Here is a 72089-nt window from a genome sequence, read left to right on the forward strand (position 1 = left end):
GGTGGTACATTTACAAAGTATAATATTATTCAGGTGCTAAAAATTATGAAATTTGTAGATAAATGAAAGGAGCCATAATTAACCATCTTGAGTGAGGTAATCCATAGCCTAAAAGACGAATATAGTACATATTCTCTTATACATGGATAGTACTTTTAAGTTTTTGATAGGCATGCTGCAATCCTTATAGACACAGAGGGTGGATATAGAATAAGGGATTAGTGGAGAGAGAATAATCCCCGAAGTGGAGAAAATAGAATATTTAGCTGTGGAGAGAAAAGGAAGAGCCTGGAACAGGATTGAGTGGAGAGGGGCCGGGAAGAGGGGTGAGAGAAGGGTTACTATGAGCGACATCTAACATTAGGGACAATTTGAGGGGTCGCATGGAAGCCTATTACTGTAGAAGCTTCTTCAAAAGTATACATAAATGAAATAAATCTAAAAGGAGTAACCAAATATTAGATGTGGGAGGACAATGCTCCAACTAGACATCTTTTGCCATCAAGAGATGACTCCATTTCTTGTGTGAGGAATGGGTAACATATCATTGATTTAGTGTCTGAAGGGATTCCCAGACAACCTATGTTATTGCCAAGACTATTAGTTGCTCTCTCAAAACAGTTAATAATGTCCTATTGCTGAAAGCGAAACTTATAAAACTCAGTGAACATGGAGAAATCATGCTGCTCCCTACCTAGGGCCTTCACCACTACTAACTAGTGTGTTCATTGTACTAGAAGTTAAACACCGATTCAGCTACAAAGCGTGTGGTCTACAATGGTGATCCACCTGCAAGATACACTGGCAAAATAGTGGCACATATAGTAGGAATAATAAATCAGTCTCTGACTGGATTTAAGGCTCATTGCATGTGATAATATCCATGCAGGAAACTGCTTGGGTGGCTGAGAACCTGAGACTAGATAGGCAATGGACCTAGCAGTAAACCAAAGATTATTGTTCTTTTAAAAGAATGTAGCAAAGAAAAAAATGACTCCTAATGACATTCTGTTGTACCCGTATGTCAGTGTCTTTCTTGGTCATCATGAGAGAAGCTCCTGAAATATATGGGAACAAATGCAGAGACCCACAACTAGATCATTGCAGAGAATGAGAAACTTTGTAGCAGTCAGTCCTAAATGGAAGATTTTTATCAAAACCCTCCCTTCAGGGCTCAGAGAACTATGAATAAGAATAAAGAAGAAATACTGTAAGAGACAGATGGAATGGCTAATACCAATGAAACAATGTCTTTCAGACACAACAGTACTAATACACATATGAACCCATAGAAATTGTGGCAGCATGCACAGGTCCAAGACAGATAGGGTCCCAATGCTGAGAGGGAAAGTTGATACCAGTCTCCATCTCTAACCCAGAACCTACTTCCAATTGACAACTGTTCACAAAGGAAACTTATTTTCTCCAATGGAGTCATACTGGATATGCAAATCATACTTAAGGGCAGGCCCACAGTCCAGAAGTAGATGGCCAACATGAAACAAACTTGAAGGTATGTTTGTAGACTTTATTTGGGAATTTCTTTAAACCTTACTGGTCCTTTGCTTATATGGTATGGTTTCCAATTTTGTTTGTTTGTTTGTTTTTGGATTTTCATGTGTGTGTGTGTGTGTGTTCCTAGTGTTCTTCATGATTTTACATTTTTTTATGGTCTGCTTCTTTATTTTATATTTGCCTGTTTTCTAAAGATAGAAAGTTAGAAAGCTTGGAGTTGGATATGTAGGGAGCTGGGGAGGATCAGGGAGGAGACAAGTGTGGGGAAAAACTGATCAGAATATATTATATGCAAAAAATTATTTTAGTAATATATATTTTAAAAAAAAATATTTGTAGAATGTGTACTGATGTATAATGGTTTGACTGTAAGTTGTGCTCCACATGCTTAAGTCTTTGAACACTTCACCTCTAGCTGGTAGAACTGTTTTGTAAGATTGTAGAAAATTTAAGAGAGTTCAACCTTTCAGAAATAAGTAACTAGAGACAGGTTTATAACTTAGTGCCCCGTCTTGCTAGGTGCCTTGCCTGGCCTGGCCTAGCCTTGTCCTGCACCATCCTGCCAGCTCTGCTTCTCCTCCTCTGTGTGTGTATGTGTTTCACTCTCCTGCCTCTTTTCTCCTCTCTGCCTTCATTTCCTGTCTAACACTAAAGCTAGAACTTTGGACAGCATTACTAACTCTCTTGCCATAAACTGTGAGTAAAAATAATAATAATAATAATAATAATAATAATAATAATAATAATAATCGTTCTTCCTCTGGATAACTTCTGCCCAGAATTTGGTCCCAGTTATGAGAAAAGGTGACTAAACTACTGTGTATCAATGCATGATAAATTACAGAAATATGTGTAGGTCTTATACTTAATGAAAATAGACATAAAGAGGACCCATAGTCCATTTATCTTGAGATGTTCAAGGTAAATCTTGGTAGAGATGTCCAGAAAATTATTTAAGGGACTTTCATTCCTATTAACTTGTACAGTGTCAAATGCACTCAAATAACATTTCAATTGTATTTTCCAAGAACTATTCCTGTCCACTAGTATAAAGCATTCTCTAAAGTTGACAATAAGCTTTACTGCCCTTCCTAAAGGCATCCCTCTGGGCCTAAAGATAGAAGTGTATCTCACATGGGTGTCTCCATGTCTGCTTCTCCCTCTGGGCTTGTCTTCTGTTCTTTTTACGACTTCTTTTCCTCTCCTGAAGTACTGTCTCCCATAAATGATGAGCTTTGTCATAATTGTAATTTGGCCAGTCCCCTGGGCAATGTCTCATTAGAACATGACAATTGTTTCCTTTCTGGTTTCCATGCTTAAATTGTTCAACTTTTAGGTTATTTTTCTCTGTCAAGCTCACAAACAGAAAATACACTTGAATGCACCAGCATAGGCATCAGTTCATAGGTACAACACAGCAAACATTGAAGACATCTGTTAGGTCAAATTCTCTACAGAAATTCTGTCAGAGATTAAGGAAATCTATGTATATAATATGTTCTGTTATGATATTAGTGAAATACAATGATTAATAAAATCACTAGTAAAGATATATTATAAATGTTGACCAAAACAATGAAATAAAAAATTCATTTTTAAATTCTTCTATTATTTTGGAAACTGGAAAGATTACTTATTAGTTGTTGGTCCTTTGTATATTAGAAAAACCTGTATATTTGACTGATCCTTCCAAATGAAAACACAAAATGTAGATAAATAATTATATATTATGAAAATAAAAATATCTATAGGTATTTGCTTTATTTAGCCATTATCTAGCATACATACATATGGGAAATTAATATTCATTTTGTTATTAAAATAATTATAAATTATACTTAATTTGGAAAACAAAATAGATATATCATTTATGATTCATAATTTTTTTATTTTTCAGATTCAAGTGATTATTAATATACAAAAATCTCTTTGCCATAAAGCTTTGCTTTTAGTGTTCTATGTTTATGCAGCATTAAAGTCCTTTAATTATGAAAACAAATATTCAATTTACAAATTTGGCAGGCAAAGGAATTTTTTATGTGTATAATAAAGATAAAATACCACAGGTAGGTTATCAAGATGGTAAAGATATTAAATGAGGCCATAAAAATAACTTTCTTGTTGATCTGTAGAAAAAAGTTACTCACTGGGAGCAGGATAAAACATTTGTGCTACTAAAGGAAAAAATATATGTATGCATTGGGATTAGAGAGGTTAGGAAGCAAACTGCTTCTAGGAAAAATGCTGAACAGTCAATGTTGTCACAAGTTTTTAATTTGGGAAAATTGAGAGTTCATCTGTTTAACTGTGAATTGCTTCTATAATTAAATACCTGTATATTGTATATGCTAAATAGGCAGCATGCTGAGTACATGCCAAAGTTTAAATTGCTGCCATTCTGTAGATGGTCATCCATCTTACACACTTTCAAGCTATTTCTAAATACTTTTAACTGTATATTAATGAGTGACTAGAAAGCCTATTTCTATTTTTACATTACTGGGATTTGAAACTAAAGCTTCCTTTTTGCAAAGCAAACTCTCTACCATTAAGCTACATCTCCATCTGTGAGGAGTGGGAAATACAACTGATCAGCTGAAAGTCCTCTCTACTTCTGAAATTCTTCAACATGAAATCAAAGATCACATTAAATTCAATGAGAATCTGTTGTTCAAAAGTTCTAGAGTTAAGGAAAATATGTATTTAAAAAGTACTGGGCATTATTCAAAGTAGTTTTCTAATGTTACTTTTTCTTAGAAGACCCTTGGTTTATTATTTGTGGTATCTCAATGTTGCAGAATTTATAGGCATCATAATAGGCATAGCTGAGGCTAGAAGCCTGGCAACAGATACAAAGAGCTGGGTTATGCTTGCTGTGCAGTGTATCTTTCATGAAAAATAATTTCATATAATATTTGAGAAAAATATTAAATTCAAAGTAAAATTATATAGCTATTTTGAGATAATGCTGAATTGTAAAAGTCTTTAAGTTATTTTAAAGTCCAAAAATTTGACTTCTCCAGTTTCATTTTATGATCTAGGTGATGATGTCAGAAGAACACTGTGCAGATATTTAATATTATAGTTGCTGAATAGGTATAATGCAGTTCTGTTTATGGTCTTGTAGTAATAAAAGGCAAGCTCAACACTCTACACTTTGAATACTTTTAAAAGTTAGGGGGCAGTTCTATTACCCAGTCATCAAACCTAATAGGAGTCATCTCAGTTGATGGAACTCACACAAAAATGTTTCCATTGCAAAGGAAAGTAGCAGAAATACATTGGTATCTGTGAGAAGAAAACATCATCGAAGCTTGTCATTGTGACAGACAATAAGAGGGATCTCCACACAGATCTATTGACCTGTCTAGATATGCCACCTATGAAATTAAACTTTGATAAATTTGTCAACAACATGTGCATTTTTAGTAAACCAATTTAAGTAAGTGTCTAGGGAGAATCCATTTGTGTGTATCAGTCATAGCTGCTGTTTTGGCAAAATATAGATTTTTTTATGCTGGGAAAATGTAAAAAATAAAGATCTTCTATTTTATCTCAACGCCATTCAGAATTTCATTATCTTTGCTCTGAATCTTGTGCTTCTTCTTGCAATAGTGAGAGCTGTGTCTAGCTGCATAGTTCCAGCCTCCACACTTGAGTGAGCACAGTGTTCGCATTTCTACTGCAAATAGAAACTTAGCTTTTGTATTTCAAACTGTGAAACTTGCTTTTTACAGAGTAAGTGTCATACTGATCTTTTGAATTAATCTCTACGTTCCACCAGCTGGAGAATTTCACTCAACACACTACAGAACTTGATTTTAGAAGTCTGTAAGATGCAAACCACTCTACACAACATCCCATGGGCCATCCCAAAGCTATTTTCTCTGCTTTGGATGTTCTGGCACTGCATTCACCTGTTTCATGGTTTAAACTACTGCTGTACCCTGAAGGTATCTATTTATAAACTAGGTATACAAATCAGAAATCATAAAAAGATTTTAAACAATTATCTACTCTACACATAATTTTACCATTTTAAAGAGTAAACAAATTTTCATGCAAATACAATGAACAACTTCTTTATTTTTAAATAAATAAGTAAATAAGTATGGATTAATATTTGATAATGTAGGAAACAGACACCCTTCATAGCCTTTCATAGTTAGTATTTTGATTTTATAATCAATGCTGAAAATTCCATGTCATATAAACATGGAGAAAATGCAGATGCATGTTTAGGCACATTCTTTTAGTTATCAGAAGCTCTGTAACAATTCCAAGATAATTTCAATGAATAGTTTTTGTCAAACTCAATATGCAATTCAAAGAGAAAATTTTAAATAAAATGTTGAAGACAGTGAAATCCAATGATAAGTCTTATACTTGCTGATAAATAGTGGTAGAAAATATGAGAAGTTTGAACTCTTTGTTTCTGTAATTAAACCATTGTATTTATAAAGAACAGAAGGCATTTTATGTATCCTACAAAAATACAATATGTAGCATGTAATAGACTTGGCCCCAGGGAGTGGTGCTTCAGGAAGCATTTATTTGTACTGCATGATCTATGCGAATGAAACATAATTGCCTGTGTTCAGAAGCAAGACTGATAAGAAGTTACATGAGGCAAATCCACTGGGCACTGCCAGAAAACTCTCAAGTTCATTACACATTTACATTTACATCCAGAAACCTTTTACTGTTTCCAATTTTTAAGGCCCCGATAATATTCCCAATATTATTTATGTACCATCTCACATTCATGAACAAAATGTATTGTATTTAATATGTGAAACCAACATTCATGAAAAGAAATCAGGATTTTGTTGGCTTTTTTATATTTCCCATAGTGTGAGTGTGTGTGTGTGTGTGTGTGTGTGTGATTACACATGTTTTTCTGAAGCCCTATGTTAGGTGTCTGTTCCCTGGTGATGACCCTAACCTCCCTTTTACTGGCATTGTAACTGACTTCCAAAGACTTGGAGTGAGAACCTACTAGCTCTACAGGCGTTTCATCCATGTGATCAGAAACAGAAACTTGAGTTAGGGCCTCTTCTTCTCCTCGTCCTTTTCTGTTTCTGCTGTTGTTGTTCTATTTTGTTTTGTTTGTTTTTCTGATGATGTGTTTACATGGTTAGACATTCTTTCCATTCTTTTTTATTTTTAATTTAATTAATTCATTTATTTTATATCCTAAACACAGCCCCTCCTTCCTCCTCTCCTCCCTTGCCCTCTCCCCACCTCCCAACTGCCCTCAATACACCCCTTCTCTGTATTCCCTCAGAAAGGGGCAGGCCTCCCATGGGCATCAGCAAAGCATGGCATATCAAGCTGCTGTAAGACCAAGCACAAGTAAGACTCCTGGCCTCAGTGTATGTATAACCTAAACTGGCCATCCCCTGTGACTGGATTGGTGACTACTACCCAGGTTGTCATCAGAGATCCTTCATCCAGTGACTCACAGAGGCAGGGTAATCCAGCATAAGCAATAGGTCCCCAAGAGCCAATCAAAGCAGCAGCAACAGCCCTTGCTCCCATTGCCAGGCATCTCACAAATAGACCAAGCTACACAACATTCAGATATACTCAGAGGGTCTAGGTCAGTCCATACAGGTTCCCTGGTTGTTGGTTCAGACTCTGTGAGTTCCCATGGGCCAGGCTAGTTGTTTCTGTGTGTTTTCCTGTGTTGTCTCTGACCCTCTTGGCTCCTACAATCTCTCTTCCCTCTGCTCAGCAGGACTCTCTGAACTCAACCCAATGTTTGGCCATGGGTCTCTGAATCTGCCTCTATGAGTCACTGGATGAAGGATCTCTGAATACAACCTGGGTAGTAGTCACCAATCCAGTCACAGGGGGATGGCCAGTTTAGGTTATATATCCACTGAGGCCAGGAATCTTACTTGTGGCTGTCCTTGTAGACTAGTGGAAGTTCCCTTACATCAGGCTTCTGCACGACCCTTTAAACCCTCCCTTTCCAGTCATCCCTTTCAGCACTATCCCCCTCTATACATCTCCTCAAGATCCCAAGAAATGGATCCACAAAGCAGGCAATGGAGTCAGAGATACCCCGTGCTCCCATTGTTAATAGCCACACAAGAAGACCAGGTTACACAACTGTAACATATATGCAGAGGGTTGAGGTCAGTCCCATGCAGGCTCCTTGGATGTCAATACAGTCTGTGAGCCCATTTGAGCCCAGGTAAGTTGGTTTCTGTGGGTTTGGTTGTGATGCCCTTGACTCCACTAATTCCCACAATCACTCCTCCCCATCTTCTGCAGGATTCCCGAGTACCACCTTATGTTTGGCTCTGGGTCTCTGCATCTATGTCCATAAGTTGCTGGATGAAGCCTCTTTGATGATAGTTGGGCTAGGTACCAATCAGTGAGTATAGAATAATAACAATAGAAGTCATTTCATTGACTTTTTTTTGCCAGTTGTGTTTGATTCTATACTAGGTATCTGGGCTATCCTGCCTCTGGATCCTGGCCCTCAGGGGTAAGGTCTCATGGTATGAGTCTCAAGCTGGGCTAGTCAGTTGGTTGCTCCCACAATTTCTGTGCCATCTTTACCTCAGAACATTGAAGGCAGGATAAATTGTAGGTTGAAGGTTTTGTGGCTGGATTCCTGTCCTAATCCCTCCACTGGAAGTCTTGCCTGGTTACAGGAATGTTTGGTTTCTCATTACAACCTCATATTACCACTGAAAGGCCTCAAGACTGAACCTCAAACACAACACAGCTAGACCCCAAAATTGCCAAATTGGAGTAATTAAAAATGGAGATAAAAAACAGAGACAACAAAGGCTGGACAAACAACTTCACCAAAATACACACCAGCTACTTGAGTCCAGAGACCTATATCTCATCACAAAAACACATATAACATTAAAAATCAAGAATATATATAACTCCTCTGAAAATTAGTACTCTTAAGGAAAACATAATGACACACAAGACATTGAACTCCAATAGTACATATAAATACATTCAAGGAACAAAAAGATGGTTATAAGTAAACATCCAAATGAAGACTACAAAACCACAAACAACTGAATGAATTGAAGGAGGCAATTCAGGATATGAAGTAGTATTAAATAAGTAGAAAATCTAAAATAAATTCAAGCCAAAATGAAAAGTTCAATAATTCAAATCAAAAGTTCAGTGGGACAATACATCTCAAAAGGGAAGGATTAAGAGCAAACAAGAGTATCAGGACTTGAAGACAAGGTAGAGGAATTGGACTACTTAGTCAAAGAAAATGATTCATCTGAAAGACAATGAGAAGCACATGCAGGGACTTTGAGATACCACAGAAAGACCAAACCTATGAATTATAGAAGGAAAAGCAATCCAGATCTAAGGCACAGAAAATATTTTCAACAAAATCAGTAGAGAAAATTCCACAAATCTAGAAAAACTGACGTGTATGAAGGTGAAAGAGGCACACAGAATACTAAACACAAGGGGCAAAAACCTCAAATCCCCTATGGAATAGAATAGTTAAACTATGACTGCATAGAACATGGAAATCTGCAAGACAGAAAAACCAAGTCACATATAAAGCAGGCTTATCAGAATTATAGAAGATCCCTTAATGGAGACTTTAAAAGCCCAAAGGACTTGGATATACCATTCTGAAGGACCACAAACGTCAATCCAGAATATTCTCTCTGGCAAAACTGTCTTTATAATTGAAGTAAAAAGAAAAGAATGATAAAAGCATGTTAAAGGATTCATGACAATCAAGGCAGTCCTACAAATAATGTTGGATGAGATACTATGACTGAAGAAAAAGTCTATCCAGGAGGTGACAGTGAAAAAACTAATACTGTTAGATGCTAAACAAAGGAAGACTAAGAAAACAAACACCATGAAATCAACAAAATGACAGGAATCAATGAACACCTCTCAGTAATAAGTGAACACTGACAGCCTCAAATTCTCAATTAAAAGATACACATGAGCATACTGGACTAAAATAGGATGCCTCACTTTGCTGCCATCAGAATAGACAGTACCTTAGAGTGAAAGTATTGACAGAGATTTTCTTAGAAAATAAAACCATCACTCAAGCAGGAGAATCGGATTCTCATACCTGACAAAGTAGACTTCAAACCAAAAATAATTAGGAAAAATAAAGAATATTACTTAATACAGATCAAGAAAAGAACCCACAAAGAGGTCACAACAGTCCTGAATGTTTCTGCACCAAATTCAGGGTAACCAATTGCATAACATAAATGGTACTAACACATAGAACAGCAGATTAGGACCAAAAATTAACAACAACTTAAATAACACCCTTTTAGAAAGGCTGGAACATTGAGACAAAATGTGAACAGGAAGAATAGAGTTAAATTACACTGCAGGTTTTAACAAAGCACACCTATAGTAAATCTCTTTCCATCTTATAGAACTTACCAAATTGTATATTTCCTTTTATTGTGAATTTTAGGCAAATATTTAAAATGTTTTTTTATCATCATTATTTTACATTTCTTTATAATCTGTCTCATGTGTAGAATATAGAGATGGTACATAGTCCTTCATATTTAGTGTACTTACATGAATACACGTAGGTTTAAAAAAAGACTTTAATAATGCCTGTTTGCTGGGAGCTATCAGACATGCTTGAGATTCAGACTTGTAGAATACTTCTGCACACAGAACTCAGGTATTCCATTTGAATCAACCTTTCCAAGACCACCTTTTGTGAGTATAAATGTATGTTCTCTTTGGGATATAGACTTGAATCTCTCATTGTCTAAAAAAAATACATATTGACATGTAGCATGGCAGTTTTTTATGATGTGTAATATTCATCTTCTGTTTTTATCTAGAATTTAAATTTTCTGTTGACAAATCCCAAATGACAGATATGGGTCTTGCACAAGAAACATAAAAAAGAGAAATAAAGACAAAAGAGTAGGTGACCTCTCTTCATATGTTTTCTTTCTTATATTTTAGTTAACAATCTGAGTGTTCATATAATTAAAAATAAATGTTTCCTTCATCATTTATTTCCTTCAACCACAGATAAAGATAGAGAGATTTACATGTTTTATTTTCATTGGTGTAAAAATTACACTTTAAATAGTTGACTTCTCCTTGTTTTTATGCTTAAATAAATAACTCTGCTTCAACATTTTCATCAATAGTGATATCTACATGCTCGTGCTTTTAATCTGATAGGCAAAACCTTTCAAGTCATTTCTTTTTTCACTTTTGAAGCTTTATTTGTTCTGCCAAAAAGTATTCTTTAACATTGGCTGAATATCTTACAGTGTGTCATTTAATAAATGTGCCTTTGTACCTTTCAACTCTTCTACAGAGCAGAAAAAAAATGATTGACACAATTTCTAGTCAACGAGAACCCTACTAGGACAATGGCAGTGATGGTAACGATTAAACGGCCAGTTTACTTAGGTGACCGTGAAAGTTACATTTCAGTTAATACCAAATGAATTAAAACATGAAAGACAAGAAGGAGAGCTACCACATAAATACAGACATGGACAACAGGAACAAGGGAGATTGATTAAGTAAGGAAGAAGAGAAGACATACACTACTCATGGCCATTCAGGATTTCAAACCCTTTGTCCAGCACCACTATAGCAAATAAATAATGCCTTGCTGATTTCAAATCTACTTCTACTACTTTGTTCAAGTCTATTTTCAATGAAATGCATTCTCTCATTTATTATATTTATTGAAACTAGAGACAAGTAGACATTGAACCACAATGTGAGTTAATGTTCAACTATCTTTAAATAGTCCTAAAAAGTATATTTGGGTATTTGTAGAATTTACAAAGAAGTGTCTACTGCCAATTCAACATCACATTCTGTATTCAGTAAATCTTCAACAGCTTTAATAAAGCTTAGAATTCCATTTCTAAACATCTTAGCAAAAAACTAATAAAGGATTGACTCCTATGAAAACATAAATCTTGCCAATATGCCACATATATTAGAAAAGGGATCGCTTTCACACATAGGAGGCAGTGACACAGCTATACCACCAAGGAGATGATAAATCGATCAGTTTAAACAAGGAGCATTGATGTGTTCAGAAATTATTTAAAATTTCTAGAAATATTATCTTTGGGCTTACAAAAAAAATTGTACTTAACAGAACTCAAATCAAGACACATTCTAGCAGGTAAGATTTCAAAAATATTTTAAGAATTAGTTTAAGGCAAAGTCTTAAAAATCAATTAAGAAAATATAGTTTAAAATAAGGGGTAGACTCCCAAATTAGATAAATGTTGATATATGATGATTTCAATATTCTGCACAAGTGTATTGTTATGAAAAATATATAAATATAGCCATATCCTTGACAGGAAAATGTTTGAAGAAAATATAAGACATTGCTTAGGAGAAAGAATACTAATTCCAGTAGTCAATGATGGGCCTGCCTTGGCTACATGAGACCTGGTGTCAATAAGTAAATATGCCATTCTGTTTCCTCAGAACAAATCCTCATTAAGTTTTCTCTAGCTCTGCAACAGAACACCACATGTAGCCTTCCCTCCATCCTGTCTATGCTTACTGGGGATCCCATAGACTATCTTCCCCCTTGATTCCCTTTCTGATCTCATAACTTTGCCCCAGTCCCCAACTTGGTGGACACCCTCTTCAACCACAGGGCATGCCTGCCAGAAGACCAAGTAGGTTGTCCATATCCCTTCTCCTCTATCATTGTTGCTGCATATCCAATCCTCAGGGATGTTCCTAGTAGTAAAACAACAATAGCTACGGCATCTCTTAGCCCCTACTCACACCTCATATGGATGCCACAGAAGACCCCCACCTGGTCTCTCCTTCCAAAAGGCCCAACACCAGCATGTAATCCCTGTGCATACACCAGTCAAGCATGCCAGTAAACCAGGACAAACACAGCCATCACACTTTCTGAAAATCCAGAGCAGAAGCAAAAACCAATGAACAAAACATACACTCAACAAAGACAAACCCAGAAGTCAGCATCTAGACTTAAAATCACCCCAAACCCAGATTCTTAGATGCTAATATAAAAACACAATTAGTAACAACCAGGACAATGTGTCTCCACTAAAGCCTAGCTCCACAGCTGGACCTGAATATTTCAATATAGCTGAAGCATGAGAAAAACATTAAAACAAACTCAATTGAAATGATAGAGAAACTTAAAGGAGAAATTAGTCAATTCCTTAGAGAAATCCAGGGAAACATAAACACTGGAGAAAATGAATAAATCCCTTAAGAAAGCTAAGAAAAACAAACATTCAAAGAAAGTGAATAAAACTACTCAAGACCAAAAAATGAAAATAAAAGTAATAAAGAAAACACAAATGGAGGAAAGCATGGGAATGAATAAATTAAGAATGGGAACAGGAACAATAGAAGCTTTATCAATGGAATATACAAGAGATGGAAGAGAGAATCTCAGATATGTGAGATATGATAAAATAAATGGATACATCAGTCAAAGAAAATGTTAAATATAAAAATTTCTGACCCCAAACTTGCTGGAAATCTGGGACACTATGAAAAGTCCAAACCTAAGAGTAATAGGTATAGAGGAAGGAGAAGAAATCCAGGTCAAATACACAAGAAATGTCTTCAACAAAATCATAGAAGAAAAATTTCATAACCTAAAGAAGGAAATGGCAAAAAGATAAAAGAAACATACAGAACAACAAATAGATTGGATCAGAAAAAGGTGTCCTTGTCACATAATAATCAAAACAGTAAGCATACAGAACAAAGGATGAATATTAAAGCTGCAAGGGAAAAAGACCAAGTAACATATGGATCTATTAAAATTACACCTGACTTCTAAATGGAGACTCTCAAAGTCAGAAGGGCTTAGACAGATGTGATGCAGACTCCAAGAGACCACTGATGTCAGCCCAGATTATTATACCAACCAAAACTTTCAATCACCATAGATGGAGAAAATAAGATATTCCATGAAAAAGTCAAATTTAAACAATAAGTATTTATAAGTCCAGCATTAAGAAGGTAATGGAAGAAGAATTCTAACCTAAGGAGGTTAACTATATACACTAAAACACAGGAAATAAATAATCTCACACTAGCAGTACCACAAGTAAGAAGGTATGCATGTGGATACCACCATACATACACATACACTTACACCACATACCACCATCACCACCAACAGCAACAGCAACATCAAAATAACAGGAATTAAGAATCATTGGTCATTGACACCTTTCAATATCAGTGGACTTAATTCCCCAGTAAAAAGACACAGACTAACACAATAGACTAACACAATAGACTAACACAAGAGCAATCCTTCTGCTACATCCAAGACACTGCTGTGGGATGTCCTGTATACTGTGAATATATGTTGCTATGATTGATTGATAAATAAAACACTGATTGGCCAGTAGCCAGGCAGGAAGAATAGTGTAGGCAAGACAAGAAGAGAGGATAATGCTGGGTGGAAGAACCCTGAGTAAGGAGACACTGCCAGCTGCTAAGAGGAGAAGCATGATGTAAGATACCAGTAAGCAAGGAGCTATGTGGCAACTTATAGATTAATAGGAATGGGTTAATTTAAGATATAAGAACAGATAGCAAGAAGCCTGCCACAGCCATACAGTTTATAAGTAATATAAGTATTTGTGTGTTTACTTGCCACAAGTGGGAGAGGTTTGTCCCTACTGCTGGCAGACCAGAACACAGGAAAACTTCAGCTACAAGAAACTACCTCACTTTTAAGATAGACATTAATTACCTCAGGATAAAGGATTGGAAAAAGATGTTCCAAGCATATGGACCTGTGACGCAAACTGATGTAGCCATTTTAATATCTAACAAAATAGACATCTAACCAAAATTAATCAAAAGAGATAGGGAAGGACACTGCACAGTCATCAAAGGAAAATTCACTAAGAGGACATTTCAATTCCTAATATCTATGCCCTGAACACAAGTGTACCCACTTTTGTAAAAGAAACACTACTACAGCTTTTTTTAAAAATCACATATTGACTCTTTTGTTGTTGTTGTTTGTTTTGTTTTTCAAGAAAGAGTTTCTCTGTGTAGCTTTGTGCTTTTCTTGGAACTCACTCTGTAGCCCAGGCAAGCCCCAAACCCACAGAGATTCGCCTGGCTCTGCCTCCCAAGTGCTGGAATTAAAGGTGTGCACTACCACTGCCTGGCTTATATTGCCTCTTTTTAATTTTTTTATTTATTTAAAATTTTCTTTCATTTTACATACCAGCCACATTTCCCAGTCCCATCCCTCCTCCTGTTCCTCACCTCCTCCCCTCCTCAACCCACTCCCCCATCCACTTCTGCAAAAGGGTAAGGCCTTCCATGGGGAGTCAACAAAACCTGGTACATTCAGTTGAGAAAGAACCAAGCCGCTCTCCCATGCATCAAGTTTGAACAAGTCTTCCCATCTTAGACAGTTACATACTGATAAGGGGAGGCTTCAGAACCCCACTCTCACAGACAGGTCATCTGTCCAGACAAAATCTAAATAGCCAAATACTAGAACTAAAAAATGTTATAAACCAAATGGATCTAATAGACATATATGTAGCATTTCATACAACACAAAAGAATATAATAGATATAAACAATTTAAATAGACCTATAACTCCTAGTGAAATAGAAGCAGTCACTAAAAGAAAAAAGTCCCAAACAAAAAAAGCCCAGGGCTTTTTTATCACAGAATTCTAATAGACTTTCAAAGAAGGGTTAATACCAATAATTCCCAATTATGATCCAAAATGGAAAGAGGAAGAAAAGTGCCCAATTAATTTTATCTAGTCACAGTTACCCTGATACTCAAGCCACATAAAGAATCAAGAAAGAAAGAGAATTACAGAACAATTTCCATCATGAACAGAGAGGCAAAAATACTCAATGAAATATTTGTAAATTAATCTAAGAATGCATTGAAATATCATACATCATGATCAAGTAGGATTCATTTCAAAGATGCTGAGATGAATCAACATAGGAAAATCATTAATTTTAATCCACCATATAAATAAACTAGAAAGGAAAAAACACACAATCATCTCATTAAGTGCCAAAAAAGCCTTTGATGATAATGCCTTTTCATGATAAAAGAACTAGGGAGTTTGAAGATACAAGAAATATACCTAAAAATAATAAAGGCATTTTGCAGGTAGCTTATAGCCAACATCAAACTAAATGGACAGAAACTCTAACCATTAAAATCAGGAACAAGATACTCTTTCCATATCTATTCAATATATTATTGAAGTTTTAGCTAGAGCAATAAGACAATTGAAGTAGAACAAGGGGATATTATTGGAAAGGAGGAAGTCAAAGTTTGTTTTTCATATGATATAGTATACACAAGTGAACATAAAATTTCCACTAGGAAACTCCTACAACTGATAGACACTTCCAACAAAGTGGTTGGATACGAGACTAATTAAACAAAATCAGTAGTCCTCCTATATACAAATGACACAGGGATTGAGATAGAAATCAGAGAAACAGTACTTTTCATAATAGTCTCAAATAATACACAGTATCTTGAGTAACTTAACAAGTGAAACACTTGTATGACAAAAAAAACCTTCAAATCTTTAAAGAAAGAAATTGAAAATGTCAGAAGATGGAAAGATTGCCAATGCTCAAAGATCAATAGGATTAACATAGTAAAAATGGCCATCCTACCAAAAGCAATCTTCAGATTCAATGCAATCCACATCAAAATTCCAACACAGTCCTGAGAGACCGTGAAATGACAATTCTCAACTTCTTATGAAAAAACAAAAACCCAAGAGAGCTCAAAAAGTTCCTAGTGAAAGAAGAATTCCTTGAGGTATCACCATTCCTGATTTCAAGTTGTCCTATAGAGATATAGTAATAAAAACCACCTGTTATTGGCATAAAAACAGACAAGTGAATCAAACTGACACAGACATAACTCACATACCTATGAATAAATCATTTTTTTTAAAAGAAGCCAGAAATGCACCATGGAAAATGAAAATATCTTCAACCAATAATAGAGGTCAAATTAGATTTCTGATTGTAGAATAATGTAATTGCATCCATATTTTTCACCCTGCACAAAACTCAAATCCCAGTTGATCAAGACATCAACATAAAACCAGACACACTAACCTGATAGAAAAGAAGTTAGGTAATACCCTTGAACCCACTGCACATAAAATAACTTTCTGAACAGAACACCTATAGCACAGTCACTAAGATCAACAACTAATGAACGGGAGGTCATGAAACTGAAAAGCTTCTGTAAGGTAAAGGACAAAGTGGCTGCCTCCAGAATGGATTTTTTTTTTTTTTTACAAAATCTACATCCGGTAGAATATTATTTATTATCCTAATTATTTTAACAAAACAAATAATCCAGTTAAAAAAATGGGGTACAAATCTAAACACAGAATTCTCAATAGAGAAATCTCAAATGGTGGAAAAACACTAAGAAAGGTTCAACATTAATTGCCAATAGGGAAATGCAGATCAAAACTACTTTGATATTCCATCTTACACCTGTCTGAATGGCTAAGATTATTAACACAGGTGACTGGTCATACTCGTGATGATATGCAGCAAGGGGAACACTCCTCCATTGCTGGTGGTAGTGTAAACTCCTATAGCCAATGTGGAAAATAATATAGTGGTTCCTCAGAAAGTTGAGAATTGACTACCTCAAGACCCAGTTATATCACTCTTGGGCATATATTCGAAGGAAACTCCATCCTACCACAAGGACACTTGCTCAGCTATGTTAATTGCAGCTTTATTCCTAATGACCAGAAACTGGAAACAACCTAGATATCCCTCAACAAAAGAATGGGTAAAGAAAATGTGGTACCTTTTCACAATGAAGTAAGTCAGCTGTTAAAAAATGACATTTTGAAGTTTTAAGGCAAATGAATGAAAGAAAAAAATATCCTGAGTTAGGTAACATAGACCCATAAAGACAAATATGGTATTTTTTCCTTATAAGTAGATATTAGCTATTAAGCAAATGATAATCAAGCTACAATCTGTACACACAGAGAGGAAGGTAAAGTGGTGGGTGATGGGGTGAGGGAGCACGGATATTCCTAGGAAGGGGAAAAAGAATAGATTTTAAGGTTGGACTGAGGGTAGGTAGGGATGGGAGCAGAAAGGATCAAGTGGAGGGTGATGGAGGGTCAGCTGTAATTAGGAGGCATTTGAGGGCTGATGTGGAAACCTAGTGCTATGGAAACTACGGAAGTGCCCCTAGTGACGACTACTGAGAGTGGAGGATACAGATTCTGGACTACGACACTTTTCTAAGCAGGCTAGGCTCAAGTGGTGGACTGAGTTACATTTGAGTGAGTTGTTGCCCAAGGGCAGTCCTGTGGAGATCCACAAACAACTCAGGGTTATACTAGAACAGAGGGTTGCTCTCCAAAACACGACAGTAGGACTCCATTTCAGAGTACAACATCCACACAGCTCATTTAACATAGAGAGGTGTAGCTGGTGCTTGCACAGAGTCTTCACCCTTGTGTTTTTCCACCTTGGTGTGGAAAAATTCTCTGCATGCTACCAAAAGAGAAACTTGGACACCAACCCAGCCACATAACCTTTGACCTACAGTCTGTCATGCATGCAAGATGTGCTGGTGCAATGGTGGTACAGAACTTGTGTGCTAACCAATGTCTGGTTTAACTTGAGGTCTATTTCATGAGAGGGAGCCCATGCCCTACACATCCTGGATGGCCAGTAACTGAAGCGTGAGTAGCTCAGAGACCTAGGGTAGATCCAAACACAACATGAAAAAAAAAATCAATGAAATGTTTCCTAATGATATTCTGCTATTAGGTGCAGAGCTCCACAGCCAGACATTATGCAAAGAGAATCTAAATTGGAGCTCTCCATGGGGTCCCTCTCCTTGGTCATCTGGGAACCTGGAGGAAGAGGAGCGGGGGAAAGAATATAGTAGTCAGAAGGACAACATTAGTACATAGCCCTATGAATCTGGCAATCTGAACCCTAGCAATCTGGGCTCACAGAGACTGAATTGGCAAACACGGGGCCTGCATGGGTTTGCACCAAGTTCTTTGTGTATATTTTAAGGCTGTTAGCATGGTGGCTTTGTGGGACTAAGAGTGGGTGTTTCTCTAACACTTTTACCTCCTTTTGGCACTCTTTTCCTTTTATTGGGTTGCCTTGTCCAACACGAAGACTTTTGCTTTGTCTCATGGACTCATGTTTTGTTGTGTTTGGTTGTTATCTCTTGGAGACTTGCTCCCTTTTACTGGGAAAGGGACAGGGAGTGGATCTGGGACAGAGGAGATGTGGGGGTGGAAGGAGTGGAGGGAATGGTAAGAATTTGTAGTAAGCCGGGCGGTGGTGGCGCACGCCTTTAATCCCAGCACTCGGGAGGCAGAGGCAGGTGGATCTTTGTGAGTTCGAGGCCAGCCTGGTCTACAGAGCGAGATCCAGGAAAAGGCTCAAAGCTACACAGAGAAACCCTGTCTCAAAAAACCCAAAAAAAAAAAAAAAAAAAAAAAAAAGAATTTGTAGTAAATAAAAAAATTAAGTATGTAGCTAAGTAAACAAATCTTAAAAAACTTAAATGATACCCTGTACATTTTAAAAAAATCCTAAATTTTATTCTTATGGGCCAGAAAATCTTAGTAAAAATGTCATTACTTTTTTTTAGTTATGCTTTTCAAAATGAAGTAAAATTACACATTATACTAGTTAGTTGGGCTTACATTGACTTTGAATTCCTACTGAAGAGGTCATGAAGACCTTATAACAATGAAAAAGCTATTTTTAAGTTGATTCCATAATGGCAGGTGCCAAGACAATTTATTAAAACACTGTATGCTCTGAAATTCAATTAAAGAGACTGCTGTTCTTTACTTTTTTGACTACTAATTCACTGAATGTGGAGTTGTAAGTCCCCAACAAGATTTTCTCACTCACAGAGTTTAAAATTTTATAATGTAAAGCTTCTCAATTGGGTTAATCACATACAAAAAAGAAGGGGACTGTTTAACTGTAGAAGCTTCATGCCATGTCATTACGGCAATTACTGCCAATTTTGTGTTACTGTGGTCTTAAAGTTTCAATGATAAAGTAATTTAGCTCATGTAAGATCAAGACTAAAATTGTCCATAGTGTTTTCGTCTCTCTGCCTTGCACAATGAATGCAAGGGGTATAACCCATCTAGCTGAATCTGTTTTACTTCTCAGTGTATTTTTACTCCCCCTGGTCAGAGCCAACAAAGGGCCCAAGACATAGGACAATTTCAGTATAGAGACACTAGTGTTGATAAATTCATAAAACCTTTTCAGTTTGTAAGCAATTTTGGGACAAAGTTACGATTAGAATCTTAGTGTCTTAAGGTGAAACATGCAAACAAAACATCTGCAATTTTATCTTGTAACTATGCACATGATTTCATATTATATAGCTTCTTAATTTTTTTTATAATTGTTGTAGGTGTGTGTGTGTGTGTGTGTGTGTGTGTGTGTGTGTGTGTGTGTGATGTTACATGTGTGCAAACGTGTACGCAGACCAACCTGTCACTAACCCCTATTCCTGTGCACTCGGAGGTTACTGACATTCACCAATATTCCTGACTTTTCCACATGTGCTGGGCATCCAAACTCAGGTCCTCCTCTGTGCGCTGTAACACTTTACCCACCGAGCCTTCCCATTGTGCTTGCTGTAGTTTAGCGCAAATATCAAAGGAATTGCTTCCTCTTTCATTATGTTATCTTAAACAACATAAATTTTGTTTTAGTAATTGTTTATTTTATTTAGTTGCCAATTGCTGCGCATCTCGATTAATTGAATTCATTCTATAATATGTAACACTGGATGAAAATGATAATAAATATAATATGAAAACTGTATTATCATTGATTTTAAACATATTGATTTTCATTCTAAATTTGTTTTAAAACACAGGGTTTTGACAAAATACAATTATGCTGTAATCTTCTAAACACTCCTAGCATTAACATTTAAATGTAGATCATATCCTTATTCACTGTACAGCAAAAGTAGTGGTATTAGTCAGTTTATTAGATATTATTTTCAAAATTCAGACTTCTGCATCTAGACATATGTGACTGTAAAACATGTGTATAACTTATTTCGCCATGTTTTTTTTTTTCCTGAGGAAGTATTTTTTTTTTTAATTTATACTAAAGGGGAGTAAATGCCTTTCAACTCATAAAACAGCACTTTTGATTATAGAGATTTTTATGTTTTGAATCCATGATCAGTTGTTCTTCCAATGCTGAAATGTCTTATGCTCAAGTTCTAAGTCTATGGAGACTAAAATGTAAGAAATAATTTTCACTTCAGCTTTTAAAAATGATAAAAAATAAGATAAAAGCAAAGGTTGTCATCTCTGTGGAGAAAGTGTGTGCTTGCAGAGAATTTATGGTGTGCATTACCAATGTGAGAGATGGGATACCCCAGTGTAGACCGTGCTCTGGCTGCATCAGGGATGATTCAGTTTTAGGAGTGCTCATCTTGTGAACCAGAGAAGTGTGGACCCCCTTTCCGTCATATAAACAGTACTTTCGTTTGTGAGAAACTTTGATAAATAACAGTACTTTTAAAATCTCTATTGCGTGTCTTGTCATGTCTTTTATTCTAACCCTCAGGAAAAATGCAAAGAGAAAAAAATCCCTGCCATAAAACTTTTCTGAAGAAAATTTCTTAAGGAGCTGTGACCTGTATTTTTTTTCAGTCACTAAAACAGACATACAGAGAAACAAAAACACCAATCATCGTAGCTCATGTTATAGTCTTGTCAGGGTAGCTGGCTGAATACTGTGTATTCATTCAGAACCTGTCAGACTACCCTACTTTTAAAATGTAAGCACTGAGGAACCATGCCGGATCACTTCAGATTATTTTTATAAGATGTAAAACTTGGCACAAAGTAAATTGTCAAATAAACACTTCCAAAGAAAGAGTGTCATGCTTCTTGTGAAGCATAATGCTGTCCTGGGTACTCAGACATTAGATTGTTTCTGTCTCAGACTGTTCTTGTCTTAATGCTTGGGGACCAGCTATCTGTAAAGCAACACTCACAGGTGAGTGCAGTGGAGCAGCAGCCCATCTTATACAGCCATTCTGTTCAGAGAGGGCTCTGTGTACAGGCTAACAGAGATTTGCTTATGGAGAGGAACTCTTGATCTAAACATCTCTCTACAGGTCTAGGAAGCAAATTATATTGCCACTGCTAATCCAAAAATCTAAAAGATTTGGGCTTTCATTTGGTTTACTTGTTCTGATTGTCAGTATTTCTTTGATAATCTCTTTAGGTCATAGATTTTTATGACTTACTGCCTCCAAGCATTCTAAAATACTACAGCCAAATGTACTGCCAATAATTTGGGTCTTTGGCTGCCTTCAATTTTGTTATCTTCTCAAGTAGAGTGCTTCAGTTGGGTTGTTTCATGAGTTTACCAGTCCTCACAGGAACATATAACATATGTAAGATTCCATACATACCTTACTATTTCCACACACATCCCCAATACACCCAGGGTAAACACAAGTCTTCTGGGCCTGTGAATGTTTGTATCACAGATGTCAAGGAAGGCTATAAAAGCTTCTCAAAAAATTCTATCTCTTCTAGTTTATATGTCCTTTAAATTTATTCTACAATATTATCCAATATCTGTTATTGAACCAACAATTAATTCTTATTTTATTGTCACTAGTAGAGAATGGATTTTTAAAAAAAATTTAAATTTCAACATAATATTTTTATTGATTATTTGGGAATTTCACATAATGCAGCCCAAACACCTTTGCTTCGCAGTTCTCCCAGGTCTAGCCTTCCATCCTTGTGATCCCAAAAAAGAAGAGAGAAAACAAAATAATAAACAACAAGCAAAAAATGCACAAGTCCAATTTGTGTTGCTCATATACTCACTGAAGTATGGCCAGTGTCCAGTCCCTTAAAAAAACTGAGTCCTTCCATACCACCACCCCCACCAGAAGCCATCAGTGTGGAGAGCTACACTTGAGCATCCTTATCACAATTTTAAGAGTTCCCTTGGATGGTCTCTTGTCTAGGCTGTTACTTCTTTTTTTAGGGGTGGGGTTAGGAGGTCAGGGGTTGTTACAGAAGCCCTCTGTGACTCTCTTTCTACTATGGAATCATCTTTTGTACACTATATATATTACTCTTATTGGCTAATAAAGAGCTGATTAAATATACAATAGAGAGGTAGAAAAGATGGAGGAATGTGTGGGGTGGAGGGCAGCTGAACTAGGGACCCAACAACAGGGAAGGGTGTGAGAGAAGGCTGCCGTAGATGCGGGAACATGTATAATGTTGGCAGGGTGGTGTGAAGCAGTTGGAGCTTGTGCAGACTCAGTCCCCAAACAATGTGCCCAGCTGCACAATCACTCTGATTCTGAGCAATGGCGGAATGTCTGAGGAAAACAACTCTGAGACACCATCTTACACTGGTCAGAATGGCTAAGATCAAAAACACTGAGGACAGCTTATGTTGGAGAGGATGTGGAGTATGGGGAACATTCCTCCAATGGTGATGAGAGTGTAGACTTGTACAGCCACTTTGGAAACTAATATGGCAGTTTCTCAGAAAATTGGGAATCAATCTACCTCAAGACCCAGAGAAACCATTCTTGGGCAGATACCCAAAGGATCCTTAATCACACCACAAGGACATTTCCTCAGCTGTGTTCAGAGCAGCATTATTTGTAATAGCCAGAACCTGGAAACAACCTAGACATCCTTCAACCAAAGAATGGATAAAGAAAATAGGGTACATTTACACAATGGAGTATTACTCAGTCTTAAAAAAACAATGACACCATGAAATTTGCAGACAAATTTCATGGATGGAACTGGAAAAAAATCATCCTGATTGAGGTAACCCAGACCCAGAAAGATAAATACAGTGTGTACTCACTCATAAGTGGATAGTAGATGTAAAGCAAAGGATAAGCAGGCTACAATCCACAGCCCCAGAGAAACTATGTGAGATTGAGGTCCCTGAGAGGGATGCATGGATCACCTTAAAAAGGAAATAGATGAGATCTCCTGGGTAAGTTGAGGGTGGATGGGAGGTAAGGGCTAGGGTATGGGAGATGGGAACATGAGGGATCGGGATGGTTGAGGTGGTGGAAGGATGGAGAGGGAGAGCAATGAAAGAGATATCTGGATAGAGGGGGCCATTGTGTGATTAGGGAGAAAACTGGTGCCAGGGATACTCCCAGGAATCCTCAAGGATGACCCCAGCTAAGATCCTAGCAATAGTGTAGAGGGTGCCTGAACTGGCCTTCTCCTGTAAATAGACTGGTGATTGCCCTAATTGTCATCATAGAATCTTCATCCAGCAGCTTTTGGAAGCAGATGCAGAGGTCCACAGCCAAGCACTGGGCCGAGCTCCAGGAGTCCAGTTGAAGAGAGGGAGGAGGGATTATATAAGCAAAGGGAATTGAGATCATAAAGGGGAATCCCACAGAGATAGATGACTGGAGCTCAAGGGCGCTTACAGACTCTAGACTGACAGCTAAGGTGCCTGCATGGGACTGAACCTAGGCTCCTTGCATGTGGGTGACAGTTGTGTAGCTTGGTCTGTTTGTGGGAGCAGTGTGACCAGGATCTGTCCCTGGTGCATGAGCTGGCTCTTTGGAACTTATTCTCCATGATGGGATGCCTTGATCACCCTTGATGCATGGGGGAGAAGCTGGGTCCTGCCTCAACTCGATATGCTCTGCTTTGATTCCCATGGGAGGCCTTACCCTTTCTGAGAAGTGGGTGGAGTGATAGAAAAGACATGGGAGAAGAGAACAGCAGGAGAGAAGGGAGGGAATCTGTGGTTGGTATGTAAAATAAAGTTTAAAAAATTAATAAAAAACTAGATGATCACTGAGTCTCATCTGGGATATCTTACTATTGCCAGGAGTCAGGGTAATCTTGAAGCTAGGCAGTATATCTGCAGACAGGTTCTGTGTGAGCTTCAGGTTGCTACATACCTCTCAAGTGGCCAGTGGGTCTAGGAATAGCCCTATTCAATAATGACATCTGATTCTGAAGCACCAGCTTTCCCACATGCTCCAGCAGCTTATAGATGGAGTAGATGTTTGGGAGGATTGAGTCAAAATGTTGGATGTAGGCTCAGATGGCAGCAAAGTTGATCATTCTAGGGCTTTCCCCCACACAAGCAGACCACACACTGCCCTGATACTATGTATTTACACTAATAAAAGTGCTTGAATTAAAGCTGTGAGTTTGAATTTGAATTATCAGTATGAACTCAAATGTCTATATATATATATATATATATATATATATATATATATATATATATATGTTACAAATGGAGAGATAGATAGATCTTTCCATAAAACATAATAAAGTATATACTTGGAAGATTCTATGGATTGATTTGTGTTCTGACATCTTTATTCTTTATATATCTAAATATTTGACATTCTATAATATACCTATACATAAATTCTGGCTTCCTTCCCATGACAACAATAGTCAGAAGAAAAAGAAATATAGCAGTCAGAAGTTGGTTTATAAATCTGATTTCCTGTGTATGTATGTATTTATACTATAGTTTGTAAGTATCTTTACCTTAGAAAAAGCTTACCACAAAAAAGTCCCAACTTGGAGGCAAAAAAAGAACAAAGAAATATAATACAATAGCATTGAAATGCTTAGTGGCCAGATCTTTTTTTATAAATGTAAATTGCTCTAAATAAAGACAGGTATGATCTGCTATTGGACTCCCTCGATATTGCAAAAAACAAACAAAAAAAGCAAACAAACAGAAAATGAGCTTGGAATATTTAATTACTCCATTTTCTTGCTGCCGTGACAAATGCCTGATTAAAAAGCATCTCAAGGAAAGAAGAGTTTCATTTTCCTCAAGACTTGAGAAAGTACAGTCCTTCCTGGTGTAAAAAATAGGGTGGTAGGATGGTTGTGTTGTGACGGGTCATGCTGTGTCAAAAGTTGAGAAAATAAACAGAAAATGATGAATGCTGGTGGTTTGTTTCATTACTCCTCTTGGTCCAAACTATGGAATAGTGCTACCCACATTAGGACCAGTCTTTCTTTCTCAGTTAAACCTTCTTGGAAATATTGGCAGACACACCCACAGGCATATTTCAGAGACATATTTCAGTGATGGTTCTTAACACAGTCAGGTTGACAATAAATATTTACCACCAGAAATATCTTGCTCCATAAATACTTACAATCTTCCAAGAATAATAAGGACATGTTAAAAATAAATTCATAGATGCCAGTTGACATGCTGCATGCCTGTGGAGACTGCAATAGAACAGTGACAAAATTCATTAAAATAGCTACATTTGCTCTGTCACAACTCAGCACAGGCAGCTAAATATTCAATTATCTAATTCTGCATCTCAAACAAGTATGATATGTAGAGCTTCAAGCATAGGTTATAATTGCTTGAATAAACCACTGGATTCACTGGATCTAAAATTAGGTTGGTTAAGGAAAAAATGTACATCATAATAATCAGAGAAAGCTATAATGGAACAGATCAGGCAGACTCAATGAGAGTGTGAGAAACTAAGAGTGAGTAAGAAATCTAAATGGCTGAACCCCAGAGAGTACAAATTCATAAATTCTGAGTAACCTCTCTCAGATTCTCTGAAATCTCTATGTAATGGAAACAACTTTCACCAATTAATAAATTCACGTTTGCTGCTTCATGCAGAAACTGAAACTCAGAACTCTCAAGCATTATACAATGGTCCATGTACATCTGTTGTTTCTTTTTTATTTTTAATATTTTTGTTAATTCTTTGAGAATTTTATACAATGTAACAAATATATCAACTCCTCTTCTACCTCCTTCTAGATCCACAATTACTTTTCTTACCCACTCAAATGTGTGTTCTTTCAAAAAAAATAAAGAACTAAAAATGAAATATATTGAGTCCAATGTGTGCTGCTATGTAGTCTTAGGTATGGGATCATCCGCTGGAGCTTGACCTCTCTATTGGGGGCCATACTCTTAAAGGAAACTTATTCTCCTACTCCTAGGAATTACCAATCGAAACAGAAAAAAAAAATCTCTTCAATTAGTTGTCTGGCTTTGTGCCCACCTCCCACCTTCCATTGTAGGATTTATCTTTCTTGAGGTTGTGCAGATCATGCATATACTGTGTCAGGTGTGAGTTTGTATATTCAACTACCATGGTGTGTCTGGAAAGTGCTGTTTCCTTGTAATCATCAATTGCATCACTTCCTCGATGATTCTGGAGCCTTAAGTGGAACAGTTATGGTATAAATATCTCACTTAAAACTGAGCAATTCCCATGCTCTTTTTCACTGCACTTGGCCCAGTTGTGAGTTTCTATATTCATCACCATATACAGATAAAAGAAACATCTCTGGGAAGAGTTGGGAAATGCACTAAACTATGAATATAGGGATGTATTTAATGCTATGTTCATTTTACAGAATAATGGTAGTAGGTTCTCGCTAGAGCCTATGTCCTTTTTAGTCACTGTATCTTGACCTTGATAACTCCCAGGTACTCCACCTTGAAGAGAAGGCCTTAAATCTAATCATAAAGTGATTGGTTACTCCAGTGGCATCAATGTCATTATTGCACCAGTGAGTATACCCTGATAGGTTGCTTATTATTGTCGCTCAGAGTTCACATATAATTAAAACTGATGATTACTTTTCCTATCTAGTAAGTGTGCCCAGGATCTTCCAGCACTAGGAAAGTTAGATTGTAGGAATGGAGCTTCCAATTTAGGAGAAGCTTGATTTCTCCATGATCAATCTTATGATGTCTTCAGCAATAGGCTCATATTGTCAATTTCTGGGGATTAACAAAAACAAAGGCAATATATGTAATATTTGAAGTAAAAGGGATCCTATTCACCAACAACTCCAAAAGAGGTAACCTGTTCTTGACAATGAACTTAAGTTAGCCAGTGTTCTCTATTTAGGGACATTGTCACTGAATTATTGAGTAACTAAATTTTAACTCTGTTTTATATATGTACATGTGCATATTTTAAAACATTTCTGTGATAGAAGAATTTCTTAAGACTTTTTCAAATAGTCCCTTGTATATTCTGTTGGAACTGTGATAGAAGAATTTCTTAAGACTTTTTCAAATAGTTCCTTGTATATTATGTTGGAGAATCCAAAACAAAATAATAAATTTGATTCCCCAGATTGGTAATGCCAAATGGAACATATCAACAGATATTTCTGAAAATTCCATGCTGAAATATGAATACCCCCTTTCCCTTGTTGGGAAAGGAAACGTGAAAATACTCTCTTTCCCAGGATGTTCACTGGTTGGAATAATGTTTCCGTGGCAATTTGTTAGCTTATAATTTTTAATTAAAAACTTGCAAAACAAGCCTAAATACTGCTGAGAGAAATGAAACTTATGTAAGAATCAAGAGATTATATAAGTAAGAAGAAAATAGATTTAGAATGCATCAGAAGAGAGGGTAAATTCTTGGCAATCTCTGGGGATCATAAAAGAAGTTCAAGCATGAAGACTGAGTGCTGCAGTGAGCACATATCAACTATTTCTTTGGGTCTTGAATTATGTGTTTAAAAATCCCAATTCCACAGAGTATCCTTTGACAGATAGAATGTGCTTTCCCAGGGTCCATTTTACTGTGGTAAGTTAAAGAATCATAACAGTAGAGATAACTCAAAGTCTGTTATAGAAATGTGGAAGACACTGTAATATATCTCTGAAATTCCTCCTCCTCCTTTCTTCTTCCTCTTCTTCTTCTCCCCCATCCAGCTCTATGAATGGTAATTCTTTTAATGAGTGAAAGATGATAAGGTAGTAAGAAGGAATGATTAAAAAGTCTGGTATGATTGAAGATAATTCTATCATTTGGTATAAACAATATTTTTTCTAGTGTTTTCAAACATAATGTATATGCAACACCCTTTGGTAAGGAATTTTCTTAATGTTACTCATGTGTGTGCTCATGAGCATTTGTAGGCTTTCTTTTTGTCAGACAGGCATGGTGGCACACACCTTTAATCCCAGCACTTAGGAGGCAGAGCTGTATGAGCTTGAGATCAGTTTGGTTTACAAAGAGAGTTGCAGAATACCCAGAGTTGTACACAAGAAATCCTGTGCACAAAAAAACAAATTATTCTTAGAAAATCATATGCATGAACTTTCACTTTCCAAAAGACTATGCACAGGCTCAAAAATATATGATGTGTAAATTATATTTGTTTGCAAATGTTTATATCCTCTCTTAGCTCACTAATTAAAACCTAGGTATTCATGGTTCTTATCTTAATAATTTCTAACCCATGGAACTAACTAAGTCATAAGGAGATTTTTTATAATTCTCAGCTCTAGGAATGCTTATATTGTTATTTTTAAATACCATATATGAAATTCTAAAATAATTTATATTTTAAGATGCTTTACAATTAAATGTAACATTAGTATTTATTGGAAAATCTATATTTGCCTCCAATGAGCTACCAACTATAAAAAATTGTTGATACGTAATTTCAATTATTTTATCTCTTCTTTTATATAATTTATTATTGATGTCTTCTGTGATTCTGTTCATTGATATTTCATTTTAAATATTTAACTCTCACAGTACAATTTATCTACAGGCTTCATTTACTCAATCACTGGAAACAAGTGAAACTTCAGAAATCAGTTTGTATACTGAAAAACATTAAAGTGTAATATGATCATTTTATTGATACTAAATTTATTCAGGTAAATTGCACAAAATTTTAATAATTTGGAATGATTGTAATAATGAAATGATTACTAAGTTAAACTTTGATGTTGAGCTGTTTTAGAATATAGTATGGGATGCTGAATTCACGAAGATAATGTTTCTTGTGATTCACACCAAAATTAGAGTAAAACAAAATTAAGAGGTTTTCCCAACCTCTTAAGCTGCCAGGATGTGACCTCATCCTATCTATAGGTTCACTGTGCAATATTAACCCTCAAATAAATAAAAACATGATGTTGAGATTCTGATCCTTTTTTTGGTTTTTTGAGACAAGGTTTCTCTGTGTAGCTTTGTGCCTTTCCTGAAACTCACTTTATAGACCAGGATAGCCTCGAACTCACAGAGATCCACCTGCCTCTGCCTCCTGAGTGCTGGGATTAAAGGCGTGCGCCACCACTTCCTGGCCGATAGTATGATACTTTTATAGACTTACATAAAAATTTCTTATGTTCAAATCTGCAGAACACTTAGTTACAAAAAATTAGATCATCATCATCATCATCATAGTCATCATCATCATCACCTTTCTCTTATTGAGAACTAGTCTTATAGTATCAATTCCTCACTATCCTGGAATCCCATATGTAGTCTAGACTGGTCTTAAACTTGAATCTTTTTGCCTTTTTCTCCTAAGTGCAAGGGTTTCATGTACAGACTATTATATATGACTCTGAGTTTTGTTAAAAGTTTTACTCTTATTGATCTGAATATAATACAATAAATCTGAGCAGAAATATGATGTAGAGTCTCACATCTCTGCAAATGATGTATCATGATCCATCTTCACAGTGATGTCACTGTAAATAAAATGTGAATTTTGTTTTCAAAATACTGTGTAGTGAGCCAGGCACTGGTGGTGCATGCCTTTAATCCTAGTACTTGGGAGACAGAGCTAGGCAGATCTCTGTGAGTTCGAGGCCAGCCTGGTCTACAGAGCAAGATCCAGGACAGGCACCAAAACTACACAGTGAAATCATGTCTTGAAAACAAAAACAAAACAAAACAAAACAAACCAACAACTCTGTAGTGGATGTGAAGACATGTGATTCAAGGACCATTTAAATGTTTAATTTAAATTCACATTAGTTTTACATTTTCCAATCATTTATTTTACTAACATTGACAATCAATTTTAGATGCCATTAATTTTCAAATAATTGAGAAATGAGGAAATAATCATCTTTCTATTTTTTTTCACCATAAAAATGGAGAGAACAATCAGTTAACAATTATGTAGACTCTGGGGACTACTCCAGCATTTCACATAATAAAGATAACCTGGGTCATGTGATAATACTTTCATGGTTCACTGAAATTTATGTGTCCCTATAACTTATACAGTTAGTACTCAGTGGGAGATAGTCAGTAAAGAATAAAGCTTAGAGACAGCAAAGGAACATCTCCATAGAGATGAACCATAAAAAAATTCAAGAAAGTTAGTTATTCCCTAACATACATGATGGGATATAACCTATGTAATTAATTTGTATGAATTTTGTTTTGAAAGATACTGGAAACTGTGAGAAGTTGGAAGAGGGATTTGCATAATCAGTTGTTAATTTTTTCTTTATAGAGCATATTGAACATAGACTAAAATGTACATCCTTAAGGAGTATAATGACTCATATGGTTATTGTAAAGAAAAAACAGAGACATGAGCTACATAAAATAGATGAGACCAGAAAGACCAAAATAGATTTGCAAGTAGGATCTGTGTGACTAGGCAGAAGGTTCAGGTAAGACTAGAGCTATGTTTTAGCAGCTCTAATGAGTTCATATATCATAATAGGAAAGTACCTCATTTTCTCTTTATAGGACCATTTATACATGCTTTGTATATGTGATTATCAGTTTTCTTTTCTTATAAATAGATGTCTTAATTTATTGATGAACATCATAAAATATTGCAAAGCTTACGAATAAAATTCTGACTCATCATTATGGAGCTATTCTTGTACCTCAAGTAAATATGGAGTTGGGGAAAACATAGATCTGCTCCTATAAAAAATGGGTGATCAATGAATTTTTTGGCATTTGTTAATTGTACAAGAGTCTGAAATAAAAGGAAATGGAAAGATTGCCAGAGTAACCTTGGGTTTATGCCTGAGAGCAGGGATCAAACCCAAACATAGACATTCACCACACTGCTCTCTTCTGAACATACTGATGATCAGAAAAGTTATTTCACCAGGATGTTCATGTGACAGAAGTTAATTAGAATTTTGTCACTTTTGAATAAAACTGGACTTTTCTAGTGGTCAGTGATTCTCCTATAGCCTGGCAAAGGGTTCCTGAGTAATATATATATATATATATATATATATATATATATATATATATATATATATAATATATATTATATATATATATAATTTTATTTTCTTTCATGTATTCCTGTTCTCTTAGTAGATAGTAGATCCATATTATCATTCCAAATTTCTGCCCACATATTTATCTTACCTTCATGTCATTCTTTCCTACATTGTCTGCCCACTGAATTCCCCTGTAGCATCTTCTCTCTGTAAACCAAAATATGTACAAGTGGTAGTAGGAGAGATGTGAAAGGAGAAAAGTAGAAGATGGTGATAGGGTGATCTGGTTCCTATTAAATACTATCATGGTCTGAAAAGAAGGATTGAGAAGCCAGATCTAACTGCTAATAAGCAGTGAAATCCTGTTTAAAACACACATAGCTGTTTTGTGGTTTACATAGACACAGTTAGAACTTAAGAAATAACTATAAAGTATTGCAAGATCTAGGACAGTGCCACTGGAATCCTATTTTGAGTACATACAATGAGGATATCCAAAATATAAGTCTGAATAATAAAGCTTTTATTGACTTATGGGCAGTGCCTTAGATTATCATATTTACCAGCCTAGAAAGTTACTAAGAAATAAAGGTAATAATAGCAAGGCTCTTTTAAGCGTAGAGAAAACAATAGCTCATGTTGTGTAAAGAAAATTGCCTACTTGAAGAGACCAGATGAATGGAAATGAAATACATAATGGTCGTATTATTTAAATCCAGAGAATGCCCATCCTTGCCAAAGTTATGTTCTTTGGAATAGCACAGTATAAGATTCATCTTCAAAGCTACCAATACAGTGGTAATGAGAAACATCCTATCCTCTCTGATTAGTCAATGATGGTGTTCCTTTTCAGGCAAGATTGAGTCATATGTATAATGAAATGGAATTAGCAAAGTTAGTTGTTAGAATTTCAGCATCATGTGTCTGAAGTCTGCAGTCACTGCAGACTGAAGTCTGAAGTCAATAGTGGCTATCAAGGATAGAAGTTATCAAAGGGCCTTGCAAAATAGAGAAATGTTAAACAAGGCACAGTGTCTATAGGAAAAAAAACTTTTTAGAATGTATATCTACTGACCATAAAAGGAATTAAGAAATCAAAAATCACTTCATTTAATAAAACTGTGTTTATAATGTACCAAATAATTAAAACTCATATAAGGTACTGGTATGGGACTCAGTGCCTAAAGCATGAGGATCTGAGCTCAAATTAGCAGCATCCACCTAAAAACTCTGATGTACAGGTCTATACTTATCTTCTTAGAGTTGGAGATTAGCAGGAAAGATACAAAAACAGGAGAATAACATGATCTTTCCTGACCAGTTAGTGTAGCTGAATTAGAAACAAGCTCCATATTCAGAGAGAGAACCTGCTTCAAAACAAATAATGTGGTAAGTAATAGTAGAGAAAACCTGATGTCTCTTCATAAGCATACAGACATCAAAAAAAAAATAAATAATGAAGGAAGGAAGGAAGAAGAAGAAATGATTTTGGCCATCTGTATACTTTCTTTGAAGTAAATTCTATTCAAATTCTTTGGCTATTTTAATTTTCATTCTTATCTTTTAACAAGTTTTGATTGATTGATGATTATTATATTGATTTATGCAATACTAACAAGCCAGCCTGCCTCATTTAGGCTCAAAGACCAACTTTCAGTAAAAATGAACTAGATTCATTTTTATGATTAAATCCACTTCTCAAGGATTGCGCTATATCCCATCTATAACCTTAACTACACATGGTTCTATGCTAGCTGTTCTAGGAAAGGGCAACCAAACCTGTGTTTAAAAAATGTTATTATGGACATCTTGTTATGACTATGAGTGTTATGACCATGCTGTTATCCCCAGCTTTTTATGATCACCTTACAACCATGTCTTTCTTTCAGGATGTTGTTATGACCAACTTGCTAGGTTTACATTCTTCATCAGACAATCACTAGATATAGAGGCTAGAAAATGGTGGCACACACACCTTTAATCCTAGCATTCTGAAGGCAGAGATCCATCTGGATCTCTATGAGTTCAAAGCCACACTGGAAACAGCCAGGCATAGTGACACGCATCTTTAATTCCAAGAAGAGATGGCAGGAAGCAGAAAGGTATATAAAGCGTGAGGACCAGGAACTATAGCCTATTAAGCTTTCAGACTTTTGAGCAGTAGTACAGTTGAGATCCATTTGGATGAGGACTCAGAGGCTTCCAGTCTGAGGAAAGAGGATCAGCTGAGCAATTGGCAAGGTGAAGTGGCTGTGGCTTGTTCTGTTTCTCTGATCATTCAGCATTCACACCAATATCTGGCTCTGGGTTTGTTTTTATTAATAAGACCTTCTAACAATTCATACTACACCATGGCTTAGGGAGAGACAGCCCATGTACATGAGTAAAAAAGCTTACTTTAATTAATGTCGTCATGATTTGGGTCAGAGGTCTTTCTCCTTACATCTATGGGATTAGCAATACAACACACACACACACACACACACACACACACACACACACACACACACACATGCCTTGTATATCTATGTATATATTATGCCATGATTATGTTGGTATGGTTAGTACATGTGCTACCTTAAATATTGCTTATTTTTGTATCTACTTATTTCATCCATCTATTTGCTATTGCTGAGTACAAACCTCTGATCTGTCAAAAATAAAATCAGTCCTTTGTTTTCTGTCTAACCACAGCATTTTATGCCCACATCCTCAGCTCCCTGCCCACCTGATATAATCTAGTTACACTATCCTGTTCTTAATATCTATGATATCAACTTTTATATTATACATAAAATTGAGATTATGCAGTGTTTTTCTTTAGTTTTTTTTTCTTTTAGTATGTCTTCAAGGTCCAACCATATTTCTCTGAAAGGCTTTCAATATTTTTAATGATTGATTAGTACTTCAATCAGAAAAACTATGTATCATTTTTGTTCATTGGTATAGACAATTAAGATGGATTCCACATCTCAGCTATTGTGAATGGTTCTGATGATTTCAGATCCTTAGATGCTAAATTAATGCAGATTCTGATGATACAATTGTGTGACATAAAATTGTAAAGACTGTCCTAAACTTGTTAAATTTTATGAATAAATTCTGCAGACAGTAGTGTAAAAGTCAATAATAGAAGTAGTTGTTTAGAAAATACTAAATTTTTGAAAAATAAGTAAAAAAAACCATTGAAACAGTTAAAGCAAAATACATAAATAAAAACCTATAATAAATTTAGTTAAAGAAATAGAATAGAATCATATCGACAATTATAAAGCATTGTTGAAGGAAACCATACAGAGATAGGCAGAACGGTATCACATATCATGGTTGTAAAGGAATATTCAGTGTCCTTAATACCCCAGCTCATGAGCATAAAGCTTTTCAATCTCACACAAATGATGTTTGAAAAGCAAGCAGAAGGCAGTATAAAATTCATGAGAGAACAAATGACCATGAAAGGTCAAACACTCAAGCTAAAAAATGCAAGCCAGAGGCATCACAATAGGAATTCAGCATGTGGTGGAATATGTCAATAGCAACAAAACTTGATCATGTTGGCATCAAATCAGACACACAATGGCAGAAAAATATGTCATGCTGCTAAGAAATGAAGCCATTCACCTGCAGTCAGGTGTGTTTATAAAAGTGCTAAGAATATACAGTGCAAACAGTGTAATTCCTTCAACAAATGGTGTTTAGAAACTGGTTAATCATGTTCAGCAGAGTTAAATTGGATTCCTATTTCATATCATCTACAAAAATGATCTGAACATAGAGTAGGAACTTGAATACAAGAAATGACATTTTTAGCTGGGCGGTGGTAGCGCACGCCTTTAATCCCAGCACTCGGGAGGCAGAGCCAGGCGGATCTCTGTGAGTTCGAGGCCAGCCTGGGCTACCAAGTGAGTTCCAGGAAAGGCGCAAAGCTACACAGAGAAACCCTGTCTCAAAAAAAAAAAAAAAAAAAAAAAAAAAAAGGAAGAAATGACATTTTTAAAGTATGAGAAGGAAATATAGCACAGAACTTGGAAGGACATGGGTGTCTTGTATATGACCTCAGAAGCATGGGGACAATAGTGAAAACAAAAAGTGAATTCTGTCAAAATAAATAGTTTTTAATAGCATGTGTCTTAGTTAGGTTTCTATTGCTGTGATAAAACACTGACCAAAACAAACTTGGTGATAGAAGGATTATTTGGCATACATATCTAGGATCACAGTCTATTGAGAGAGACCAAGGTAGGAACTCAGGACAGGAACATGGAGGCAGGAACTAAAGCAAAGACTGAGGAGCACTGCTTACTCGCTTGCTCTTCTAGGCTTGCTCTGCCTGCTTTCTTATACCACCCAAGACTACCTGCCCAGGGGTGGCACTGCCATTATGGATTGAGTTATCCCACATCAATCATTAATCAAGAAAATATGCTACAATCCAGTGTAAGTCAATGTGACAGAGGCATTTTATCAATTGAGGTTCACTTTTCCAGATAACTCTATCTTGATACAAATAAGTAAGACATAAGAAAACCATCAGGAAAAGAAATAAGAAACTTACAAAATGTGATAATAAATAATAATAATAAATGAAATACTAAAAAGTGAAGGCTATAGAGGCACATTACTATAGCATTTATGCATTTGTTTCTGCAGTATTTCAAGATTAAATAGCACTTGACACTTAAATTATATAGAACTAAACACTGAATTCAGAGAGATAGAAAGATGCACAAACAACAGACAGAAAGATGTTTATATAAACTACGTAATAATCCATATATACCTGTACTTACACACATAAATATTATAATAAAAGTTTTCCTTAACTTAAAAATATACTATTTTACAGACATATCATAAAACAAACACCAAACAAATGAAAACAGAGACTATCATTAACAGTTCATTATACCCAGCAACAAAATGAGAAACAAACACCTTTATTTTGAAGAAATTCCAAAGGCAGAAAAGGAAATGGGACCATTTAGCCTGGAAATAAATATGAAAACTTCAGATACACTCCATTTAGTGGTGCTATATTTAGCATGGAGAAGCTAGAGGCCTGTGCATTTTATGAGACTAAACTGAGTAACACAACACAAAAACCTGTGTGTCTTATAGAGTTAATGGAGTTAGATACATGCAATTCTAGATGACTAGTCCTAAAAAATCTAAAATTACAGTAGGATCCACATAGAAACCAGTCTTTATATTAAAGGAAGGAATATCACAGAGCACAAGGAGATTCAGAATATGAGTTATTTCTTTTGACATGACATCTACACCATGAGCATACTTTAGGATTGAGAGTTGGATGTTAGTCTCTCCATGTTGCAGTTGATTAATCACTCCAAAACTGGATTATCTAATATTTATTTACATATATACATAATGTGACTGTTTCTACAGGACATATGTCTATAGGAGACAGTAATACTAACAAAGTAGTAGGCTGATTCATTTAGGGCCATTTAATCAGAATAAATATAACAGGAAAGTACATGTGTTTAATTCGCTATGATATCACTACAATAATGCAGAATTTTCCTTAGGTTATTGTCACAGGAATCTAAAGGCATATAGTCAGAAAGATAAAGATAAATAATGTCTATTATTTAGACCAATTTATGATAGCAACAAAGTAAGTACGTTCTAAATTAATAATCATAAGAATGAGGAAAATATGAGGGAAAGGTTCTACATAGATGGACCATTTTATCTATAGATAAAATAAGAATGAGTATAAGAAATAATGTGTTATGAATAAATTATGAGCTATGCAGAGCTCTTGGTCTGAGGACTTGTATTGAAGTTGTACTAGAGAAAGTCACCTGTCTATTTAGTATATTTTCTTCAGCTGTCTACTTCTGAGGATACATTGCTTCTAGGAAATTTCTTACAATACTCATTCTGAAGATTCCTATTGTTGTAGACTCAAAATATTCAGAATTTCTGAGTTATTTATTCAGTTGTCAAATGTACTCCAGGAGTAATGTACTAAAGATTCATGGCTTTTTTCACTTTTAACAGTACATGGTAAGATATTTCCCATTAAGCATCAAAAACATGCATTCTTCATCATCTTCCTCACAGAATAAATCATTTTAAGATCACCTGTTCACTGTTTAGAAATCTCTTCAGAAGTATTGTAGGAGGATAATGCTACCTTGCCTATTATGATATACAGTGTGGGAGTTATCTGCAATATGGGTCATGTTTACTCACAGCAAGGTTGAGTCTGGTATTCCTGTATGAGATTCTTTCAGGTCCCATTATTAGGAGAAGCACTAAGATGTTTTCCAAGATCAGCATGGTCTTAAGAAATGACTTGAAGTATCTTTGAGAAATATATGATATTATCATTTTTTAGTCATTTCTGTATGCGTACAGTTTTTGGAAATCTTGGTGTCATTTGAAGACTTCTTTTTATTTTTATTTAATGTTTGGGTTTCTGAAACTGGACCCCAAATTAAAGAGCTGCCTGGTCATTTGTTGCATGTCTGAGGATGAATTAAACTCCTGTATTTAGTCTCTTCCTTCCGTGTGGTGAGATTATAGGCATATATCACTGTACTTGGGGTAGAAGTCTACTTATTTTCAAGTTTCTTGTGACTCCTGTAGGTAATTTCCATGACAATTACGATCATATTTTTTCATAATTTGGTATGTGAGGCTATTCTGCATTATTAACTTACTACCTTCTAGTATTACCTCAGTGTAGAGATAGATGAGTATTTTAGAAGAGGAAACATCATTCTGAGGACTTAAAAGAACCACAGAAAAGGCATTAGGAATTTGGAGAAGGAGAAGAGCTGGACTCAATTATATTGGTTTACAAAGAAGAAAAAAGAAGGATAAGTAATAACAACACACAAATGCAGAAAGGCACCGGGAGAGCAATACAAGTAGGGATGAACTTGTCAGGGAAATGATACAGTCTTTGTTAAGCATATTTATCAGAAGTTTTATGAAGCTTGGACAAAGGATATTTTGATAACCAGTTTTAAAGCAGGGACTTTGTTTAGAGGTCTCTACATACGAAGAAATTCTCACTAACGGGGCCCTGGAAAATGTTCTTGTAATTGTTACTTAAGGAATCTGTCAAAATATATTGAATCTCCTACAAATGTAGGAGAAGTTACACATTAAATCTAGTCACCTAGGCTGCCTAACATGATCTGAATAAACAATAAAAGAATAAATATGCTAACATGGAAGTAGAAAAGCTCAATGGGCCCCAAATCTTGGCAAATAACTACACACATTTAGGAATGCCCAGAGTGGGAGAAACAGTCTTTCCTAGGGAAGAGCACATCAATTGGTTATCCAGTATCAAATGGTCAGCCCTGAAATCAGATACACACAAGTAACATGTACTAACTTGTTGTGGAACATTTGTTTACCCTGTGAAGATGTGTCTTTGCCTGTCACCTTCTCATTCTGATTTAATAAACAACTAAATGGCCAATAGCTAGGCAGAAGAGAATAGTCAGGACTTCTGGAGAGAAAGAACTCTGGGAAGAATAGCGGTAGAGACACCAGCAGGCTCAGAGAAAGTTGGACATGCCATATTGAGGAAAGGTAAGCAAAAAAAAATGGCAGAACATATATTTAAAAATATAGGTTAATTAATTTTTAAGAGCTAGTTGGAAACAAGTCCAAGCTAAAGGTCAAGCTTTCAAAATTAATAATAAGTCTCCATGCATTTATTTGGGGGCTGGCAATCCAAAGATAGTCTGAAAAGGAAGTTTGATGTGCTAACTCTATAGTACATATGAACTATAAAGAAAAAGACAATTAACTTTTTTTTTAAAGTTAAAGAGGACATGAATTTGAAAGACAGAGGAGGAAAGGGTTTATAGTAGATGAAAGAAGGAAGAAAATTATGTCATATTTTAATTTCAATAAATAAAATATTTATAAAAATCAATTAAAGTTGTTGCTTGCTATGTCTTTTTTTCTATAGTTTTAGAGATTTTTTTTTACTTAGAAATCCCAAAGAGAATTAACAGAAGTTGTTTGAAAATATTTGTTTGAGTGCCCTCTATTTTAAGCTTTCTTGGTCTGTTTCTTTCTAGCTGACTCCTCTTGTCTGAATGCAGACACATAAGCCTGTACTTTGGAGGGAGACTACTCAAGTTAAAGTTCAACATGAAATAAGTGAGTTGTAAAATAAACAATAAAAAACCCAAAAGAATAATCACATATATTTTCACTGGTAATAAACAGTAGTTAACCAAATGAATAATTCTGATTCTGCATCATTCATATCCTTTGTGTGCTAAATAAGGAAATGTGATGTGATGCAACCTTACCCCACCACTAACAAAAACAAAAACAAAACCTTTAATAAAAAAATCTGTACATATTATTTATTCTCTATAGACTAAACAGTAATTTCAACAGCAATTTGACATGTGAGCAAAGGCCATGGAGGAGTGCCCATGTTCTATTCAGGGACTAGAATCATCTGTTCTTTCTGAAAGAAGCACAGGTAAAATATCATGTGGCACAAATGATGCTTCAGTAAGAGACAGCCAAAAGTAGAAAATTTGCTTCATTACAAGGCAAAAATCCTCTTATCATTGTACCACTAAGAGCTGTGTACTAAAACTTTGCTTGTCTGTTGTTTGCTAGCCTTTTGACCTAAGAGAGTTTGATATAGCATTCATTATCCTAATTTTTGTGCCTTGCATAGCACTAAAATGTTTCAATACCATAATATTTGTCAAATAAATTAATGTATACAAATGTAGCTGAAGGCAGTCTTAGAGCAGGCACAACTTTAAGTGATGTAGAGAGAAGAACATATTAAAATGACCACAAAAGAAGAGATGAGAAAATTAGAACACTCAGAGAGGTATGATATTAGGAAAGGTAATGGAAATACTTTAGATAGGTAAGTGGTAAAGTCTATAGTTATAAGGAAGCTAGATTTCCAGTAAATGAAGACTAAAATCAATTCTTTGATGATAGCACTTATATGAATATTAACATCCAGCGAAAAAGAGACCATCACTATTCAGGGGATGAGGGTGAGGAGTGAATGAAACACAAATTGAAACTGTCATCACAAAACAGAGTCTCTACTATAAAGCAAATAAGAAGTATTTTATTCAGAGCCCAGTGAAGTGACAATGTCTTGAGGACATCAATTTGTGTTGTCCCAACTGCCTTGCTTTACTGTGGAAGTGATGACATGAACTCTTGTGGTCACAGAACAAGAACAACAACAAAGGTGGTTAGGAATCAGTGAGTTTACCAAAGCCATTGGTAGTGGCAACAAGTAGCAAATTAAATATACAGCAAACACTTTAATACAGGTTTTAGATGTTATCTGATATCATCCTTTGTAGATGTAATTCTGAACAGTCTTATTAAATAAGAAACACAGAGCCAAATAAGGAGTTAAAAGCCCAAGAGGTCAGAGCACTAGTGAATAGCCTTTAGCTTACCAGCCACTGCCATCCTTCCCCTGAGAAAAGAGAAAAGAGAATATAGATCTGAGGTAGATCATTGAATCTACTATGAGAAAAAAGATAAAGAAATAATAGGATAAATGGGTAGATCATTGAATCTACTCCAAAAAGAAAAAGGGGAAGATATAAAAATGACAAAAGGTAGATTATTGAATCAATTATGAAAAGAAAAAAAAGAGAAAATACGGATATGATAAGATAAAAAGGTCAATTATTGAATCAACTTTTTAAAAGGAACTACTTGTTTCATATTTTTGGTTGTGAGCCTAGCCTTTAATGGCTGAGCCATCTCTCCAGCCCAGAACTACTTGTTTTAAACAGGATAAGTAATCAACTTTTTGTCTGAGTTTATCAAATGTTACTGGACTGGACATTGTTAATATATATATATATATATATATATATATATATATAATGAAGTTTTTTGTCTGAATCTGTCTAATGATAATGGACTAGACATTGTTAATGTAATTCTTAGCTATAACCTTCTATTATTATTTTAGACAAAAAAGGGAAATATGGTGATATATTGTGTCCCCAATATATTGTGCCCCCAATATATAGTGCATCCTAATAAACTTACCTGGGTTCAGAGGACAGAACAGCCACTAGATAAACTTAGAGGCCAGAAAATAGTGACACACACGCCTTTAATCTTAGCATTCCAGAGGCAGAGATCCGTCTGGATCTCTGTGAGTTCAAAGCCACATTGGAAACAGCCAGGTGTGGTAACAAGAGCCTTTAATCCCAGGAAGTGATGGCAGGAAGCAGAAAGGTATATAAGGCAGGAGGACCAGAAACTAGAAGCTTTTGGCTGGTTAAGCTTTTAGGCTTTGAGCAGCAGTTCTGCTAAGATCCATTTGAATGAGGACTCAAAGGCTTCCAGTCTGAGGAAATAGGAAATAGGATCAGCTGAGGAATTGGCAAGGTGAGGTGGCTGTGGCTTGTTCTGCTTCTCTGATCTTTCAGCATTCACCCCAATAACTGGCTTTGGGATTGTTTTTATTAATAAGACCTTTTAAGATTCGTGCTACAATCCTTACCTTTTGGGTTGCTGTAATTTAATGATCTGTTAATAATGCATTCCAGAGGTTTCATTTAAGAGTCCAAAAGGTGTGCCTGAGATGTTAGAGAAAATGAGGGGAGCAAGTAGATGAAGCAAACCAATAATCTGCATTCCTCAATGGTCTCTGCTTCAGTTCCAAAGTTCAGGTTCCTTCATGAATTTATCTCAATGATAGACTGTGACAAGGATGGTAAGCCAACAAACCCTAATCTCCCCATGTTGATTTTTGTTGGTGTTTCTGTCACAGCAAAAGAAAGCAGTTGTGGACAGTTTGTAGGGCCCAGTTGATAACTTCACTACACATTATGGTGTCAAAATACAGAGAAAACATCCTGGAATTGAAGTAGGCCTTGTCCCCTTGTAGCTATTCTTCTGAGGACTAGAAATTGCTATGTCAGAATTTGGGCGATAAAGAGTCCATAGTCACCTTCCCTGCCTTTAGACCTCACATTCTACAATACCAGTTTGCTAAGCATTCAGTGGTTACTATGGTACCATAGTGACATGACTAATATAGGGGTAACCAACTTATATCTGATTAGATCTCTGAGCTGCTGCATAGAAGGAACCAATGCCCTGTATTATGGACTTCATCAAACATTCTTCACTGGATAAGTCCTAAGCATTAGTGGTGGACCTATCAAATTTGTCTTGCTCATCAGACTTGTCAAACTTTTTCTTACACATTTACATTTGTACCTATAGACCAGTGCTGTCATCCTTGATCAAAGAAGCTTGCTTTTGCAATGAGTGGCTGTTAATGCAGAATCTCATGGCTCATCAAGATGCAGAGAATCACTTAAGAGTGCTGTGCATTAATGAGCATGAGGAGTCAAGATCATGATCAGGAAATCTACAGAGACTACTGAACCAAGCTCATAGGAACTCACGAACATTAGCTTGACAGCCATGGAACCTGCACACGGGACCAGACTCGACCTTCTGCATACCGGAGAGTGATGTGTAGCTGGGTCTGTTTGAGGGGCCCCTGTCGGTGTGATCAGGATCTATCCCCAGTGCATGAGATGGCTTTCTGGATCCCATTACCTATGCTCACTGTTGATGCAGTGGGGAGGGGCTGGGTCCTGCCTCAACTGAATGTAGGAGGTTTAGCTGTCCCCCCATAGGAGAATGTACCCTTTTGGAGGAGGGAATTAGGGGTGGCTTGGGGAGGGGAAGGAAAGGAAGAGTGGGAGGAAGGATGAGAGGGTGATCTGTGGTTGGTATGTAAAATGAATAAAAAAATAAAATGTAATAATAAAAAATGGAACATATTATCAGCCACCAGAACACTTAGGAAACATTACAAAAGAGGAGCCATAAAAAATAAAAGGGTTGTGAAATCCTGTGTTATAGGTATAATACTGCTGTGACATTCAAAATCTCACAACATCTATAGCTGCTAGCAACAGCGCCATATAACACTGAACTCTCTAAGCTATCACTGAGGGATCTAATCAAGAGATCCCTCTCCAGCTGGGAAGCTAATGGAAGGTAAGAGCTCCTAGAGGAAAGTAAGTCATTGTTTTGGTTACATAGCTGATGTTGAGTTACTTATGCTCCTGTAGACAATGACACACCCATGCCCATGTTACTGGACCTGGTTAAAAACAGTGCATCCCAAAGCAAAAACAAAATCCTGAAGACATGGAAAATAGATATGGTCTGGATGAGAGGCAGCAAAGAGGTTTAGTGGAGGTAGGGGTTGGATAAGTGTGGATGGAGAAATGCGTATTACTAGAATGTGTTATACACAGGTATACAATTATCAAAGAATATATTAATTGAAGAAAGGGTTTTATCTAATAATCTAAAGGATGTTAGGTCAGATTCACATGTGGGCAATGAATGACCACAAAGTGGAATAATGATGGTTTAAGAAAAGTCTAGCTAATGATGTTCACACCTGAACTCTCCACAATTAGGAAATTCTAACCAGCCAACCAGTTCACAGAAGCTTCAGCATATGTATGTCTTTTAAAGGGAACGTCAGTTGATAAGACAGTGATTAGAGTCTGATCTTTTAAGGATGAATGAAAAACTGCTTATGAGTGAGGTGGGAATGGAGGTGGATTGGGGGGAAAGCTAGGGGGTGGGAGGAGGGAGGACAGAGGAATCTGTGGCTGATGTGTAAAATTTAATTAATTACAAAATAAAAATATTTAATAAAAAAGAAAAACTGCATAAATTTAATCAGAGTTAAACGTTTGTGTTTGCTAATTTGTGTGTGTGTGTGTGTGTGTGTGTGTGCATTCACGTTTTTGTGTACACATTTGGATATGTGAATGTGGCATTCACATGCCACAGCACACATCTGAGGATGAACTTAATGTTTGACCTCATCTCCCTCCCTGTTTGAGACAGAGTCTGCTCTATTTTGCTTTCTATTGCTATGATAAAATACTGCAAAAACTAACATGGAGAGGGAAGAGCTAATCTTCTATTACAGGTTAGAGTTCATCATCTAGAGAAATCAAGCAGGCGATCAAGCCAGATCCTGGAACTTGGAAGCAGGAACTAAAGCAAAGGCCATGGAGGAAGGCTGCTTACTGGCTTGCTTTTCCTCTGTTTCTTATCTTTGCCTCCTAATACAACCCAGGGATCAGCTGCCAAGGCACCGCACCACCTCCAGTATGTTGGTCCATTTCACCTCAACCCTCAATTAAGAAAATACCCCACAGATATTCCCACAGGCAAATTTGATGGAGGTGTTTTCCCCAGTTTGGACTACTTCAGGTAACTCTGGGCTGTTAAGTTGTAAAGGTAGTTAACTACAACAGGATCCCTTTATTATTTTATACGTTAGCTGTCCTGTGTGTTCTCATGGTTTTCTCACTTCTGTCTCTTTGGAGGTTCACTCACATTACAGATGCTACTCCTCCTATGTACAGTTTACATGAAAATTTGAGGGATTCAAAACTCACATGCTAACACAGCAAGTGATTTTACCTAGTGAGATGGGTGTTGCTCACAATTATTAATCTGAGAATATTTATATCTTTTTAGACTATGCAGGCAGAGACAAAGACAAATTGAAGTGACAGGATTCAAAGAGAGCATGAATAGACATTCTGTTTCATGATACCAGCTGAGTTCCAGCTACTAACTATGACTTACAAGCCTTATGCACATCCTCAGACATGGTGCCTCCACCTCAAGGTACCCCTGCTTCATAGATCAACAAAATCTCCCTATAAGCTCTGAGTCTGTTGTGTAGAGCCACTAGCTATCATGTAGATGTTTTGTGTCACATAGCCTACAATGATACAATTTAAAATAGTTTTATGCATGAAAAATCAAAATTTCAACAAAGAGGACAAAGCAGAATCATAGTTTAACATTAGAAAACACTATTACACTTCATCTCAGTCAAATTGCTGAGGGGCAAACTTCTTAGAGAATATTTGCGTTTTAATTCCTGTACTGTTAAAAGACATCATATATATATACGTGCACACACATGTGCGCGCGCACGCGCGCGCGCACACACACACACGTGTGTATTTGAGACAGGTTCTCACTATGTATACCTGGCTGGCCTGGATCTCAATATTTATAGACAAGGCTGGACTCAAATTGACTCTGCATCCTGAGTGTTGGAATTAAAGACATGTTCCTTAAAACTCACTACTTAAAATCTACTTAATATATTTTAACACTGCTAACTCTCCTAATAATTTTTCCCAAGAGGAATCCTTCCTGAATTATCAATATAAACCTTATCAAATATAAACCAAATTAAGAAATAAATGAATTGTGCTTCATAAAATAGGCAATAAATCCATAAGCAAAATGCATATATGAATAATTACTCAAGAGTTGTCCATGTATGAGAATTTTTTTTCTCAGTTTATATTTAACTTATATATAAGTAAACAGCAAGTTATTCATTAAAAAACAAGTAATTTTTTGTAAACATTATAATAGCATACATTTTTTTGATGAATTTTCTCCTGGCATTATCCTGTGTGCTTATCAATGAAGACAACTGCTTCTCAACAATAAAACTATCTATGTGCAAGTATGCAGCTTAGAAACTTGACTTTACAAAACCATAGTAAAAATAATACTGTATGGAATATAGGTCAAAAATCATAGTGATGATAATGAAACCAACCTTACTAACAATCATATTTTGACAATGAAATTTGTTCTTACAGAGGTACTCTATTTAGGGGTCCATATAATTTATAATAATTTTGTTAAAGTATTATAGGGAAATATTTTGAGGATTAGTATGAATATAATAATTATTTTTATCTGTGATATAAATTTCTGTAGTTTAACTCCAAAATTAAAAGATAACATTAATGTCATATCTCAATCATTTATATTGAATGAGAATAAATCATAAAAAAAATTTTAGAAAGTATTCCATTAAGTTGTGTACTTGAGGGAATTTCATACTAAAAAATAGAATATCAGGGCTTTTGTGTTTATGGTTCTTAGGCGTGAGAGCATTACTTCAACAGAACACAAGAAAACACTTTTATAAAAAGAGTGAGAAAGAGTGAAAGGTATGATTATGCCTTAGCAAGTCCACTCAACAGCAGATAGAGTTGTTATTGTGAGATAAAATACAGAAAGTGAAGAGATTAAATGAGTCTGGTCCACAAAATTGAAGAAAACATCAAAGCTACAAAACTCAAAAATAGGATATGTCTATGCGCAGAGGATACTACACTCAAGTGTTGCCAAAGATCAACACTATCAGAATTTTCTAATAAAAGCAGCTTCATTTGAAGACACACACACACACACACACACACACACACACACACACACACGAGAAGCATAACAGAAAAAAATGTTCAGTGTTGAAATAAATGGTTACATGAAAATTGAGGTGTACAGTTGCCTATTTATTTAATTAAAATGTCATATAATTGCTGCATGAATTTATATATCTGCATATATTCAGTATTTGTTGTCATTTGTTATCTTGGATAGCCATTCTGACTTGGGCAATAGGGGGTCGCAAAAAAGTAATCCTATTTCCTTTCCTTGATTGTGATTTTGCTTTTTCTTAGATGTTTTTCACTTATGCTTTGAGGATCGTGAACTGTATTTTTACCATGTTTGTCCCCCTCCCAATCTTCTTCCAGATCCACCAACTCTGTTTCATCCCCACCCAACTTTGTGTACTCATTCTTTTATTAGTTGTTGTGTCCAGTTACTACTTCCCATGTTGCACTGGGTTTCTGTCCACTCAATGAAGAATGTGAAACCTACACAGGGTTCATTTCTTAAAGAAAAAAAAATCTCCCTTTTAATCAGCATTCAGTATCCAATAGCTCCTCTGATAGTGGTGGGACTCCCTGCCAACTTGCCTTATCTCTCAAGGCTGGAATCTTGTCTGGCTTGAGATTGTGCAGATCTTGTGCATGCTTTCACAACCTGTGAGTTCATGTATGCATCTTCACTGTTGTATCCAGAAAACACTATTTCCTTGCAGTCCAACACAACCTCTTAAAATATTTCTACTCATTCTTTATCAGTGATTTCTGAGCTTTAAGGGAAGACAATGTAATATAGATGTATCATTTAGAATTCGGTTCCACTGTCTCTTATTCTCTGTGTGTGAATCAGTTGTAGGTCTCTGTGTAAATTCTCATTGTCTGCAAAAAGAAACACTTGTGGTGAGGCTGGGAGATGCACTTCTTTGTGGGTATAATGGGAGGACACCTAGTGATCAGTTAAATGAGAAGTACTGTTACTGGGGTAATAGTAAGTCTCCCCTAGGGCCCATTACTCATTCAGCCATAAGTTCTAGACACTGATAACTGAGCCATGTAAGAAAGTTCCATTCATCAACAGAATAATGACTAATACATTGCAGTGAATTTATATAAGAGAATATTATTTGGCTCTTAAGACAAATGAAATTGTAGAATTTGTAGGTAAATGGACAGATCTGGGATAATGATCTCCAGTGAAGTTACCCAGATACAGAAATACAAAGACCACATGCTTCCCTCGTTTGTGGACGGATGGCAGCTTTGAAACTTTCAAGGTGTGTGATTTATGTGAAATACTGGCAGAAGTCAGGAAATTAGTCAGGTGCTGGGGAATATTATTTTGAAGTGTGTTACTTTTGTTTATGTTGCATTTGTTTAACTCTGTGAAGCTGTGTTACTGTGCCTGTGTAAAACATCTGATGGTTTAATAAAGAACTAGCCAATACCAAGGCAGGAGAAAGGATAGACAGGGCTGGCAGGCAGAGAGTATAAATAAAAGGAAAAATCTGGGGAATGGGATTAAGGAGCTAGGATCCAGAGAAAGAGGAGGATTCCAGGGGCCAGCCACTCAGCTATACAACCAGCAAGCCACAGTGTCAGAGTAAGATTTACAGAAGTAAGAGAATGAGAAAAGCCCAGAGGCAAAGGTAGATGGAATAATTTAAGTTAAGGAAAGCTGGCTAGAAACTAAGTCAAGCTAAGGCCTGGCATTCATAATTAAGAAGCCTTTGTGTGTGATTTATTTGGGAGCTGAATGGTGGGTCCCCAAAAAAAGAGCCAAAAAACAACTAAAAGTACTCAGGGACCCTTGGAAAGTGAGTTCTTAAGGGAGAGAAAGTAGCACACATTAATACAAAGGGAAAAGAGGAGGTAATAGATCAGGAAGGGTTAAAGCAGAGGTGGGTAGGAGCACAGGCTAGAAGAGAGAATAGTGGGTGGAATAATTGACACTGAGGATCTTCTGAAAAAGCTATATGAAAAACTACCATAGAAGCAGCTTCCTAAAATATGAGCATATATATCTATAAAATATTTCAAACTGTGTCACTCTATTAGGGGCAACAATGCTGTTATTAGACACCACAGCATAAGAATTTAAAGCCAAATTATAATGCTAATGGGTTATCTCTGTTAGAGTTATTGGCCAATTAGGTCACCTAGATACCAAAATATTGTAGGCCTTTTCTGTTGCTCTTGGTTATTCTCTAGAACTTGATGATAAGATGCAAAAATCATTTCCGTGATTCACAATTTATGGAAAAATCAACCTGTTGTTGGCCTGGAAGCTTTATCCCCATTGGACAGCTTTCATAGTTTTGGAATGTGTTATGCATACTACCAGAGGATAAAACTTGTCATCACTCTAATCCAGCTGTGAGCCACGTAAGATACAGGAATGAGCATTCTGGCAAGCTATGCCTACTGGTACAAGAGTGCTGTGAATGTCATTAGCGTAACAATCCACTTTCCCATTGCATCTAAAGATGATTTCGTGTAAATTGAAAGCTAACAGAACAATTTTATACCAGGTAGTAATGATATTGGAGTATCTTTCACAATATATGTGATGCATCCAAATGAACGAAGTCTTGACTGGTCTTTTGTCATTGTCCAATCCCTTGCGGTATAGTGAGCTTTCCATTTTGTCAAAAGAACATATAAGAAGAACATTTTACCCTGTAATAGAAAGTAAAATGAATGTAATTGTAAGCTCAAGAACACATTATTTAGTGCAGTAATATATTAAAAAATCAGCCGGGCGGTGGTGGTGCACGCCTTTAATCCCAGCACTCGGGAGGCAGAGCTAGGCGGATCTCTGTGAGTTCGAGGCCAGCCTGGGCTACCAAGTGAGTTCCAGGAAAGGCGCAAAGCTACACAGAGAAACCCTGTCTCGAAAAAAAAATCAATTATTTAAAAATGATTAAATCAAACTATTAATTCAATTAATGCCTACTAAACATTGAGAACATTTGACAAAATATTTTAATACTTTTTAAGATCTAGTACACTGAACCTAAAGTAGATCTATTTGGCAACTTATAAACTGTAACACATCTTACTTAAGTTATAAATAATTACAGTTACATCAAACCATGAAAGATGTTAGGATGCATTTCTTTTGAATACCAGTAATACACTTCAAGTAAGCATAGCTGTGCATAGGAGGCAATGGTTCATATGCTTAGCATAGATAGGATCATTGTGTTATTCTTCAATTCCATGGCTAAACACATACCCCCAAGGTAAAGACAGAAGTTTGTCTTACTCTGTTAAGGCTTCTTAAAGAGTAGGATAGGCTGGGTGACATACAACTAGTGCAGGCTTCTTGTTTCTGATTGGGGACAATCCAGAACAGCAGATATTCTTCCTGGGTTACAGATGACCACTACTCATAGAGAGGGAGCACCCCAGAGTCTCTTTATAGTGACAACAATTCCAATTATATAAGAGCTCCATTCCACAAATTCCCACCTAGATATGAACTCTAAATATAATAATAATAATAATAAATATAGTAATAATTATAATTGAGAGATATAAAAATTTATCATAACAGACTTGAGCCATTTGCTTAAAATTACAATAATAAAAAGAAGAGCATTATGTCATAACTTTGATGATTCTTATTTCAAACATTATTTGGCCAAGTGTAAATTCGATTTAAAATGTTTTTTTTTTTTTTTTGAGGATTTTATCTTAATATCATGACAAAGGTTTGAAAATGCAAGCAAAATCCAGTCAAAGGTTAATTCAAGCTTGGCGGTGGTGGCAGATGCCTTTAATCACAGCACTCGGGAGGCAGAGGCAGGTGGATCTCTATGAGTTCAAGGCCAGCCTGGGCTACAGATTGAGTTCCAGGAAAGGTGCAAAGGAACCCTGTCTTGAAAAAACAAACAAACAAACAAAAAAGTTAATTCGAAACAGGAAAAAAAGTGACTGTGGAGTTTCTAAGTATGAAAGAGGGCATCCATGACCAGATTCTGTCTACAAAAGATTATATCCCCAGGGCAGCAGTGGTGCACAACTTTAATTCCAGCACTTGGGAGGCAGAGCCAGGCAGACTTTTGTGAGTTCAGAGTGAGATCCAGGACAGTTAGGGCTACACAGAGAAACCTTGTCTCAAAACAAAACAAAACAAAACAAAACAACAACAACAACAAAAAAAAAAACAGCAGTAATAAGATTATCTCCCAAAATTTAGGGCATACAGTGTTCATTTCTTTTAATATATCATAAGCAAAAGCTGTTAAATAACTTTTTATGTATTTCTGTTTTAAATTAATCTGCCACTAAACAAAATTATAAATAAATGCTTTCACTCAATGGGCTGCATGGCCTTGTTGTTCAGAAGTCAACATCTGCATGTATATTTACTTTACCAGTGAACACTGAAGATTTTTTCATTGATGGTTACTGAACTGATCTGTTAAACTGATCTAGTTCTCCTTAGTTTTAAACAAAAATAATACAAGTTGTCTTATTATTAGTGTTCAAAATTTATATAGTTAAGATTTTTTATTAGGGTGAGTTCTTACACACACATAGACACACAGACACACACAGTGAATGTGCGTGTGTACTATGTACATGGTCATTGTGCCATTCTAACCATGATGAAAGCAATGAATTCATGTGTATTCTATAAATTACCCACAGGCAGCCAGTGTTCCTCTCAACTGTCACTAAAACTAAGACAAGGATGAGAAACAATTATAGTCACAAGTAGTTTAAGAAGACAGTATTAATAACAGTACTGAGTGTACTAATAATACTCCTCGGTGGAACCCTGAGACAACAAAAGAGTATTACACCTGAGGAGAACAAAAGAGAGATGAACATGTTCCTTTTTTAGTGCTAATGCATCAGTGCTAGGTCACAATCCGTGGTGTGAACCATAGTTCACATCTCTGCTTTGTAAAGTTCTCTGATTTCAGTTAACTGTTTACTCTTCTATTTGTTTCCTTGGTGACATAATTATGTATGTACATATTACATATATGATAGGGAGGGATATATTCATATAATATATATATGGTATTAAAACCATGACTGATATGAACCCTAGTCTCAGCTGTCTACAGATAACCCTAAGGTTATAATAATGTAGACCCCAAATTTAACGAGACAAAGTAGAATTTACAAAATTCTGAATATGTAAAAGAAATATAAATAAAACAAAGTATTACTGCTGAGGATACAAAATTACATTACAAATTTAATCTGGTCAACAGAAACATGAAAGGAATACTTTATTCAAAGCTATTAAAATGATAATAGCCCAGAGTAGATTCCAAAGGACTGCATAGAACTAAGGAGGGGAGAGCTAGGGACAGGGGCTTTCAGGACCTACATCAGATGATGACCCAAATCCAATGAAGAGAAAACCTGGGCGTAGTCATGGGATTTGAGGTAGTTTTACACCTTGGAGTGCATGTCTCCTCTGGGAAGTGTCAGTCAGAGAGGATGCAGGCCTCTTTGATTGATTACAGTTTTAAAAAAATATCCCCTCACTTCTGTTCTATAAGAAGCACACTTTTGAGTAGTTGACTTTGTACAGACGAGTTTTTACAAGATCTAATTTCAATGGAGGAAATATTTTGTAATTACAAGTGCTATAAATGAAAGCCCCACGAGCAGAGAATTCTCTGTGACTCAATCACAGAGCTCCTGTCTGTGGTTAGAGGGAGGCCAGCAGCCTACAGGCAGGAGTCAGCAGGCGTAAGTATCATTCAGAGCAACAAAGATGTCGTATTATTGACAAGGAAGGCACCTGGCTAGTGTATTCTGGTTCTTACATTAAAAAAAAAAAAAAGAATAACCACTCCCTCTTCTACAATGATCACTGAGACATCTGGGGTGTGATACATATGTCTGATAGTCTCTAGTGGATGGTCATATACACTCATCTCTATGCAGGCAAAACTAAGTAAACTCTGCATTTAGAAACAAAGCACATGAAGTTGAGAGGGAAAAAATGATGGAGAGCTAGGGAATCAACTAGAGGGGAAAGACTGAGGAGGGTTTATTCAAAACATATAATATGCATGTATGAAATCTTCAAACAATAAAAGAAACCTTAAAATACACCTAGTGTGAGCTCATGCATATACATTTGAAATGAATTAAAATAAGTTTCCAAGTGTTTCTTTTTCTATTTGACATGAAAGAAAAAAATTCATGAGTATGATATATTTCACATAATGTACACAGTAACTGGCATACAGTTAAATAACATAAAAATTTCTGGATAACTGATCTATTACTAGAACAAACAGAAACATATTATCCATGTACAAATGCATAGCTTAGACAAATATCAATGTAAGATTTATTTTCAATTTATAATATAAATTGTGATTTTTATTTGGGAAGTGTATGATATTAAAAATGCAGGTACTAAGTACTGTGAAAATAAATAGCTATTAGTTCTATGACAATATGGGACAGTTTAGAAAAGTAGTGAGATTATTGGAATAAAATAGACAAGAAATACTGTAAACATTTTACAGTCTACCTCACAAGTACTAGTTACATGAATGACTTCTGAAGCATTCAGAACCTGAGTAAAGGCACTGAGGAGATGACCCAGTCAGCAGAGAGACTGATGGGTAATCATGAGGCCACTAGTTCAGATTCCTAACAAATGTGTAAAAATAAATAAATAAATAAAAAAGGAGCCGGGGCCAACATCCCAACATCTGCAACCCAGCCCTAGAAATAGAGACAGGAGGCTCCTTGGAGTCCACTGGTCAGCCAGTCTAGTAGAATAGATGAGCTCAATATATTAGGTGGAGATTGATTAGGAAAGACACTCAGTGTTACCTCTTGCCTCCTATAGCAGACATAAATAAGCATACCCATATTTTCATGCATAATATACACATCCAGATATATCATACACAAAAGTAATGACTTGGTTCTCATTTTAGAGGTAGTGTGATTCTGTTATCTAAATTGTCTTTAATTACTTCTCTCAAAAGTAAATATGATTGAATATTAGCTATATTACCTGCACTATGCTTGTGAATTACTGGTCTATAGTCTTGCCAGTAATAGAGCTGGTAGAATTGTAGATTTACAAAATTCACTCCTCCAACAAGGTTATTCTAATTCATGCTATTTCCACATAAACACATACCTCTCCTTGGTGCCATGTCTTATTCATCTAACTCAACACCTCAAGGATTTAAATCACATATGTTCATTTTCTTTGTATTTGGTATTATTGTTAATCTGTTCATAATTATTCTTTTAACAAGTAAATAATATAATTTTAATAACTTCTAATAAAAACAGTCTGATATCTATAAGTTTAAGTTGTTATAGTTCTCTGAAAGAACACTGCTCATCAATGTAAAGAAAACCTACCATCATAGCTGAACCTCAATACTGTGTATGTGAAAAATCTATTCAATTGGAGGCAGCCTGTCAACACATCCCCAAAGCATTCTCTAAGTGGCATCACTGCTGAATCGGCTGTAGTGGAATAAGCTGAATGACAGTTGATGTCTGGGTCCTTACACTGAGGAAAAAGTTAACTAGTGAAAAAAAAAATCCCATGAGGGGATATTTGTGTTAAGATAATTTTGTGCATCTTGATTATGCTGGCAGGTATGCCAGCATAAAATTATCTCAGATTTTAAACTGTTCATTGAAAATAGGTGCATCTCATTATCCATAAAATATATTTCAAAACATCCATAAAACAGGAACATATGAAACATTTAACCATTAATAGTTATGTTTAAAAAATTGGGTTTCCAATGCTTAAGTCATAACAATAATGCATATATGGTATTTTAAATATTTCAACACGAAATATACAAATGACATTTGCTATGACATTAACACACTTAATATCTGTAACAAGTATTACAAGAAATCTAAAGAGGTAAAAATATTGTATAAAAAGTCAGTGGCTTCTGAATTAAAATCTGTAAGAGAAAAATACAGGGGCTAACAAATACGTATAAATGTTCAAGTCTATGATCTGTTTCCTCTAACATTTATTTGAATCTGCAGGCTTTTATTTCAGTTATGGTGTTTTCTTATTTATACTTTTATTTTTCATCCTTTTAAAACCATATTACTCCTAATATCTCATGCATGGAAAAGTAGATAATAACATCTGAAAATATAGGTAGTCATCACATAATGATATCAACTTGACAATGTGTGTATTAAAGTTAAGCTCATTGTCATTACTCTAGAAATTCATACAGAGGAAAGAAATAAAATATGATCTAGCTATGGTCCAAAAATATTAGAAATCACCCACATTGAAAAGAAAACTAATAAAAAACTCACACACTTTAAAACAAAGTGAAATTTATTTTATATTTCAATAGTAACACAAAAGAATGCCTCCATGTCTTCTGTGTGTGGTTGATACCCATTTTACAATTGACATTGTATATGTATGAATGGATGAGACCATGCTATATGCATTTATAAAAGAAACATGAGTCACATGAAATCCCAGAGTAACAAATCAATCTAACATGTGGTATTATAAAAGGGATGCTTCCTCTTTATATTTAAAGTAATAAAAATAAATGTTAATATTTATTCCAGGTTAGCAAGGAAATTGCTATGTAGCCTAAGCTATCCTAAAACTCATAATAATCCTCCTTTCCCAGCTGTCCAAGTGCAGAGTCCAGTGCTCTGATTTTGTCATAGTTCCCCAGCTCAGTACTAAATTTTCAGTTTGTTCAAATTTACAGCAGCTGTGAGTAGAAACTGGACTCTAGTTATTTATTCTAACAACATATAAAAAAATCAAAGTTTTAATTTTTGTTAAAATCTTTTAAAAACTGACATAAGTTGAGCTCTGATGTACATATTTTGTTGATAAAAATAGGTTTAATTTTTCACATAAAATTTTTTACTAAATTTATATAGTATTTTTTAAGAGTAAACTGTTTTTTGTTTTAAATTCTTAGACATTTATTTTAAAACTAAGGAAATTATAGCTTCTGGGCATTTTGACTATGATAAAGCATAAAATTAAAGAAACAAGAAAAAACTGAATGAAAACACAGCGTCATTGATTTTTTTTTTTTTTTTTTTTGCTTGAACATTTTGGGATTGCTGTCTCTACTCATTTATGTTTTTGAAAAGACATAATGTCTTTATTAAAATACGAATATTTGTCAAATTGTTACTCCAGAAATCCCAAGAAGTCCCAAACAGTATTAACTCTTGACATGGTTCTTGATTAACAACGAGAACTTTATTATAGGTGCAGATTTCTGCAGACACCACCCTTTGACCACATGACATGGAGACAGGCTTCACCAACTGATGCAACCTAGAAGCTACCCACTTCTGGCAAGCTTTAACAGAACAAGAAAATGCTTTGAAAATGCTAGGGAAGAAAACTAATCAATAGTCATATGCAGTTTGGAACATTGTGAGCTACAATAATGACTGGTGTGGCAAAATATAAAACAATATCTTGGTGCCATAAGGGCATGACTGTAATGGGAGTAACCAACATCATTTTAAATTTGATTTAAGGCCCACTCCAAAAGAAAGAGCTCATCATGTCTGGTACTAAAATCCTGGAAAGAATCATGTGCCTAGGGAAGTCATAGGTCCTACTACCATTATTGTACTGAGGAGTACATTTTCAAACTGCCTGCTGTATACCCTTAGACTAATTCAACTCTCACTCTTCATCAAAAAAGTGTTTTTATAAAGTAGATGTCAGCTATTAGACAACTGATCAAAGTACAGAGAATATATGACTGGGGAGTGTATTCTATCTCACTTAATAATAATTGATATAAAATAGTATTATAATATTGTACTATAAAGGCAATAAACTACTTGGGAGAGTAATTTAATGTTTAAATCATAGCAATATATTTGTAGCAAGTGTATGTATATATTTACCCTTATTGTTGAAAACTGTTTGAACTCTGTATCACTCTCAAAACAACTATCTAGGTATTGCTATTGAAGTTCTCTAGCTGAGTATAACCACTGTCCACCATACTGGACATCATTACTTTAGTCTGTTTCCTTTGCAGTCTGATATTTGAGGTTCATTGAAATGTTGTCAGCTTGTCCTGCCACAGCCACAGGAATATCCAGAGTTGTAAGAACCATTCATGTGGTTCACAGACATAGATATGTTTCCTAACACTTCATTTCTAAAATAAAAGTAAACAAATATAAAGAAATCACTTAATAAAAACCAAGAAAAGAAATCAAATGGCAAATGACCAACCAAAAAAAAAAGTATGTGGATTAGGGATAACAGAGAGAACTAGATGGATAGAAAAAAATCAATATCAATGAAAAGGAAGAAGTTGTAGGTACAAATAATGATCTTTAGATTAGTTTAGAAGCATCAGATACATTTCCAATATTACTTATTATTGTTGTTTATTAAATTATATTTAACATCTCTACAGCAACCATGAGAAGATTGTCTTAATAGCTGTGTGATATTTTTCCCTGTGGAGATATTAAGAGGTGTCTATTTACCCAAAATAGGGAACCAATGTCAGCAAAAAAGAAAATTCACCCAAATTTAGCTTGATGACTTAATAATTTGCTGGGGTATTGACGAAGGTTTACTTGTAGGAACATCAATGACTCAATATCAACTACATTACCCGAACACCTATCCAAGTAGTGGTTACAACATACATAAACATTCCTGTCCAACTTGGAGACAGCTCTAATGAAGATGTCCTCTTCCTCACCAATGCCTAATACTGTTATAGCCCCCAAGAAGAGCCCTTGTAACATTCTGAGCTCCCTGAGTCTCATGGGCTTTATTAGTTTTCATAATCTTATGATTCTTCCCACTCCCTCAAGAATGGAATATTCCAACATGGATTGAATGGATTCATAGCACTCTAATACTTCTCTACTTCTCATATTCCTTTTCTGTATATTCTCTGAACATCACAAGAGGTGGCATAGATATCTGATTTTTTTTTTCATTTTAGAGTTGAGACTGGGATACTATGTAATACTTACTTGTTTTCCGTACCTTGAAAAGTTATAGTACCTGCAATGATTGCTTGTACTCTGCAAAAAGTAGTGCTTTGTTTCCTGACCTCAACTGCCATCAACAATAATTTGTGTTCACATATACAAATGTATGTGGAAGACAATTTGATATACATATCACATCTGTTGTTAAAATACACAACAATATGCCTGGTCTTCCTACTAGTATCTGTGACCTCCTTAGCCACAAGTCTTAGCTCTGGCTTACAATACCAAATATGAGTGCCCTCCTGTGAAATAAGACCTAAGATCCAATAAGAAAATAATTGGACTTTGTCATAAAAATAACATGAGAGGATGTATTTTGCCTAACATGACATATTGGTAATATATAGCATGTCTGATCCATAACAAGCAGGAGTGTCAGTAACAGTACTCCTCCCTGTTGCTGGAGAATTTCTCTCCAGCTCCCGCCACCAAGTCCCGCCAGTCCCAGAGCCCACTTATAAAATAAACACAGAGACTCTTACATTATTTAAACTGCTTGGCCATTAGCTCAGGCCTGTTATTGTCTAGCTCTTACTCTTATATTTAGCCCATTTCTATTAATCTTTACTTTGCCACATGGCTCATGGCTTACTGGTACCTTACATCTTCCTTGTCCTCATGGCGGCTGGCAGTGTCTCTCTCTCAGCCTTCCACTTCCCAGAATTCTTTTCCTTGTCCCGCCTATACTTCCTGCCTAGCCAATGGCCAATCAGTGATTTATTTACTGACCAATCAGCAACACACTTGACATACAGACCATCCCACAGCACTTCCCCTTTTCTTTTCTTAAAAAGGAAGGTTTTAACTTTAACATAGTAAAATTACATATAACAAAACAATTATCAAGCAAGAATTACAGTTACAATATTAAAGAAGAGATCCTATCTATCTTATATTTGTAAGTTTAAGGTTTTATATCTAACTTATCTTTTATTATCACTAAGGAAAATTGTAAGTATCTAGTCTTTAACCACATCAAAGACCTCAGAAGGATATACTACTACCTGAGAAATGGAGAAGGATATAAGCAACTTTTAGGAGTCTTGTAGGGTAGACAGAGACAGCTGAGCCTGGACAGTCATGCAAAGTTTTCTTGTAAAGTTGGGGCATCTGTCTTCAGCCCACAGGCCTAGAGTCTCTTATTTACTTTTCTCTGTGTCTTGTAGAATGTCTGGCAGTTTCCTCTGCAAAGCAGGAACCTGAAGGACCATTTTGTCAAGCAAAGCTCAGTGGTCACCTTCTTATGGGTCCTGCATGTCCAGTTGATCAAGCAGTCCAGGCAAGAACAGTTTCTTGCCCAAATGGCTATTTTTGTCAAGGTGAAGATAAACTCCATATGGAGTGTCTTCGATGCCCATACTCCTCTCTGAAGTAAATCGGTGATGTCAGGAGCAGACATGTCTCACTGTCCAGAAAGTCTAAATTTTTAAAACATTTTAAATGCCATATTCTGTAGGTCTTTGAAGTGTTTGAAGACTACCTATCTATCTGAAATATAACTATGTATACCTAGAAGACTTAACTAACATGGCTACAAATATGATTATCATAGATGACTAATTATTAATCTATTTTTAATTATCCATTACAATTTTAAATGAGTTACATAAACATAATACCTCAAACAAGAATAGAAATATATATATACAGTATAACAAAATTAAGTTTAAATTTGTATCAATAAACTAAAATCTATAGCAATGTAAAACATTTTAAACAAGTTGTTACTCTTTAAAAGTAGGTTCATTAATCTACCCTTTCATCCTATCATATCTAAACTATCCCCCTTTTTGTTTTAGAAAGAGATTGTATTTATAATCAACCTGATTTAAATAAAAATATTGGTTTTCCTCTGTCCCACACCAGAGGGCTCTTCTGATTTGGGACACAAGAATCTCTTAACCATTTTTTTTTTTTTGAGCAATATGTCTGGGTTTAGAGGGGGAGTGAGCCAATTCCATCTCTAAAGCCAGCTTGATATATTTGGGAATTTGGGCGTAGCTTCTCTTACTACTTCCTGCTGGAGGGGGGCGCTGTATCATATGGAGACAGAAAGAAAATTTTAGGATCATGGAGTAGTCCATGAGGCTGTATATCTGAGCCAGTTGACTTGAAACCATTCTGGATGTGGAATCATCTGGGCCATGGTGTCATTGGAGACCTTTCAGGGGGTCTTGGCTGGTCAAACCTGATGTATCTTAATCTGGAACAAATCCATAGTCTCTGGCTTTCTGTGGAAACAAGAGCAGAGACTCTTTTCCAAAGCAACATATCCTTATATCCAAATTTTGAAGTCAAGGTACCTTTAAAATATACATTTTGGCATAACTCAACAGCTTTTACAATCAAATGTTTTTCTGCAGTTACGAATATCAAAGAGAACATAATCCAGATTCTCTGTGTGGTAGTCATCTTTACGTGGCTTATTTTTTTTATATTAGCTTGAGCCTATTCCTTTTCAACTGCAGCCTTCTAAGCCTGAAACGGCGCAGTGGCTGCTGGCTCCGCCCACTTCAGCTTCCCAACATGGCGGTGGTCCGCTTTCCGCCAGCTCTGGGAGCCGTAACTCTCAGAAATAGTGGGTCTACACTTTTACCAAAGTAGCGTGTAGCCCAGAAACCTCTTTTTTTGTTTTGTACTAGCAAAGGCTAAATCCACCACACAGCTTAATGTGCCACTTGCAGAGGCCTCATTCCCACCATACTGCAGGTCGAGAGCGCACGCTAGGAACCCGCTATAGTAGCTCAAACCGGCAGCTGCCGCTTATTTGAGAGAGACAATTAGGAAGCTGTTTTTAGGTCCGTTTTAGAATCTTTTTTCTAAGTTTTTAGGTGGAAACTCTTGCCACCACGTTGGACGCCATTTGTTGCTGGAGAATTTCTCTCCAGCTCCCGCCACCAAGTCCCGCCAGTCCCAGAGCCCACTTATAAAATAAACACAGAGACTCTTACATTATTTAAACTGCTTGGCCATTAGCTCAGGCCTGTTATTGTCTAGCTCTTACTCTTATATTTAGCCCATTTCTATTAATCTTTACTTTGCCACATGGCTCATGGCTTACTGGTACCTTACATCTTCCTACCATCTGAGTTGACTTTTCTATGTCCTGCAAATAGAGCATGTTGTGTTCTCAGCAGCAGAACATATAACTGACATTAGTCACAGAGGCTTTTAAGGTTTGTGAATCCAATCTTTTCACCAACTAACTCATAGAGAAAAAAATACATCTCTGATGCTAGGAATTTTACCCAACAAACATGGATTTATGGATTCTTTTGTTCACTCAGACAACATATGTTGTTTCAAAATCTTTGCCTGCTATATATACTCTTCTTCCATATGTTTTCCCAAATGTGTAATATACTCAGGAGTTGGCATAATGTGATGACAAGATTTCATGGAAGTCGGGCAGGATCTCTGAAGGCTCTCTGCTTTTTGAATCAAGCAAGTATGAACTGATATTGGGATTGAAAAGCTAATAGGGCTTAACACAAACAATTACCAAGAATCAGTTCAACACAGCAAGATTCCACCAATAGAATAATGTTGGGTACAGGAGACACTACCTGATTTAGCTCTCTATAACTTCCTGACTTGCACCATGAGCTGCTCCATTTCCTCAGCCTGGGGACTACTCTGTGACTGTTTCATATCTCCCCACTCCTGAGAGCACTGGCAGGAAAGTTCATATTGGTTGAACTGGCATATAGCTTTTCAATAGAAGGACTGCTCTCTTTCTCTTACCAGGTTGCCACTTCAGTTGGACAGGCATGACCACAGTCCATTCCTCTGTTCTGGCAGTCTCTAACCTTGCATTATTTTGTATATGCATTGGCTGGCTGGAGAAATGGCCCAGCGCTGGATGAATAGCTTTCCTGCCTGGCATACTTTCTTACAGGGAGAAAGGAACATAGTACATTCCAGTATAATAACTTCACACACCACCAGCAGAAGGATAACCGTTTTCACCTGACCCACTTTGCCTTCTACTCTCTTTACAACTTTACTGAAAGGTTACTTTGCCTCTAAAGCCTCCAAAACTCACAGTCATAGCATTAGACTTGGCATTATTTTTTTTTCTAGGAACTGCAGCCACATTTAATTTCAAGTGACTTAGGCTGACCCTTTGTCTGATTTTCTTTTTTATTTTCTCCACCGGATTTCTTTAGCACCTATGCACCTCATTTATGTTCTGACCTAAACTGTTCATATCTTCCATAGCCTTTCCTAACTCATAAAGATCACATCTCACCCATACCAATCTTGAGGTCCTTGCTGAATTTACTTTTTTTCTTTTCTTTCTCATGAACCTGTACGACCTGGAAAGGTGGGTGTAGACTCCTATCTCTTTTTAAAGATATAGTATTTTTTTCTAATTCTTTGAGAATTTCATGTGCACATGTCCAGTTCTTTCATTAATGTCTTCCTTTGTTCTGTTGTCTACTATCCTTGATGCTCATGAGAGACGTGAGCCATGGATAACCAAGCATCCCTAATGGCTCCTGTGTGCTGGTCCAAGAATGACCAATTTCCCTCATATTGCCTCAGGTTACGCAGCTTTTGTCTCAAAGAAGGAGGAGGTAATGTATTACCCATTTTATCTGTCTCCAGGGCACTCAGACTTATCCTATCTTCCTTTCTGTCCCACAATCTCATGAACAGACTTTGAGAGGCTCTTTCATTTATGATTTAAAATTCATTCTCAAGTCAAGCAGTTTAGAGGAACAATATTCCCTAATTAGCATGTATTCCTTTACTGAACTATTATTAAGAACCCTGTCTGTATACTTAATTATAGGTCTTACTTTCCTCCATATTAAAGTTCAGATTTGAGGACCATTCTCTGTAATTTCTACCTATTTTCTACATTTTTACTGTGCAAATTCTTCCCATGAATTCCAGATTCTATGTATCTAAAAGGGTTCTTCTGCACACATATATAATTTGCATTATTTTTTCCTTATATCTTGCCAACGCTAAGAAATGACTAATTAGCATATTTATCTTATCCTTCCTTCTTATTACTACTTTCTATTAGTTTTAATTATGTGTGCATGTGTGCATCCATGGGTGCATACGCACATGTGAGTAAAAGGGACATGGGAAGCCAGAGACATCAGATTCCCCTTGGCACTAGAGTTACTGAATTATGTGAACTACCTGTTGTGGGCTTGGGACCCAAACTTCAATCCTCTGCAAGATATGAAAAGACTCTGAACCATCTTCTGAACCATCTTCTGAACCATCTCCAACCCCACCATCTTTTCAGGTTTCCTACCAAGACAGAAACTAGTTCAAAAATAGAATCCAAATGTCTTTTTCTCGCTGTATTTTTCTTCTCTGCATGAGCAAGCTCATGCTGGGCAGACAGTTGAGCCTCCATTGCATTCAATAGTACCCACAGCAAGGATCGTGCACCTGTCAGCTCAGTGTGATTAGAATCCCATCCCATACATACTACTTTGAGGGTTTATAATACATTGTATTATTTATTAGTCATTTGGGGGACATTTGCCTGGCAGACCCCATCCATTAAAGAGTCATTCCACATAGTACTGCAAAGAAAATACAGCCATACTGGGGTTCTCCCAAGGAGTTCTACCCCTTCAGACAGCTCAGCCTTGGTTGCATGGTTTGTCACCCACACCAGGTGGCATGCAACTGCCACTACAGCAAGGAGGAACTCTAATCCATACCACAGGAGAAAAAGAAGCCTTAGCTGAACCACCCCTGCTGATTCTTCACCCTCTGCCTTTTTGTGTCTTTTCTTATATTACTGGGGCCATACAACTGATCAGCCTCATCTTTAGTCTGGCATTAGTTGGTTGGGGAACTAATCGTGCAATAAGGTATTGTAGAGATGTGAACAATGGTTATGCACATCAGATAGAGTACCAACAGCAGACCAAAGGATTCTCCAACTGTTATATCCACCAATTCCACCCAACTGTAGCTCAGTGAAAGACTGAGTTCATTAGGCTCACTCACAGGAGCCGTGGTAAGGAGTTACTTACTGGAATAACTGAATCTCTAAAGCATTCACCCCTAGATCTTCCTGCACAGCCCTCAAGCAGTCTCACCAGAGAATCTCCTCTTTGCCAGCAATGGTGTACTGCTTATAGATGCTCAACGTCTTTTGGCTTTCTCATCCTCCCATGAACTGTATGTGTCCTGGGAGCTTCCTGGACTGCATAAGTGTCATTGGTATCTCACCAGGCCCCTTCTATCTCAAATATGAAATGTTTCAACTCAGAAGACATGGTCGTGCAAGTGCTCAAGGAAATTATAAAAGAAATTAAGATATGATATAAGAAATTCCTCAAAACATAAAATAAAAAGTCAAGATTATAATGAGGGGATTACCTGATTTTATCTTGGCACACATACCATTTCATTTTTGACCCATTATCACTGAAATTTATTGTGGAGAAAATAGCTTTGCAGTTCAGATTAGATGGCTGCTCCCTTCACTGCCCTGAAAGATCAGCTGCAAAAGGAAGCAGTTTAAAGTACACTTTGCAAATAAGTTAAGCAGGAAATTTAAATATGTGATTCACTGGGTAATTACCCTAACTTAAGAAGAAATATGTGTGAGCCACACATTGGTTGATGCTGGTAAGAAGTCTGTTACTGTGAGCAGGAGAGGCTGAATTAGGCTCATGGTATCATCTGTGAAGTCTGTGGTTAATTGGTTTCATTGTTTGGTGTTTATAGTGAGGCAGAAGCTCATAACTAGAAGTGTGTGATACAGTGATGTTGCCTAATAGAGTGTAAGACCAAAAGCCACCTGGGCTGTACAAGAACCTTGCAATTTCCTAGAATTCTGGAAGTTGTAGTTCTTGGAAAATAACAGCAGAATGTGGGAAAATATTGTGGCCTAATGGTGTTGTCCTTAAAAAGCCTCTATAACAGGTGTCTAGTCACTACCAACTGGGAATTCCAGAGTGACCTGGACCAAAGTCCATTCTGGTCAGTATTTATGTGAAGCTTGATTTAAACTTTGCTCAAAAACGTGGAACTGGTTTTTCTCTTGAAATTCTCACGATTAATTAGTGCCAAGTTGGAAAGTAATTAGAGAAACAGGAAATGCAGAATTCCAATACTCCCCTCCTACAGTAACAATTCTCAATGACCTAAGTCCTTTCCACTACCTGTCGAATAGCTGCAGTAGCATCACAGGCTGGGGACTAAGCTCTTAATAGAGAGGCCTTTCACAGACACTTAAAGTCCAATCAGTAACACTAGCTAATAAACATAAAGGTTTTAGATCAAGCAGCTAAAAACTGGAAAGGAGTAAGTTGTAAATGACAACACTAAGAAAGATATTATGGATATTTCAAATGCATCTGCCAATGTCACTCAAAAGTCTGAATAGGAAGAAATGATTTTTAGCATTACTTAAACACTATCAGAAATTTAAAAACAAACAAAAAACAGTTATCACTTTACCTTCTAAGTACTACTCTCTCAGGGGAGCATTTTATAGTTCTAATTTTGAAAAAAAAAAGTCTAAAATAGTAGACTCTACATTTAAAGAAAGAAGAAAAGAAAGTCCTTAGGTGGTGTGGTCAGTGTCTACAATATCAGCATGGAGGTAGGGATGCTGAGGCAAGATGCTAAGACATTGAAGGCTAGCCTAGGATCCACAAATTCTCTACCTAAAACAAACAAAAAGTAAAACTAAGCATAAAACCTTGTAGCTTGGAGCTTGGTCTGATGCTTGGCTGAGGTGGATCTCTGCATCTGCTAACATCAGTCACTGGATGAAGGCTCTATGATAACAGTTAGGGTATTCCCCAATCTGATTACTGGGGTAAGCTAGTTCAGGCACCCTCTCCACTATTGCTAGCAGTCTAAGCTGGGGTCATTCCTGGGAATTTCCTTAGCACCAGGTTTCTTAATATCTGCACAATGGTGGGACACCTTGCACAGCCTTGATGGGAGGGGGGCTAGAGGGGCTGGTCTTGGACTGGCCTCAACTGAATGTCCAGGCCCTGCTGACTACCCATGGGTGGCCTTACCTTGTGGAAGGAGGGAATGAGATCTGGGTTTGGGGGGAAGTCTGAAGAGAGGGGTATCTGTGGTTGGTATGTAAAATGAATAAAAATTTTCTTAATAAAAAATAAAAAAACCATACCTTTTCAAAATTACTTTATTTTGTAATTCCTACAGAAATTCCATCCTTTTGCAAATAATTTTAAGAATACAATTAACTTTAGGAAAATCTGTTCATTTTGGCTTTTGACTGTTGCCTTCTGTGTTATCAACAATATGATTAGACTTCTCAGCTCAAGCAATCTTCCTGCCTCAGCTTCCTGAGAATGAGCGCCTAGTAGGGGTGCCACCACACCACATGTGTCTTGATTTTCAGTTGTTTATTACAGTTTTACTTTTATGTGCTTGATGATGATAATCTTTCTCATTTCATGTAGATATTTGCAAATTTAATAAATTAAAAATGTATAATCAAAAGAAAAGATATAATAGGCTTACAAATTTCTATTGTTTCTCCTTTTTTTTTTTTTTTAGTTTCCAGGTACAGACATGCTCCTATATTAATACTGCAATATTCATGTTTCTTGTGACACTCAATTATCTTGATTTTATTGATGCATAATAATAAAAAGAAAGACAGCTCACAAGAGCTTATTGCCTGAAGTTATTTGCTAAGCATTGTACTGAGCATCTGAAATCAGTTTTCTGTGCAAATTCAATTCAACAAACTATGTTATGCCAGTTTTCAGGTGATACAATCAAAAGTATGGTTATTTAGTACACACATATCCATATGTTTTGAGACAGACTTTGATTGTGTAGCCCTGGCTGCCCTAGAATGCATGGTGTAGATCAGGTTGGCTTCCAACTCACAGAGATTCATATGCTTCAGCCTCCTGAGTTCTGGGACTAAGGTTTCTGCCACTATGCCTGGTCCAGCCCACATGTCTTTTAACCTAATGCTGCATGCTCCTAGATTATTATCTCAAATGAAATCATAATATAAAGATGTGGATAATATAATTGATTTCTAACATCAAATGAAAATTTTAAAAAATGCTGCTTTTGTTGTACTTGTTGGTAATTTTGAAAAAAAAATAGAAAATACTATGTTAGGATTTTTTTAATTGAGAATGATTCTTCTCTCATAAAATATATCCTGACCAAAGTTTTGCCTCCTTCTACTCCTCCTAGCTCCTCCTCTCTACCTCCCCTGTCCCCAGATCCACTCCCTGTATATTTCCCTTCAAAAAGTAGCAGGCCTCCAAGAGAAAAGAATCAAACACAAACAACAAAACATTATACTGTTCTTGGGACTCTTTCCCTTCTATTTGGTTGCCTAGTCCAGCAGCAGTAGAAGGATGTTTACCTTGTTTTATAGTTAGAAATTCTTAAAAGGAATGCAAATTACAGTGAATTGTGAATGTTGTTGTTTATACTTGCAAAAAGTAGTACTCAGACCCAAGCAAGGTGTTAGAGATAGCATAATGCAGGAATAAACAGAGATTCATTTTAACATCAAAGGGAGACCAGTAAAACAGAGTAAGCCTCTCAACCTAACATTATTTATCAGACACAGCTTCAGGCTTTAGTTCACCAAACAGGTCCATACATGCATTTCTGGGTTCTAAGGATGAAAAGGAAAACAAGCATGAAAAGCTCTTGCCCTTTAGCACTTATAGTGTGACACTTTCAAGGCCCACAGGGTGGGAATGGGGTGGTGGTTCCTTGGCCCTTTTGTTAGAACACCTTTGACACTGCCAAGCCACGTCTTTCTGAGTGTAGAACCAAGGGTCAGTGGTGCTGAATACTCTGTCCACTGATAAAAGTCTCTCCTCACATACATATCACACTCTTAAGACAAAGCTGCCAGCTCCTTTTTATTTTCTTGATTCTCAGCTGTCCAGGCTTAGTATACCAAGTTAGGTGATACTGACATATGCTTGAGTCAGTCTATTAGTCTGATAGTCTGGAAAACAGCAATGAAGAAAGATTCTCAGTTTGGTGCACTTTAGACAGAGCATCCGGCCACACCTCTGCAAACCAAGGAGAATCCATGGCTCTTGGGTGTTTCTACTTCATCATGAATTGACTCAATTTTTATCACCTTAGATTGCGAGTGTTAATAATATTTGTGATGATTAATCTTCTTAATATACTCTATTTATTTGTATATAAATAAATTCAGTGTATCCCTTCATAGTCTATTCTTTTTCTTTTGTGTCTCATCTATTTTTTTTTGTCAAAATAGCCAAGGCCTTGAACCAAGTAGCTTCACTTAAACACACACAGGCACACACAGGCACACACACACACACACACACACACACACACACACACACACATGCACATACTGACTACATATTCAGATGACTAGAAAATAATTCTTAACCATAGTCAAGTTATCCCTTGAAGTCTGCACACCTAAACACAGAACATTGTGCTTATTCATCTTTTTTGAAATCTGTTTATTTTTCGCTTTAAATGTAATATTACAACCAGCGAATCATAACTTTTAACTAGGTTTACCTGGAAGCATTACTATAGTTTAATATAACTTAAAATTGCTCTTTCACATCCTGTATCTCACAAATCTTAGACACATGTCATGGTCTTATTATAGATCTTAAATGGCCTTTCTTCTAATTCAGAACACAAATATTAATGAGACCACAAACAGTTGTCTCTAGTTGTTATAAAGCCAGAAAACCAAGATTACAATGAAAACATTTTTGTAAATAAATGAATGACTCAGGACTATTTTAGAATATATATATATATATATATACACTAGGTTTTGCAATGACTGATAGGAAAGAGTAATTTTTGAAATAATAGTATCAAATAGGGACTGGTAGAATAGAATAGGAATATGTATGTGTTATATAATATTTATTAGCTATGAACACACATTTATATTATACATATTTATATATACACATATAATATATAAGAAAATATATAATGTATATACAAATATATTTTATATATGTGTGTTTTTAGTTTCTATTACATCATGAACATGTACAATTATAATGATAATATCATCGACATTCAGGTTTTTTTAGTTTGTAAAAATGATAATGAACAATTATTTTCATTGTTGATTTTGTATTTGTTGTTGTTATTTGAGACCAGGCATTACTGTATAACTCTGGATAGCTTGGAACAGACCAGGCTGGCCTTAACTCACAAAGATCAGTCAAACTCTGCCTCCAGGGTGCTTGTATTAAAGGAATGAATCATCATTTTCAGCAATTATCTTTATTTTTCAATACATGCATATGCAAAAACTTTGCACAAAATATTAATTATTATATTTAATATACCTATGTTTTGTTTTTAATTAGCTATTACTTCTGACCTCATAGTTTTTAAACCCTGTGTTTATTAATGCATTTTAAATATCATGAAGTCTTAAAGTATTTTGTACTTTCTTTGTGTGTGTCTTTTGTCTTTTTATTCATTCTGTTCCTCATACAAATTTGAATTCACAGTCTATAAAGGAAATATCACTTTTATCCTCATTATGAGACAGAATTTTGGAGATAATGTCTTGCATCTAATCGATCTTAAGAAGCTATATATTGAACATTAATACTTTAATTTCATTTTAGTGGATACTTCATAAGCATAAAAATAAGAGTACCTGCTATTTGGTGATTGAGTATCATTCTTTAGCTATTATGGCTATTCTTCTCAAGGATTTTGCCCTCTCCTTTGATTTTCTCTGAAGAGAAAGCACTATATCCTTTAATGCTTGCAATATCATGTAAAGGTCAATATTCTGTACTATGTGTGAAAGAACCTATTCAGAATAAAGATCAGTGCGTTAAAAATTGCAAAGCTGAAAGTCTTTCAGATCAGTTGAGGTAATGAAGATTTATAATGCAATAACAAATTCAACCATACGAAATATAATGCATGAGATTTATGATAATCTGTGCGGCTTCACTATTAGATACTTGAGGTGTGTATAGTTTCTCCTGGATCATCATTAATAATCTGATGCCATAAGCCAAAGATTATGCACATATATAGTGACTATTTAATTTCTCATTAATAAATATACAAATTAATATAAATAGCTGAAAATGTCACAAACGACTACGCCTCTTGTAGAGATGTATTTCGATATCATTTGATCACTGTCTTCATTTTAGTACTAAGATTGTTTAAAAAGAGACAGAAAAGAATTAGTAATAGTAGTGCATATACATTTTGAAAGATTAGCTTTGCAGAAGCACTACAGGTAATAGGAATTTTAAGCTTGTTTTTCTAGTTAAAGGCTTACCATATTGCATGGGTCAGTATACAGAATCAGGGCATGCAACAATTATATTATTTGGAATAAAACTTGCAGTGCCTTTATAAATTAAAAAACTAAGCAAACAAAACCATCACAAGTTGGTGCTTTTACTTCACTCTTACCTTACTGGATAACATGACTATTTTCTAGATACAAAGTGAAAGAGTAAACTTTCTCTAGTTGGTTTTCACAGAAGGACAAAGGTTATCATCCTCCACCCCTAGCCTCCTCTCCATGCTTGTTTCATACCTAAGTAAGTTCTCTAAAGTGAAGTCTGAACATGAAAGTAAAGATGCAATCTGTCCATTGCATCAAAGAACAAACCAGTGGTTATCCTTATAAAATAGCGTATATTACCTCATGTTAAAGACCAGAAACCACATAAATCCATAGATATTTTTGTAAAAATTAATTTCTAGAAATTAAATATTGGTTGCAAGGAAAAAGAAAAGCAGAAAGAAGGAAGAAGAAGAAGAAAAAGAAGAAGAATTAGAAGAAGAAGAAGAAGAAGAAGAAGAAGAAGAAGAAGAAGAAGAAGAAGAAGAAGTAGAAGAAGAAGAAGGAGGAGGAGGAGGAGGAGGAGGAGGAAGAGGAGGAGGAGGAGGAGGGGGAGGAGGAGGAGGAGAAGGAGAAGAAGAAAGACCATTGATAGTATAGCTTCATGGATTTTATTTCATTAAATTTTGGTACTATTTCAAAACAACTTTTTCATTTCAGTTAATCATGATGGAGTCATAACCCTCCATTTGTATTTAACTATGAATGATTTTTATCAAAACATTTTTATTTCAAATTATCTCTAACTTCAAAATCAGCCTAATTCTTAGTCTACTTTTTCCTCAAAAACTGACCTCGGGAGAAAATACCAATCCTCTGTTTTTATTTAAGGACTGTTTCATTTATAGGGAAGAAAGTTTTGGAGAGTGTCAGCTTGGCCAGGTGACCCTAGCTTCTTCTTGTTCAGCTAGCCATCTCTATTTATTTTCTTCCCAAATTTGGGCTTAGCAGAGCTCTGGTTGTGCTCATCTCTTCCTGGGGCAGAGTGAAAGCCTCCATATAAACTCCAATCATACTGTAACTTTGCCAGTGTTTTGGCTTCCCCTCTGGAAATATGTCCATCACTTTCTCACTACCATAGAGTATGAACAAAACCTCTTTTTTCATAACTAGATTTTGATATTAATAATCCAGATTCTCTCTAATATTTGACCTGGTAACTCAGAATTAGTAAAGGTATCCAGGTCTAGTCCTATGCACCTGAAGGATCTGCCCATTTTCTTGAAATTAATGAAGTCTTTCAAATCAAGGTATTGAAGTATGACATTTGAAATGATATTACATAGATTTCCTGGAGTTTGGGTTTATTGAGGTAGCAAGAAGTAATATTAGATTGGAGGGAACTTGTCTTAGGAGCCTACAAAATAGGATTTTTCAAATGTCCACAAGGATTAGATAGATCACACTTTACTGTTGCCTATCTTTATAGGTATACCTGAATTTTGTGGTACACAGTCCAATAAGGACTCTTCAAACCAGTCCTTCCACCAACCCAGACACAAAACATTTGGCCCACAATCAGTCGTGCCTGCAATATGTACTAGGACAGTGTGCCAGAGAAGGAGAGAGTGGTCAACCAACAGTCCATGCCCAACTCTGCGTGAATGGCCAGGAACAGGATATTGAATAGCTCAGAGAGCTAGTGTAGAACCAAATATGACTGGTCAAAATAAAAGTCAATGAAATGATTCCTAATGATATTGAAGAGTTGCTAAATGGTCTTATTAAAAAAAAAAAGACACGGAGCCAGATATAAGGGTGAAAACCTGAGAGATCAGGGAAATAGGGAAAGCCACAGCTAACCTCACATCACCAACTCC

The sequence above is a fragment of the Peromyscus eremicus genome, chromosome 6, assembly GCF_949786415.1.
Source record: "Peromyscus eremicus chromosome 6, PerEre_H2_v1, whole genome shotgun sequence".
Taxonomy (NCBI): Eukaryota; Metazoa; Chordata; class Mammalia; order Rodentia; family Cricetidae; genus Peromyscus; species Peromyscus eremicus.